This window comes from Cervus canadensis, chromosome 17 (assembly GCF_019320065.1).
Source record: "Cervus canadensis isolate Bull #8, Minnesota chromosome 17, ASM1932006v1, whole genome shotgun sequence".
Taxonomy (NCBI): Eukaryota; Metazoa; Chordata; class Mammalia; order Artiodactyla; family Cervidae; genus Cervus; species Cervus canadensis.
In genome coordinates, this window is record NC_057402.1 from 60,020,605 (window position 1) to 60,092,693 (window position 72,089).

Consider the following 72,089-nt stretch of genomic DNA (forward strand, 5'->3'; position numbering starts at 1 on the left):
CTGTAGCATGCCAGGCTTCCCTGTCCATCACCAACTCCCGGAGCTTGCTCAAACTCATGTCCATCAACTTGGTGATGCCATCCAACCATATTATCCTCTGTTGTCCCCTTCTTCTTCTGCCTTCAAGCTTTCCCAGCATCAGTATCTTTTCCAAGGAGTCAGTTCTTCACATCAGATGGCCAAAGTATTGGAGTTTCAGCTTCAGCATCAGTCCTTCCAATGAACACTCAGGACTGATTTCCTTTAGGATCGGCTGGTTTGACCTCCATGCAGTCCATGGATGGAATATTATTCAGCCTTAAAATAGAAGGAAATTCTGATGCATTCCTTATATCATGGATAAATTTTGTAGTCATTATGCTAGGTAAAATAAGCCAGACACAAAAGGGCAAATACCTTATGGCCCCAGTTACGTGAGGTATTTGAAGTGAAGTGAAGTGAAATAAAGCCGCTCAGTCGTGTCCGACTCTTTGCGACCCCATGGACTGTAGCCTACCAGGATCCTCAGTCCATGGGATTTTCCAGGCAAGAATACTGGAGTGGGTTGCCATTTCCTTCTCCAGGGGATCTTCCCGACCCAGGGATCAAACCCGGGTCTCCCGCATTGTAGGCAGACGCTTTACCGTCTGAGCTACCAGTGAAGAAAGAGTAGTCAAATTCATAGAGACAGAAAGTAAGATAAGCACTATTGGGGGGGGGGGGAGGGGAGAAAGGGCAGTTATTTAATGGGTGCAGAGTTTCAGCTCAGGATGATAAAAATGTTCTGTAACAGTATGTTTCATAGTTAACTGAAGACAATTTTTTTATAACAGGCAAATATCATTTTGATCTTTGACATCAGAACATCAGCATCATCTCACACCAGGAAGCGTAGCTATGTCCCTGAGGTTTTTACCACATTTTTTGAAATAAGGGCACAAATCCACTGGCTTCCTGATGATAAAAATGCTAGCTTTTTTAAACACATGCAATTTGATCAAGCATTTATAGGCAGATTCAGTAAAAGGATCTCCATGTGCGGTATACCTTGAAAATGTCAATATTTTTAGAGATTGTCCAAAATTCTCTCCTTTGGCCTCTTCTTGTTGAATCACACCTTGGGAGCAAGGCTGAAAACATTTTTTTTTTTTTTTAAAGAAGTATAACTTTACATTCCACTGTGTGAGAAAGGGGATGTGATTATTGGCTACATGTTAAAAATGCAGTTTCATGTTTATCCCTTTAAAGGTGCATTCTTAAACACGACCTTCTGCTGGAGGTGCCTTTGGGCGCTCTGCCTGAGCTGGAGAGATCAGCCTGCAGCCTTAGTCCCTCCACCCTGGCCTTCCACCCTGCACACTCCAGACCCACCAGAAGGCACTGGAGTTGAATAGAAAACCCTGGCATTCAGTGTTTTCTCAAGTGCCAGTCAGAATAAACCAAAGTCCCTGGGACATAAAATCTCTTCTGGGCCATGCACAGGGTACGCCTACCCTCTCAGTACCCTGGGTGAAAACTCCCGCCCGAATGAGAGGCATGGGACTGCTGTGAACCTGGGTGTCTCATGAGGAGCCTTTCTGCTTCTCCATGCAGCCTTTCCACTAGCCATCCTGCAAAGGAATCAGGGCAACTGCCCCCTCTCGGGTGGCCCCCGTGTTCCCTCCTTCTGTTCTGAGGGGACCCCAAAAGTGGCCAGGTACAAAAATGAGAGACCCAACCTGAGGCTATAGAAAGATTTCTTTAAATAAGGATGTACTCCTTATGTGAAAAAAAATGTTTACAGATATGCTATATATGCTTACAGATATTATAATCACCTTTTATAAATTATTTCCATATACTCTCAACCTATTATGTACTGCATAATATTAAGCATGTTCCAGGGAAGTAATGGGGAGGGAATATACCTAAGGAGGTTTTTAATGAATTCTCCCCCATATGCCTCTCCCACACATACACAGCAGTGAGAGCTCTACAGTGTGACTTTATTTTTTTTTTTCATTTATTTTTATTAGTTGGAGGCTAATTACTTTACAATATTGTAGCGGTTTTTGCCATACATTGACATGAATCAGCCATGGATCTACATGTGTTCCCCATCCCTCTGGGTCTTCCCAGTGCACCAGCTCTGAGCACTTGTCTCATGCATCCAACCTGGGCTGGTGGTCTGTTTCACCCTTGATAGTATGCTTGTTTCAATGTTATTCTCTCAGAACATCCCACCCTCGCCTTCTCCCTCAGAATCCTAAAGTCTGTTCTGTACATCTGTGTCTCTTTTTCTGTTTTGCATATTGGGTTATCGTTACCATCTTTTTAAATTCCATATATATGTGTTAGTATACTGTATTGGTGTTTATCTTTCTGGTTTACTTCACCCTGTATAATGGGCTCCAGTTTCATCCATCTCATTAGAACTGATTCAAATGAATTCTTTTTAATGGCTGGGTAATATTCCATGGTGTATATGCACCATAGCTTCCTTATCCATTTGTCTGCTGATGGGCATCTAGGTTGCTTCCATGTCCTGGCAATTATAAACACTGCTGTGATGAACATTGGGGTGCATGTGTCTCTTTCAGATCTGGTTTCCTCGGTGTGTATGCCCAGAAGTGGGATTGCTGGGTCATATGGCAGTTCTATTTCCAGGTTTTTAAGGAATCTCCACACTGTTCTCCATAGCGGCTGTACTGGTTTGCATTCCCACCAACAGTGTAAGAGGGTTCCCTTTTCTCCACACCCTCTCCAGCATTTATTGCTTGTAGACTTTTGGAGAGCAGCCATCCTGACTGGCGTGTAATGATACCTCATTGTGGTTTTGATTTGCATTTCTCTGATAATGAGTGATGTTGAGCATCTTTTCATGTGTTTGTTAGCCATCTGTATGTCTTCTTTGGAGAAATGTCTGTTTAGTCCTTTGGCCCATTTTTTGATTGGGTCATTTATTTTTCTGGAATTGAGCTGCAGGAGTTGCTTGTATATTTTTGAGATTAATCCTTTGTCTGTTGCTTCGTTTGCTATTATTTTCTCCCATTCTGAGGGCTGCCTTTTCACCTTGCTTATAGTTTCCTTTGTTGTGCAGAAGCTTTTAAGTTTAATTAGGTCCCATTTGTTTATTTTTGCTTTTATTTCCAATATTCTGGGAGGTGGGTCATAGAGGATCCTGCTGTGATTTATGTCGCAGAGTGTTTTGCCTATGTTCTCCTCTAGGAGTTTTATAGTTCCTGGTCTTACATTTAGATCTTTAATCCATTTTGAGTTTATTTTTGTGTATGGTATTAGAAGGTGTTCTAGTTTCATTCTTTTACAAGTGGTTGACCAGTTTTCCCAGCACCACTTGTTAAAGAGGTTGTCTTTTTTCCATTGTATATCCTTGCCTCCTTTGTCGAAGATAAGGTGTCCATAGGTATGTGGATTTATCTCTGGGCTTTTAATTCTGTTCCATTGATCTATATTTCTGTCTTTGTGCCAGTACCATACTGTCTTGATGACTGTGGCTTTGTAGTAGAGTCTGAAGTCAGGCAGGTTGATTCCTCCAGTTCCATTCTTCCTTCTTAAGATTGCTTTGGCTGTTTGAGGTTTTTTGTATTTCCATACAAATTGTGAAATTCTTTGGTCTAGTTCTGTGAAAAATACCGTTGGTAGCTTGATAGGGATTGCATTGAATCTATAAATTGCTTTGGGTAGTATAGCCATTTTCACAATATTGATTCTTCCAATCCATGAACATGGTATATTTCTCCATCTATTTGTGTCCTCTCTGATTTCTTTCATCAGTGTTTTATAGTTTTCTATATATAGGTCTTTCATTTCTTTAGGTAGATATACTCCTAAGTATTTTATTCTTTTTGTTGCAATGGTGAATGGTATTATTTCCTTAATTACTCTTTCTGTTTTCTCATTGTTAGCATATAGGAATGCAGGGGATTTCTGTGTGTTAATTTTATATCCTGCAACATTGCTGTATTCATTGATTAGTTGTAGTAATTTTCTGGTAGAGTCTTTAGGGTTTTCTATGTAGAGGATCATGTCATCTTTAAACAGTGAGAGTTTTACTTCTTCTTTTCCTATCTGGTTTCCTTTTATTTATTTATTTTTTTCTGCTCTGATTGCTGTGGCCAAAACTTCCAAAGCTATGTTGAATAGTAGTGGTGAGAGTGGACACCCTTGTCTTGTTCCTGACTTTAAGGGAAATGCTTTCCATTTTTCACCATTGAGGATAATGTTTGCTGTGGGTTTGTCATATATAGCTTTTATTATGTTGAGGTATGTTCCTTCTATGCCTGCTTTCTGGAGAGTTTTTATCATAAATGGATGTTGAATTTTGTCAAAGGCTTTTTCTGCATCTATTGAGATAATCATATAGTTTTTAACTTTCAATTTGTTAATGTGGTATATTACATTGATTGATTTGTGGATATTAAAGAATCCTTGCATTCCTGGGATAAAGCCCACTTGGTCATCTTCTTAATATGTTGTTGGATTCTGTTTGCTAGAATTTTGTTAAGGATTTTTGCATCTATGTTCATCAGTGATATGTGTGTTCATCAGTGATATTTTAGTGTGATTTTAATTCCACTGTTTAAATGGCAATGTTATTAATTTGATTCTCTTGAGACACAGGCCTAAAAGTCTGTGAGGCACTCTGGTTTTCATAGTTAAGTGTAAGTGAGAAGCAGCCCGCTGTACTCCCAGCACTAAGTGTATTTTACACACATTTTTCATTTCTATCTAATCTCTAAAGCTTCACAGGCAGTGACTGGTGGTGGGGCGGGAGTAGGTACCCAGGTCCATAAGATCAGTCATGTCAGGTGACACCTACACATTTCAAAACTAAGTTAGGTAACATCCTCAAATACTCCTTATAAAGTAGATATCTATCTAACTGGTTTCTATAGCTGGACTATCTTACCTTTCACAAAAGACTGTGAGATATATTCTATTTTTTTTCCTTTTCCAGATGAGGAAAATTGAGGCCAGAGGAAGGTTATCAACAACAGCAGGTGGGAGAGCTGGGATCTGAGCCCAGGAGATAGACGATGGTATTCTGACTGAGGAAAAGCTCGAAAAATATTAACTAATTTCCACTTAGAAGTTAAGAATGCTACTTTTATTTGTACACAGACAAACCAAGTTAACTCTCCAAAGTAGATTTGTTGTTGTTGTTCAGTTGCCCAGTCGTGTCCAACTCTTTTTCCCATGGACTGCAGCACACCAGGCTTCCCTGTCCATCACCAACTCCGGGAGCTTGGTCAAACTCATGTCCATTGAGTCAGTGATGCCATCCAACCATCTCATCCTCTGTTGTCCCCTTCTCCTCCTGCCTTCAATTTTGCCCAGCATCAGGGTCTTCTCCAATGAGTCAGCTCTTCACATCAGGTAGCCAAAGTATTGGAGTTTCAGCTTCAGCATCAGTCCTTCCAATGAACACTCAGGACTGATTTCCTTTAGGATTGACTGGTTGGATCTCCTTGCAGTCCAATGGACTCTCAAGCATCTTCTCCAACACCACAGTTTAGAAGCATCAATTCTTTGGTGTTCAGCCTTCTTTATGGTCCAACTCTCACATCCATACATGACTACTGGAAAAACCATAGCTTTGACTATACAGACCTTTGTCAGCAAAATAATGTTTCTGCTTTTCAATACACTGTCTAGGTTTGTCATAGATTTTCTTCCAAGGAGCAAGCGTCTTTTAATTTCATGGTTGAAGTCACCATCTGCAGACCCTCCAGAGTACTTGGAGAGTGCAGACAAAACCTTGTGTGTACTAGGACCAAGGGAAAGGAGCAATGACCCCCACAAGAGACTGAACCAGACCTGCCTGAGAGTGTTTGAGTGTCTCCTGTGAAGGCATGAGTCAACAGTGACCTGCCACGGGGACAGGGGCATTGGCAGCAGCAGACCTGGGAGGTGTGGCATGTGGCATCAGTCCTCTTGGAGGAGGTCACTACTAGCTCCACCATAGAGCCTCCAGGCAGACAACCCACAAACGGGGGAACAATTTTACCAAAGAAGTTCATGCACTGTTGTAAAAGTTCTAAGGCCCACAACAGATTTCCTAACCTGGGAATCCAGCAAAAGGACTGAGAACTCCCAGGGAAACAGACTCTTGAAGGGCACAACAAAGCCTTGTGAGCACCAGGTCCCAGAAAAAAGGAGCAGTGAACCCACAAGAAACTGAGCCATACTTGCCTGTGAATGTCCAGGAGTCTCTGACAGAGGTGTAGGTCAACAGTGGCCTGCCTTGGGGTCAGGGGCATTGACTACAACAGTCCTGGGAGCCTCAGCATGAGGCCTTTTGAAGGAGGTTGCCATTACTGCCATTACCCCACCATAGTTTGGCCTCAGGCAAAACTACAGGGAGGGAACACAGCCCACCCATCAGCAGAAAATTAGATTAAAGATTTACTGAGCTTGGGCCTGACCACAGAGCAGCACCCAGTTTTACCCACAGCCAGTCCCTCCCACCAGGAAGCTTTCATAAACCTCTTACCCTCACCCATCAGAGGGCAGACAGAATGAAAACCACAACCACAGAAAACTAATCAAACTGATAACATGGACCACAACCCTGTCTAACCCAATGAAACTATGAGCCATGCCTTGTAGGGCCACCCAAGATGGATGGGTCATGGAGGAAAGTTCTGACAAAATTGGTCCCTTGGAGGAGTGAATGTCAAACTTCAGTATTCTTGCCTTGAGAACCCCATGAACAGTATGAAAAGGCAAAAAGATAGGACACTGAAAGATGAACTTCCCAGGTCAGTAGGTGCCCAATATGCTACTGGAGATCAGTGGAGAAATAACTCCAGAAGGAATGAAGAGGCTGAGCCAAAGCATAAACAACACCCAGTTGTGGAAAGTAAATTAAAATAATTTAATTGCTTTTTATATGATGGAATATTGCTCAGCCAAAAGACGAATGAAATGATGCCATTTGCACCAACATGAATGGACCTAGACATAATCACACTAAGTGAAGTAACTCAGACAGAGAAAGATCATTATCATATGATATACTTACATGTGGAATCTAAACATGATACAAGTGAACTTATTTACAAAACAGAAATAGACCATGGACACAAAGAACAAATTATGGTTACCAAAAGAGAAAGATAGCGGGGCAGATAAATTAGGAGTTTGGGAATAACATATGTACACTACTATATATAAAATAGATAAACCACAAGAACATACTGTATAGAACAGAGAACTACACTCAATATTTGGTAATAGCATAAAGTGGAAAAGAATCAGAAAAATAATATATATGTATAACTGAATCACTTTGCTGTACACCAGAAACTAATACAATATTGTAAATCAACTGTGTGTGTGTGTGTGTGTGTGTGTGTGAGTTGCTCAGTCATGCCAGACCCTTTGTGACCCATGGACTGTAGCGTGCCAGCCTCTGTTCATGGGGTTTTTCAGGCACGAATACTGGAGTGGGTTTCCATTGCCATCTCTAGGCTCTCTTTCCAACTGAGGAATCGAACCCATGTCTCCTGTGTCTCCTGAATTGCAGGCAGATTCTTTTTTTTTTTTTAGAAATCTGATTCTTTTTTTTTTTTTTTTTCATTTATTTTCATTAGTTGGAGGCTAATTACTTCACAACATTGCAGTGGGTTTTGTCATACATTGACATCCAAGAGTAGAATAACGGACACAGAAGATAGGATAAGTGATGTAGAAGATAAATTGGTGGAAATAAATGAAGCAGAGAGGAACAGCATGTATATTATCTAAAGTGCAGGCAGATTCTTTACCCGCTGAGTCATTGGGGAAGCCAATACAATGTTGCAAATCAACTATACCTCAATTAAAAAAAAATGTTAATTTTATTTGTACATAGAACAAGTTTATTCTCCAAAGTAGATAAAGTAAATTAAAATAATTTAAAAAGTGAAAATGAAGTCCCTCATTCGTGTACAACTCTTTGCGACCCCATGTACTGCAGCCTCCCAGGCTCTTCCATCCATGGGATTTTCCAGGCAAGAGTACTGGAGTGGGTTGCTATTTCCTTCTCCAGGGGATCTTCCTGCCTCAGGGATTGAACCCGCGTCTCCTGCATTGCAGGAGGATGCTTTACCCTTTAAGCCATCAGGGAAGCCCTAAATAATTTAAAGGTAATACTTTATCGGGTTCCTCAGTGGCTCCTGGTCACCAGAAAGACCAAACCATGCTTAGAAGCTTGGGATTTTTCCATCCCACACCCTCACTTCTCTAGAGAAGATAGAGGGGCTGGAAATGGAGTTAAAACTGATTCTGCCTACATGAGGAAGCCTCCATAAAAATTCCTAAAGTATGGTGTTTGGAGAACTTGTGGGTTGGTGAACATATCTGTGTACTGGGAGGGTAATGCACCCCAGGCTCACAAGACAAAATCTCCTGTGCTTGGGACGCACCCAGAACTTGCCTTAAGTCTTTCTTCATCAGGCTGTTTATCTGTATCCTTTCTCAAGTGCTTTAATACACTGATGTAAGCGAGTGTTCCCCTGAGTTCTGTGAGCTGCTCACTCTAGCAAATTCATCAAATGAGGAGGGGATTGTGGGAACTTCTGACTGTAGCCCAATAGGACAGAAGTTGTGGGCAATATGGGATCCTACTACTTGTGATTGGCACCTGAGATGGGGATGGTCTTGTTGAACTGAGCCCTTCACCCGTGGGCTCTGATGCTATCTCCTGGTATATAGGGTCATGTAGGACACCACATACTGAGTTAAGCTATAGCACACTCAAATGGCGTTGCAAAGTTGCTTGGAGAGGGGAAACCCATACGTATGGTGACCAGAAGCTCCAGATGTGACATTATCTGTGTGGGGAGTACAGGAGACAAGCAGGAGGGAAAGTTTGGGTGTTTTCCTAACATGATAACATGTGCTCCTTATTAATGTATTAAATAAGCTGGCACCCAATTTAATAACTCCAGCAGTTCTGCAGAACTGATGTTTGTATCAATATTTCATGATAACTATACCAACCATGGCTGTAGTTGGGCTTCCCTGGTAGCTCAGATGGTAAAGAATCCACCTGCATCATGGGAGATCTGGATTCAATCCCTGGGTTGGGAAGATCCCCTGGAGGAGGGCATGGCAACCCACTCCAGCATTCTTGCCTGGAGAATCCTCAAGGACAGGGGAGCCTGCTGGTCTACAGTCCATGGAGTTGCCAAGAGTTGGACATGACTGAGTGACTAAACACATAGCATACCAACCATAATGTAAATGGAAATAGCTAATTGTTATTGGGCATAAAAATAATTTAGGGTTGCCAAATAAAATATAGTATTGCCAGTTAAATGTGAATTTCAGATAAAAAACAAATAATTTTTAAACATAAGTATGTCCCAAATATTGTATGGGATCTACTTTTACTTAAAAGAATTATTTTGTTTACAAAATTCTACTGAATAGCACAGGGAACTATATTCAACTTCTTGTAATAACCTAAAATGGAAAAGAATCTGGAAAACATTCTTATATATATAAGAAATGTATGTATATATTTGTATAACTGAATCATTTTGCTGTATACCAGAAATAGACACAACATTGTAAATCAAATATACTTCAATTTTAAAAAAGACCAAAGCCACATACACATGTTGCTTATCTGAAGTTCAGATTTAGCCCCGCTCTGCTGCTCTCCACTGCCTTGGTGTCTGGGACTCCCTTGCTGGGACTGTAGGCCCCCCTCCACATCCTGGGAATGAGGGCAGCCCTGGGAAAGCTGAACTTCAGGGTCTCTTCTGCCAACCATGTTGCACCTCGCAGGAATTTGATGAGCCCACTGTCTTGTTTGGTGGCCTTCACCTTTGGATCCCTCACTCAACTGATGTGCACCTTCCTTTCCAACTTAAACCTGTGCAAGGGGCAGAGGGTTATGTTATTTATGTTTAAATAATTTTCCTGATATCTCAGTTGGTACAAAAATCTGCCTGCAATGCAGGAGACCCCAGTTCAATTCCTGGGTTGGGAAGATCTGCTAGAGAAGGGATAGGCTACCCAATCCAGTATTCTTGGGCTTCCCTTGTGTCTCAGCTGGTAAAGAAATCACCTGCAATACAGGAGACCTGGGTTTGATTCCTGGGTTGGGGAGATCTACCAACTCCAGTATTCTGGTCTGGAGAATTCCATGGACTGTATAGCCCATGGGGTCACAAAGAGTTGGACATGACAGTGACTTTCGCTTTCACTTTCAACTTTTAAACATCAGTGTGTCCCACATACTTACTGGGGTGGGTGCTCTTTCTCTCTCCCAGTCTGGCTCGCAGGACTGGTGTTGGCCCTGGGAAGAAGGCTATGGGAATCTTTACGATGTGTCCTAATCACCCTGCTGCCTTGCTCAAGAGGTGAAGTGCACTCTCCTAGGGACCCTGACCTCAAACGAAAGAGACTTCAAGGGTGCAGAACTTTAAGATAAATCTGAAGACCTAATGTTTAGGTTTTATAGAATGTCTCTGTTACATATATGTGAAGCAAGAGACAATCTGACAGGCAGATGAGGGAGGGGTACTTTGCTGAGTTAGAGGAAGGATATATTCCTGAAGTCTTTTTTCCTGTCTTCCTCTCTGCCTCTCCTGCTACCCCAGGTCTTGTGAATGACAGAACTTAGTGTAAAGGTCACCCATCACCCTTGGCATGCTAAGATATAAAGGAAGAGAATTTAAAAGCATATCCTAAGAACACAATAATGAAACATCACTAGTGAACAAGATTATGATAGATTCGCTATCATCCCATGAGTGTCCACATTTATTACAAAGAAATACACTTATGGGAATGCCAAAATCACAACTGGCTGTTAAATAACCATCTACTGGAGGACACTGGAACCCACGAGAAAAAAGTTACCTCACATCCAAAGGCAAAAAGAAGCTGCATCAAGATGGCATGAGGGGCACAATCATGACAAAATCAAATCCCATAGCTGCTTGGAAGGTAACCCACTGACTGGAGAATGATAATTCCAAAGAAGTTCTCCCCCTGTAGTGAAGGTTAGGAATGCTAGATCAGGCTTCCCAGCCTGGGGACCCAAAAAAGGGACTGGGAGTCCCCAGGGAATTTGACCTTAAAGGCCAGTAGGATTTGATTACAAGACTTCCACAGGACTTGGGGAAACAGACTCCAGTCTTGGTGTGCACAAACAAAACCTTGTGCACACCAAGACTCAAGGTAAGGAGCAGTCTCCACAGGACACTGAACCAAAACTACCTGCTAGAGTTGTAGGGTCTCCTGTGGAGACATGGGTTGGAAGGGGCTCACCATGGGGACAGAGAGACTGACAACAGCAGTCTGGGAAGGTCCCCTACGGTGTAAACACTCTCAGAGGTGACCATCAACCCAACCATAGAGCCCATTGACCCCAGAGCTGGGTCGCCTTAGGCCAAAACACTACCAGGGAGGAAGCACAACCCCACCCAACAGTAGATAATTAAATTAAAACTTTACTGAGAAAGTCCTTAGTTTGAACATTCTTTGGCATTGCCATTCTTTGGGATTGGAATGAAAACTGACCTTTTCCAGTCCCGTGGCTTCTGCTGAGTTTTCCAAATTTGCTGGCTTATTAGGTGCAGTGCTTTCACAGCATCGTCTTTCAGGATTTGAAATAGCTCAACTGGAATTCCATCACCTCCACTAGCTTTGTTTGTAGTGATGCTTCCTAAGGCCCACTTGACTTCGCATTCCAGGATGTCTGGCTCTAGGTGAGTGAACATACCATCGTGGTTATTTGAGTCATGAAGATCTTTTTTGCATAGTTCTTCTGTGTATTCTTGCCACTTCATCTTAATATCTTCTGCTTCTGTTAGGTCCATACCATTTCTGTCCTTTATTGAGCCCATCTTTGTATGAAATGTTCCCTTGGTATCTCTAATTTTCTTGAAGAGACCTCTAGTCTTCCCATTCGATTGTTTTTCTCTATTTCTTTGCTTTGATCACTGAGGAAGGCTTTCTTATCTCTCCTTGCTATTCTTTGGAACTCTGCATTCAAATGGGAATATCTTTCCTTTGCCTTTACCTTCTCTTCTTTTCTCACCTATTTGTAAGGCCTTCTCAAATCGTTTTGCCTTTTTGCGTTTCTTTTTCTTGGGGATGATCTTGATCACTGCCTGCTGTACAATGTCACGGAACCTCCGTCCAACAATACGTGAACTGTGAACTTCCAGATGTTCAAGATGGACTTAGAAACAGCAGAGGAATCGGAGATCAAATTGAAAACATCTATTGGATCATCAAAAAAGCAAGAGAGTTCCAGAAAAACATCTACTTCTTCTTTATTGACTATGCCAGAGCCTTTGACTGTGTGGATTACAATAAACTGTGGAAAATTCTTAAGAGATCAGAATACCAGACCACTTTAGCTGCCTCCTGAGAAATCTGTATGCAGGTCAAGAAGCAACAGTTGGAACTGGACATGGAACAATAGACTAGTTCCAAATAGGGAAAGGAGAACGTCAAGACTGTATATTGTCACCCTGCTTATTTAACTTATATGCAGAGTACATCATGTGAAATGCTGGGCTGGAAGAAGCACAAGCTGGAATCAAGATTGCCAGGAGAAATATGAATAACCTCAGATTTGCAGATGTCACCACACTTATGACAGAAAGTAAAGAAGAAGTAAAGAGCCTCTCGATAAAAGTATAAGAAGAGAGTGAAAAATTTGGCTTAAGGGATGGGATGGGGAGGGAGGTGGAAGGGGGATTTGGGATGGGGGGACGCGTGAACATCCATGGCTGATTCATGTCAATATATGGCAAAAACCACCACAATATTATAATTAGCCTCCAATTAAAATAAATAAGTCATTTTTTAAAAAAAAAGCTGACTTAAAACTCAACATTCAGAAAACTAAGATTATGGCATCTGGTCCCATCACTTCATGACAAATCGCCGAGGAAACAATGGAAACAGTGACAGACTTTATTTTGGGGGGCTCCAAAATCACTGCAGATGGTGATTGCAGCCATGAAATTATAAGATGCTCCTGGAAGAAAAGCTATGACTAATCTAGACAGCATATTGAAAAGCAGAGACATTATTTTGCCAACAAAGGTCCATCTAGTCAAGGCTATGGTTTTTCCAGTGGCATCTATGGATGTGAGAGTTGAACTATAAAGAAAGTTGAGCACCGAAGAATGATGCTTTTGAACTATGGTGTTGGAGAAGACTCTTGAGAGTCCCTTGGACTGCAAGGGGATCCAACCAGTCCATCCTAAAGGGGATCAGTCCTGGGTGTTCATTGGAAGGACTGACGCTGAAGCTGAATACTTTAGCCACCTGATGCAGAGAGCTGACTCATTGGAAAAGACCCCAATGCTGGGAAAGATTGAAGGCAGGAGGAGAGGAGGACTACAGAGGATGAGATGGTTGGATGGCATCACCGACTCAATGGGCATGAGTTGGCTCTGGAAGTTGGTGATGGACAGCGAGGCCTGGCGTGCTGCAGTCCATGAGATACGAAAGTTGGATACAACTGAGTGACTGAACTGAACTGAAGAACTTGGCCTGAATTATTCTTTGACTTAAGGGAATGCTGTGGTTCTTTTGTTCCTCTATCTAGACCACTAACACTTTCTCCATCTAAAGTGATAAAGTTGTATGGTTTTCTTACTATTTGTGTATTCACTGGAACAGCACTTTTAACCTCTCTTAAGAACTTTTCCTGGACATTAACAACGTGGCTAACTGTTTGGCATAAGAGGCCTACTACTTCTTGGCCTATACTGGATTTTGGCATGCCTTCCTCAGTAAGCTTAATCATTTCTAGCTTTTGATTTCAAGTGAAACATGTAACTCTTCTCTCACTTGAACACTTAGAGGTCATTGTAGGGTTCTTAATTGGCCTAATTTCAGTATTGTTGTGTCTTAGGAAATAAGGATGCCTGAGGAGAAGGAGAGAAACAGGGGAACAGCTGGTCAGCAGAGCAGTCAGAACACACACAACATTTATTAATTAAATCTGCTGTCTTATGTGACTGTATTTCAAGCCTCCCCCAAAAAAGAATTATAACAGTAACATCAGAGATCGCTGGCCCCAGATCACCATAACATACACAATTTTAAAAGATTTGAAATATTGCTAGCATTACTAAAAGTGACAGAGACAAGAAGTGAGCAAATGCTATTGGAAAAAATGACGTCTAAGACTTACTTGATATAGGGTTGCCACAAACCTTCAATTTGTAAAAAATTCATTTATCTGTGAAACACAAAAAGCAAAGTGCAATAAAAGTAGACCTGCACACAAATCACTGAAGATCTGGTGGGAGCTAACAACGTTCTTCTTAAGCTGATTGAGCTGAAACCCAACTGTTTCAGAGGAGCCTCTGACTCAGACACTGTATGTCTTCATGCCAAGGCTATTTCACTTCCACAGAAAAGAAACATCTAGTCTGTGGTCTACTTTCTCTTTTTTATGTTCAGTCTTTCTCTTTATTGAGTCCTCTTTCCTCTGAAAATGTGCTTATCACCCTGATTCCCTGAAGCTCTTCTTGTCTCTCTCTCCTCTTACATTATATTTCGGAAGTCTTCCTTGGAGACAGACGCTAAGTTTGCAAAGACAGCACAACACAGTCCCTGTTCACGGTGCGGCACAGAAACCAGAGCCAGGCAATGATTCCAGACGGGGTGGGAACACCCATACAGATGGTCACACGGGCCTTCAGAGCCAGACAATGATTCCAGACGGGGTGGGAACACCTGTACAGACGGTCACACGGGCCTCCAGAGCCAGGTGATGATTCCAGATGGGGTGGAACTGCCCCGTACAGATGGTCACACAGGCCTCCAGAGCCAGACAATGATTCCAGATGGGGTGGGAACCTCCAGACAGATGGTCACATGGGCCTCCAGAGCCAGGCGATGATTCCAGGCAGGGTGGGAATGTCACGTACAGACGGCTAGACGGGCCTCCAGAGCCAGATGATGATTCGAGATGGGGTGGGAACACCTGTACAGATGGTCACATGGGCCTCAGACTAGGTGATGACTCCAGACGGGGTGGGAACGCCCCGTACAGATGGTCACATGGGCCTCCAGAGCCAGGCGATGATTCCAGATGGGGTGGGGACACCCATACAGATGGTCACACGGGCTTCCAGAAGCAAGACCAACTGAGGGAAAGGGATGCAGGTGGCCTGGAGAGGACAGTGTCAAGGAAATATCTAGAGAGAGATGCTCTGCGAGCTGATTTGAGAGAGTAAGGAAGCAGGGATGCTCCGAGGAGTGAGAAGAGCCTGTTCAGAATCCTTTGAAGAATCTCAGCCTTTTTGCTATGTCTGCCTCCAACCCTGCACTGAAATCACTCTTGTAAATATACCAAGAATTTATCATTGTCCAAATGGGTATGTTTTTTCAGGTCTATTTCTGCAGATTCCCCAGCAGACTGGAGGGTAGGCTGGGCCCTGCTTCCAGGAGGCCTTGCCCACTCAGCGTCCTGGGTGCTCCTCCCTGCCCTCTCCTGCCAGCTTGCTTCTGAGCCTCAAGCTCGGTGCCCTCCTCCTTGGCCCCACTGATGGCCAGCCCTTCAGCGCCCACTGAGATAGCTGGACCAACGGCGAGGTGCCTCAGCTGCCAGGAGGGGCGTGAGGGCCTGGGAGCCCCAGCCTGGCTTCTCCCGTGACACTGCTCCACCAACGACCTGTCACACCTCCACTCCTGACTGCCCTGTCCTGGAGCCCTTCACTCTGTCAGCTCATGGTGAAGGCTTTCACTGAATCCCATTCACTTTACCTCAGGAATGTCTCTCAAAGCCATCATTATTTCCCCAGTCGTCATCACAGGAGATGCAGAGGCTTCCTCCCTATCTGCTGTCACCAGGACACCAGCAGAATTATCTTTCTGAAACACAGTTCTGGTGTCTCTTCCCTGTCTTAGAGGGCATCCCACAGCAGAGTCCAAGCTATGGAATGTGGTCGAGCAGGCCCTTTGAGCCATCCACATGGTATCAGACACGTATGAAGGGCTGGGTAACCTCATGGTTTGGGTGACGGAAAGTGAGGGGAAAGGACAAGGTCAGCTCAGCAGAGCAGCCCCCAGGGCTAGCCCATGACACATGCATCCCCTTCAGGTGTGACCACTCTGCCTCTTGACTGCGTCCTGTTACCAGTACTGCAGGTGGAGCTTCTGCCACCAAAGGAGACACCACCCACAAAGCCCACGCCAGTGAGGTGGATGTTACCAAGATGGATACAAAAACCTCGTTGTTTTAATCCACTGCAATCCTCGAGATCTGGTTACTCTGTGTAGCCCAGCCTGTCCCAAAAGACACATCAAAGAAAAAGCAGAGCTGGACAGGAGTTAAAGTGGTAAAGTTAGATTTTACTCAGGAGCTATGGCAAGAAGGGAAAGGAGACTTCAGTACAGAACCAGGTGCTGTCCTGAACATAGCACAGCCGAGGGCCTGTTGGGGTCAGAGGACGCAGTTACTAAAACGAGACAAGGGAGGGGAGATGCTGGTGAAACCAGCCTTATAGGATCCTTGCTGAGGGCGGGCCAGATGAAGCAGAAGTCCTTGGGAGATGTGGTGGGTGAGGAATCTGGTCAGATTTCAAACATGACCAGGTGTTGAGGGTGGGAGATGCTGGCTTAATTGACCGATCAGTCATCTTACTAAAATCTGGCCCTTAGGATCATGCCAAAGGGAGGGCCTAGTTGAAGAAGAGCTCAGAGTTGCCAACAGGAGTTTGGCCAAGCAGAGACTGTCTTGTTCCCCCCCAGTAACACTTGTCAGCCTCACTCTGTTCTCCTCTGGTAAAGTCCTTCTCCCTCCGCGTGTTGTTTCTTCCCTTGAAATTCCCATGACAGTTGAGCCTCCTCGCAGTAGCATCACCCCTTGTGCACACTTCACAGGGCACTTTTCATTCTGAATTGCAATGAGCTGCTTCCTGACTATGTACTCCTGTCCCTGCAACCCTAGCCAAGAACCCTTCTCACTGTCAGCACGCGAAGAGTTTCCAAGTGTAAGAAGTCTTCTTCATAAGCACCGTCTCAAAGCCTCTGCTCAAAAGTTTCTATTCCATCCAGTTTTGCTGATCAGCTTCTGAAGCCTTCCTCAATTACTTCTGGAAATTTGTAGTCAGTCTAAAACTGCCACCAAGTAAATTGTTTTTACTTTCAAGCAAATTCAAAGTATTAAAAAAAAATCTGGGCTTACATAATGGATTATTGAGGGGAGGAAACATGATGTACATACTGTTGTTTTCTTCACCCAAAGTTCTTTTTGGAAACTTTCAAGGCTCTTGCGACACACGGTCTGACAGCTCTGTGAGGGGATGGAATGCATTTACTCCTTCTTGTTTCCAGGCAGCTAGCACATGGCCTAAGGTGGAGCAGGTGCTCAGCCGACATTCTCTGAACTGAATTTAGTGAGTAGGAGAAAAGTGCCTATGAAAATAAAACTCCTGCTTCCTTTTCACTCTTAACTGCTCTGTCCTGAGCAAAGTCTTTTTTATTCTTCAACTTTTGGAAACAAATACAGGGAGGGCAGTATCTATTTGTCTTGAACATGGTGTATTGAGTGCCTTTGGGAGCTACAATAAAAGAAGGAACAAGAGGGAAGGGAAGGGGGAAGAGGGAGAGAAGAGAGACAGAAGATGATGCTGACAATAATGCTCAACAGAAAGCTGAGGGGAAGGTGTTAAGCATCACTGCCCAGCCTGATACGTCTCACAGCCTGAGCTCTGATGGGCAGGGCCCCCATTACCTACAGCCCTGCGGGGCCCTGGGAGCCACCGCTGTGTGAAGGGGACAGGCAGGGGCAGCCAGGCAGCTGGCCCCGGACTGAGGCCCTGCGTGGGAGCCGGGGCAGCCTGACCCAGGGGGTGCACTCTGCGTGCTCTGATGCCTCCCCTGCTCCAGAAACGGGGCTATGACTGCCAAGTTCTGGCTTCCAGCTGGAGGTTCCAGTCGGCAGTGGAGACGCTGCTGTGAAGCCTCATCATGGTGGAACTTGGCTCACCCATCCATCTCTGAGGAAGAAGAGACGGCTGGTGCCATGACTGCTCTGAACTTCTGTGCCTGTAGCCAACCTCCCTCGACCCCTGCCCCATCCCGGCCTGGCTGCAGGCCAGCCTGCTCCAGCTGGTCCTGGGGTGGCTGGCAGAGCTTGTTCTAAGCCCAGGGCCCAAGGCTTACAGTGGTCTGTGGAATCAAGGAAAAGCAAGTGGTCACTCCCAACTTTTGCTTTTACTGAGGTATACTTTTCATACAGTAAAATAAACAGATTTTAATGAACAGTTCTTTAATTTTTTGTAAAGACATAACCTTACTCTAGAGGTCCCCACTTGCCTACCCTTATCACTGAACAAATTTCTGTCACCAAAGGTTAATATTGTCTGTTCTTGAATCTCAGTTTGGTGTCTGACTTCTTATCAATGTAATATTTTGAGGTTTATCCATGTTGTAAATGTGTATCAATAATGCTGTTCTTGTTGCTGGTTTGTGTTCCATCCCGTGATTCTGTCATCAGCCCTCCTGATGATGAATATTTAGGACTTTTCCGGTTTGAAGATATGATAAACAACCTGGCTAGAAATATTTCTGTGCAGCTCTTATTGTGAGTGTGTATTTTTATTTCTCTTAGGTCAGTACCAAAGTGACGCTGCCGAGAGATGGGGTGATAGAGTAAGAAACCATCAAACTGCTTTCCAGAGCATTTCACACTCTCACCAGCAGTGTGTTAGTTTCCAGGCTGATCTCAATCCTAGTCAGATTTTGGAGTTATCAGTCTTTTCAACTTTAGACATTCTAGTGGTGTGAAGTGGTATCCCATGATGTCATTGACATTTTACTGATATGTATGATATTGACCTCCTATTTATATGTTCAGTGGTTATTTGTTTACTACCTTCTATAAAATATTTATCCAAGTCTTTTGCTTAATTTTCAAAAAAGAAATTAAGTTCTTATCATTGAGTTGTCATAGTTCTTTATATATTCTAGATACAAGTTCTTTGTCAAATATATATTATAAATATTTCATCTCCATTTGGGTCTTATCTTCTTTGTGGATCAACTGGTAAAGAATCTGCCTGAAATGTGGGAGACCTGGGTTTGATCCCTGGGTTGGGAAGATCCCCTGGAGAAGGGAAATGTTATCCACTCCAGTATTCTGGCCTGGAGAACTCCATGGACTATATAGTCCGTGGGGTCACTAATAGTCGGATATGACTGAGCGACTTTCACCTCACACTTAAGTTTTTGCCTCCTTGAAACATTCTTGCTTTCAAACATGGGCAAGAGCAAGGGCCACGTTGCTTCTAGCCTCTGGCCTCTGTGATCCAGTGGCTAGGACCCTTGGTTTCCATCCAGGTTACCCAGGTTTAATTTCTAGTCAGGGAACCAAGATCTCTCTTCAGGACTCCTCACTGCTATCCCTCTGAGATCTCTCCCACTGGACTGGTAAACTTGGGCAGTCTGGAGTTAAGTGGAGAGGATTTCCCTGGGTGGAGGGGTTTGGTGGGGAGAGAAGGCACTGCAGCAGACAGAGCATATTCTTGGCTATTGTATCTCTAGTACACAGAGATAATGAGATCCGAGAGAAAATTGCAGAAATCAGAAGGAACTCTAGAAGCTGTACCGAATCCCAGAGGGAAGGGGGAGTTCATTTGACATCAGTGGTCTGCCACAGATGATGGACTTGATTTCTCCTGAATGTCACCTTCCTTGTACTAAAGTGTTGAATAAACAAGTCCCCGTTCAAGATTATTGAGATTGAGGACAGTGAAATTCAGTTTTTGCTTTTGTTTTTAGCATGGGAAACACAGAGAGAACTTCACAGGAATAAACCCACAAGAGTAGTGTGTTGAGACCTGTCCCTGACTACTGGCTCAGAAGGCCTCTTGGCTTTGACCATTGGGACCTAGAGAGGGTGAAGCTCAGCAGAGTTCTCCAAAAGAACGCTGCCATGGGTCCATCTCAGTGCTTCAGGAGAAGGTCCACAGGCCAAACGGAAGAGGAGCTAAAGACTGTAGTGCCTTCATGGTGAGCTGTGGACAGCTTGTGGCATCTTCCTTGTCTCATCATCATCCATAACTTTCCATACGATCATTGAGCCTTGCTGCTGGTTTGCAGATCTCTTTTCTCCAAGACTTGCACTTGATTGGAAGGAAAAAGCTAGGGTGGATAAACATCTTCATCTTCCTTCTTGGGGTGTTGCAGATGAACACATGTGTATCAAGAGAGAGCCATCACTCCCTTCTTCCTGACCTTTCCTGGGTGAGCCTTGTCTCTCTGAGAGGAGAGATGGTTTAGGACAGAAGTCATTTCCTGAGAGGCACTGTAGAAAAAACAAGTCCTTTGAGTCCTTGCTTTGATTCCTGCAAGTGATGTGATTTTGTGTGAGTTACTTAACACAGATGTCATGATATATTCCTATCCATAAATCAGAAGTAATTATATCTTTACCTGTTCAGGAGAATTACTATAAGGATGAAATGAAATCATTTGGAGATGGACTGTTTTGTGGGACCCACATAGAAATCACTACCAAATCCATTCACCTATCAATCTGTCTGTCCCCCTTCTTTCTTATGTGTGTGTGTATATCCATCCATCCTTCTGTCCATCAGACTCTCCATCTCTCTACTCACCACTTAGGTCTCAACATCAGGCAGACAGCAGACTCTAGACTCTGGGATGATATATCTGCTATCTGATGGCATCACTGACTCAATGGGCACGAGTTTGAGTAAACTCCAGGAGCTGGTGACAGACAAGGAGGCCTGGCATGCTGCAGTCCACAGGATTGCAAAGAGTTGGACACGACTGAGCAACTGAACTGAACTGAACTGAATGGCATAAAACTGCCACCCACGGTCTCTTACTGAAAGTGGAAGCAATATGATTAATAAACTGTTTGGCAGGTGAAGGGAAAAGTTGCCTCAGTGGTTATCAGAGCTGGGATGTTTTAGTGGCTCTGGGGGATTTGCTGAAGCATCACATTTCAGTGCGTCTGCTGGTCTACAAATCCAGTTAACTGTGTTTCCTCTAGGTGTTGATGGCTTGGTTGAAGAATTCACTCCCAGTTGTGGAAGGAGTAGGTGGGGCAACGATTCTGTGCCTGATGTTGAATTTGGGAGAACCACGGCCAAAAAGGCCTTCATGGAAATTTTTAAAAGATGACAAACCCACAGGCACATTAAAATCACCATATAACACAACTTTTCTGCAATACTTTCAGAATTTATGCTAAAAAATAATCCTCCAAAAGAGAGCACTTATTCAGTGGCAAAGTTGGTTAATAGTTAACTGTCTCCCTCCATGTAGCACTAACGTTGCTGCAGGGGCCTGAAGCCTAAGGCTCTCCTCTCCTTGCTCTTTCTCTGTCCACATCTCTCCCCTACCTACTTGGAAATAAGCTTCTCTTCCGTGCACACCCCAGAGCTGTGTATTGTTCCTTGGAACCAGCTGTGTCTCTCTTACTCCTCTTCCCATGGGAGGTAAAACTCTTTCCTTCCAGAGTCCATCTCTTGACCTGTTTCATCTGCTGAACTGTCCTGTTTGATCTTGTGTCCTGTCAAGAGCTCCATCAAAGGACTTCTGCATCAGTTAAGGTCAGATGCTGCCCAGGAAGCGATTCTTACTCAGTCCTGATTGCCTGTTACAATCACCTGGGGGCTAAAAATATCCACCTGCCCAGGTGCCCTGCAAGCTCGAGATGGGCCTACTAAGTTCTAGAAACCTTGTCCTGTTCAGCCCTTCCGTCTTTGTGCTTAACCAACCTTGGTTTCTGCCAACAAGACGAACATGTCCAACATGAAAACGAGGTTGCATTCATTTTCATTTTCAAATTAAGGAGAAAAAATAAAGTGAGTAGAAAGAATTTTCTCATATATAAAAATTTTCCTATAAGTTTTCTTAAAACTTTCAAGTCTTTAATACTGCTTATGTGAATTAGAATATGTTGTTGTTCAGTCGCCAAGTCGTGTCCGACTCTTTGCAACCCCTTCAACTGCAGCACACTGGGCCTCCCTGTTCCTCACCATCTCCCGGAGTTTCCCCAAGTTCAGGTCCACTGAGTCAGTGATGCCATCCAACCATCTTATCCTCTGTCACCCTCTTCTCCTTCTGCCTTCAATCTTTCCCAGGATCAGGGTCTTTTCCAATGAGTTGGCTTTTCACATCAGGTGGCCAAACTTTTGGAGCTTCAGCTTCAGCATCAGTCCTTAAATTGAATATTCAGTGTTAATTTCCTTTAGGATGGACTGGTTTGATCTCTTAGCTGTTCAAGGGACTCTCAGGAGTCTTCTCCAACATCACGGTTCAAAAGCCTCAATTCTTCAGCACTCAGCCTCCTTTATGGTCCAACTCTCACACCTGTACATGACTACTGGAAAGACCATCGCCTTGACTATATGGCCCTTTGTCAGCAAAACAGTGTCTTGACTTTTTAATATGCAGTCTAAGTTTGTCATAGCTTTCCTTTCAAGAAGCAATTGTCTTCTAATTTCAAGGCTGAAATCATTATTTGCATTTATTTTAGAACCCAAGAAGAGGGATTAGAATATAGCCACGTATACTGGCTGATTTTGCTTCCATTATGTTTTACTATTTTACGTGAGATATAGAAACTCTTCATGATGTTAGAGCCCCATATGCTCAGTCAATTGAACACACTTGCAATGATGCCGACACTTGCTTCTGGATGGGACACCGGTCAGGGTCCTCTAAAGAAATAGGTCCAACAGGATGGAGGGCGGGGTGGGAACAGGGCAGGCCTAGAGATGCAGGGAAGGGTCGATCCTGCAGTTCATGTCCAAATGCCTTCCAAAGGCTGAACTCTTTCTGGCTTAAGGATGGTCAACCTATTCTTTCTTGAGGCCTCAACTGATTGGACGAGGCCCACTCACTCCAAAGATGGACATCTACTTTATTCAAAGTCTATTGATTTAAATGCTCAGTTCAGTTCAGTTGCTCAGTCGTGTCCGACTCTTTGCGACCCCATGAATCGCAGTACGCCAGGCCTCCCTGTCCATCACCAACTCCCAGAGTCTACTCAAACTCATGCCCATTGAGTCGGTGATGCCATCCAGCCATATCATTCTCTGTTATCCCCTTCTTCTCCTGCCTTCAATCTTTCCCAGCATCAGGGTCTTTTCCAATGAGTCAACTTTTTGCATGAGGTGGCCAAAGTATTGGAGTTTCAGCTTCAGCATCAGTCCTTCCAATGAACACCCAGGACTGATCTCCTTTAGGGTGGACGGGTTGGATCTCCTTGCAGTCCAAGGGACTCTCAAGAGTCTTCTACAACACCACAGTTCAAAAGCATCGATTTTTCGGTGCTCAGCTTTCCTCACAGTCCAAATCTCACATCCATACATGACCACTGGAAAAACCATAGCCTTGACCAGACGGACCTTTGTTGGCAAAGTAATATCTCTGCTTTTTAATATGCTGTCTAGGTTGGTCATAACTTTCCTTCCAAGGAGTAAGCGTCTTTTAATTTCATGACTGCAATCACCATCTGCAGTCATTTTGGAGCCCCCCAAAAAGAAAGTCTGACACTGTTTCTGCTGTCTCCCCATCTATTTCCCATGAAGTGATGGGACCAGATGCCATGATCTTAGTTTTCTGAATGTTGAGCTTTAAGCCAACTTTTTCACTCTCCTCTTTCACTTTCATCAAAGGCTCTTTAGTTCCTCTTCACTTTCTGCCTTAAGGGTGGTGTTATCTGAGTATCTGAGGTTATTGATATTTCTCCTGGCAATCTTGATTCCAGCTTGTGCTTCCTCCAGCCCAGCATTTCTCATGATGTACTCTGCATATAAGTTAAATAAGCAGGGTGACAATATACAGCCTTGACGTACTCCTTTTCCTATTTGGAACCAGTCTGTTGGTCCATGTCCAGTTCTAACTGTTGCTTCCTGACCTGCATACAGGTTTCTCAAGAGGCAGGTCAGGTGGTCTGGTATTCCCACCTCTTTCAGAATTTTCCACAGTTTATTGTGATCCACACAGTCAAAGGCTTTGGCATAGTCAATAAAGCAGAAATAGGTGTTTTTCTGGAACTCTCTCACTTTTTTGATAATCCAGTGGATGTTTGCAATTTGATCTCTGGTTCCTCTGCCTTTTCTAAAACCAGCTTGAACATCTGGAAGTTCATGGTTCACGTATTGCTGAAGCCTGGCTTGGAGAATTTTGAGCATTACTTTACTAGCATGAGAGATGAGTGCAATTGTGTGGTAGTTTAAGCATTCTTTGGGATTGCCTTTCTTAGGGGTTGGAACGAAAACTGACCTTTTCCAGTCCTGTGGCCACTGCTGAGTTTTCCAAATTTGCTGGCATATTGAGTGCAGCACTTTTACAGCATCATCTTTCAGGATTTGAAATAGCTCAACTGGAATTCCATCACTTACACTAGCTTTGTTCTTAGTGATGCTTTCTAAGGCCCACTTGACTTCACATTCCAGGATGTCTGGCTGTAGGTGAATGATCACACCATTGTGATTATCTGGGTCATGAAGATCTTTTTTGTACAGTTCTTCTGTGTATTCTTGCCACCTCTTCTTAATATCTTCTGCTTCTGTTAGGTCCATGCCATTTCTATCCGCTATCGAACCCATCTTTGCATGCAATGTTCCCTTGGTATCTCTAATTTTCTTGAAGAGATCTCTAGTCTTTCCCATTCTGTTGTTTTCCTCTATTTCTTTGCATTGATCACTGAGGAAGGCTTTCTTATCTCTCCTTGCTATCCTTTGGAGCTCTGCATTCAAATGAGAATATCTTTCCTTTTCTCCTTTGCTTTTCACTTCTCGTCTTCTCACAGCTATTTGTAAGGCCTCCTCAGACAACCATTTTGCCTTTTTGCATTTCTTTTTCATGGGGATGGTCTTGATCCCTGTCTCCTGTACAGTGTCATGAACCTCCATCCATAGTTCATCAGGCTCTAATGCTAACCTTATCTAAAAAACACCTTCACAACATCTAGACTGGTGTTTGATCAAATGTCTGGGTATCATGGCCCAACCAAGTTGACACATAAAATTACCCATCACAGATAGAACATGCGTGTGCCTCGTACATTACACTCTGAGAAACTACCTCTGAGTGGGGGAGGAGGGGGCAATGTGTGGGAAGCTGCCACCTAAGCTGTGGAGCCCAGGAGAGACCAGAAGAGCCAGAAAGGTGCTGTCGGGGAGGTGGGAAAGGAGGGTGGGCCACAGCCTTGCCTTAGAGGGGTGCTCAGCAACACCAAGGGGCTGCCTTCCCACCCACAGAAGATGGGCTGCGAGGCGCCTCCCAGGAGAGTGAAGGCAGCTCCTCCAGCATGGGGTCCTCTGGAAGTCGTCATCACACATTCGCAGGTGGTTGTTCTGTGATTTTCATCCTCATCTCACAGGTAAAGTTGCCGAAGTACAGAGTGAACCCACCACCCAGGTGCACACAGGAGCCACATGAAGATCCAGGACCAGGGTGAGGGTTCCTGCTCCAGAGTCAGAGATGCTTTCCATCTTCACTATTCAGCCTCCCTCTGCACGAGAGTGAAAAGAGCCTTAAGAACTCGAGGCTGACATGGTCGAGACCTTGGAGGAAGGAAGTAATAGCTGCATCCTTTTCTCACTCAGCCCTAGTGTCTCAGCAAAGGAAAGAGAGCTGCCTGGCCAAGCCCTAGACAAAGGCGTCCACTTCTGTGTTTGTTGGCATTAAGGGGAGGCTCATTTGTCCTGTATCACTTGACAGATTGTGGCCTCAGCAAGAAGCTACTGATTCCTCCATACCTGGTGACTCCCCATCACTGGAAATTTCCCAGCGATGGTTTCCCTTTCTTGCAGAGGTCCATTTCTTGTTCTCCAAGTCTAGACACCAGTGAGCACATCTTGGGAAGGACATGTGTGGAGGCAGCAAGCTGAGGGGAGGCTTCCTGAAGACTCAGGGAAGTGGGAGCTTGTGTCCCAGCCAGCGCAGCTTCTCTGCAAGCAGCAAGTGCCAGCAGAAGACCAAAAAATGCTCTTCACTTTAACAGACCAGTCTGTCTTATGTTTGCTCAGGGGCTCTCTTGAGTCAGCAGGCCTGGTGCTCTCTTTGACACCCACACACCCGCACAGGGAAGGGGAAATAGTCCATTGAAGTTGGTGCTCTAAAAGCTCTTGACCTTTGGCCGCCACAGAGGTTTGGATGTAATTGGGAGGGAGGGGGTGCAGCCTGGTCACCGGGATTATAGGTGCAGCCCCAGTGAGGAGTGCACCCCATGGAGTGCAGCATCATTTCCTGACAGCTTGTCAGACACTGAGGTGGGACTCTGTGACCACCCAGACCTGCTGGATCATCACCTGCCTTTCCACCAGTGATGAATTTCATGTGGAGTTTGAGAAATGCAGCTCTAAAGAAGAGCAATCCTGCTGCTTCTTCAGAAACAGGCAGTGTTGAGGGGGAGCTCAAAGCAGGCGTACATGTAGGTTTCAGGAAGCCAGGGAGCAAAGCAACACAGTCAAGTCTCCTCCATCTTCTGCCTGTGCCCTGGGGCTGCGGTCCTGCTGGGAGAAGAGCCAGGGCCCCAGGGTGGGGATGGGACACCCGCGGTGCTCAGGCGGGACCGGCGCCAGCTGGGGGTGCCCCTGACAGCCCAGTCCATCCCTCAGCCCTTCCTCTGCTTTGGGTGAAGGGTATATTTTCATTAATTTGTCAACCGTCATACACACTAAATAGCAATCTCTAAATATGCTGCTGACCTCTCCAATTGGTATCCAGATGTAATGATTAAATGACCACCACAGCAGTGCTTCAAGCGGGGGTGTTCTCAGAGGGCTCACGTGGAGACGAGGGGAAAGGTGGGGTCAGAAATGGCTGTTGGCTTGTGGCAACGCTGGTGGGGAAGAGGCTTCCACACTGGCTGCAGGCGTGTGATCCTGGGGCCGGCTGGCACTCACTAGGCTGGGCCTTAGCTTGAAGGGATGTCCCTGAGCTGACCCTGCCCTAGCCTCCTCCCTGCCCTGATGCTGTGAGTCTGCCTTCTTGAGGCCACTAGAAGGGGAACCATCGATTCTGGCAACAGTGTCTGCAGCCGGGCAGACAGGACTGCCGTCCAATCCGCAGAGGCCACGGTCCTGCTGCAACTGTTCTCGGGTGGAGGACGGGGTCTGTGGCTCTGGGAGCCTGAACCTTGGCCCCTCTCAGAGGACAAGTTATCCTGAAGGAGGACAAACAGGACTTTCAAGAGAGAGGGCCATACCCAGGGACCCCACAACTGCACCTGCCTTCTGGATTTGGTGGCCTCCCGGGAACACCAGACAGGGTCACAGGAAAGAGGCAACATGTGCCTTTCCCCTGGGTCCTGTGGTCTGGGTGATGGGATTGAGGCCATTCGGGGACTAGGGACTTGGCTACCGATGCCAGCTTCCCCAGGCAGCACAGGAGACCAGGAGGCCTGGCCACCTCCAGCGGGAGCCACGGAGCCTCAGGAGGATGTGCAGCAAGAAAGATTGTGCACCCTGGTATCTGTGCCCACGCTCCCTGTGGCCATCTTCTAGAATGCCCGGCAGTCTGCGAGAGACTCAACCCCAGCCAGTTGTGTGAGGAGAAGGCAGCCTTTCTGGACAGCCAAAGAAGAAAAATGAAAGCGTGTTTTGGCATATGCACTGTCTCAGTCATGCCCTGTCTCACACACATGCACAACCACATGAACACATATACTCCCCCATATTGGCACACTCACCACAAGTCACCCAGACAGCTACATTGAGAAACCATGCATCATCCAGTCCACACCACGTGCTTTCTGAGGCCCCCTGTGGCAGTCAGACAGTGAATGGCACTCTCGGAAGAACACAAAGGCGATGCATGGGGTCTCCAGAGGCTCTGCGCTAACCGCATATGAGACCACGAAACCGGGCCCTGTGTGCATGGAAGCTGAGGGTCTGTCTAAGGGGGTGGTTCTGGCCCTACAGGGCTCAGGCACCTTAACTGACTCAAGCTGACAGAGATGGGCAGGGGAGAATGCAGAGCAAGACCCTTCAGCCCAGAAGTGCCCCAAGGCCCTGCCCAGAGGGAGGGTGCTGAGTGCCGCGCCAGGGCTGACCTGGGTCTGCCTCCCAGGAGTTCCAGTACTCAGCTTTGAAAAAGGTGACTCCTGGGTTAGGTTCCGTGGTGGACAAATTCTGAAAACAGTAGCCACTCAACTCCCCCGACTCTTCCAGGGTCACAGGGAGTACTCAGCAGAAATGTAAAAGATTTTGTAATTAAAATGTCAGATTCCTACTGCAAAAACAACCCAAACAAGAGCCATGCAACCTTTGTGCTAGAGCCGGTCTCCCTCCTGGACCATGAAGCCCAGCTACAGCCACAAAGATGAAAATGCAGGAGTGGCCAGAACTGTCAGCAATCAGACTCCTGCCCCTTCACAGGTGAAGTCCCTCCCTTGGGCAGCCCTGGCTCCCAAACCACCCTTCTCAGCTTGGCACCTAAAATGTATATTTAGGGAAATTGGTGGTGACTTGAAAAAAATCTTCTGCTGTCTTCTTGGTTGACCTCAAATGGACACCCTATCAGGCATAACAAGGGCTCGTGTGACCCCGCAGTCTGCTGCCCCACTGGTTCCTGGCGAGGGGGTGGACATGTAGCTTGTCCTGCTCCTGGACTGCAGAGCTCAGCTTCCCCTCCAGGACTCCCCCAGTGTGTGCACTTGTGTGAAGCAGGGATTCGCTAGATGAGCATCAGGATAGCAGATGTGTTGCTCTACATTTTTCTAACAGAGCTGTCCTTTAACCAGGATTTCTAAACTGGGCCAATATTGAGATCCTGAATTCAAGGAAGGATATTGTCTTTTGCATCAGAACATCACACGTTATTACATCGTCACTATTATGGACCAGAAAAGCTAAAATAAGCTCACGTCAAGCATTCTAATCTATTTACAAGGCCCCCCCATGCCTGCCTGATTGTCACCTCCTTTGTGACCAATGGGGTCACACTGGAGCCCTTGTTATGTATGATCGTGGTGAAGAACCCACCTGCCAATGCAGGAGACTAAAAGAAACACATTCCTTCCCTCAGTTGGGAAGATCCCTTGGAGGAGGGGATGCAACCCATCCAATATTCTTGCCTGGAGAATCCCATGAGCAGAGGAGCCTGGTGGGCACTGGTCCATAGGGTTGCACAGAGTTAGACACTACTGAAGTGACTTAGTGCACATGCACACAGAATTTTTCTAAAAGGAGTTTTGTATTCATTACGGAAACTCGGAAACTTAGATTTTACCTACTCTTGAGCTTTTGAACTAAAAAGAGGGGGGAAAAGTCAAGGAAGGGTATTGTCTATTGCTTTGGAGCACCAAGCACTATTACATCGTCACTATTATGGACCAGAAAAGCTAAAATAAGCTCACTGCAAACCTTCTAATCTATTTATAAGGCCCTTCCTGCCTGCCTGATTGTCACTTCCTATTATTTCAAAGTCACCTTTGGTCTCGGTTTGTATAATACCAAGAGCTGTATAATGCCATCCTGCCCAAGAACTTTTATTTAGTTCTTGATACTGTCCAAGCAGCAGCCTCTATGAACCATGCTGACAGATTCAGTCTTCCAAAGGAGCACAGATTTAAAAGGAGCCTGAGACACAAAGGGAGAGTGCCGTCATAGCCCTTTCCTTTGTTAGAGCTGCGGGGGTAGGGTGGGGGGGTGGTCCCTACTCCCTGCCCGCCTAGTGGGCAGGCTCTGTCCCCACTGCTGTTCCCTGGCCTTTCTCTCATCCTCGCATCCCTCCTGACAGCCACAGGGCAGCGACGCTGGTCCTGGAGGATTTTTCCAAGAAGGATAGGAGCCCCACGTGCTGCCTTGACCTGTTTCCCCTCCCCCTTCCCCACCCCCCAAACATACAGGCCTGGAGAGAAGCCAGGCACCCCAAGTACCTCCACGCCCCTCCCTTCAGTGCACAGGCAGAACCCCAAGCCAAAGCTGACCCCAGGATCCTAGAGGTCGCACTGGGCCACGTGGTCTCCTCTTTCTTCTTGCCACCTGCCTGCTGACCTCACTTGAGCTGAGTCCTGTCCGAATCTCAGCCATCTGAGCCTGCAGGTCATGCAGGGCCCATGGGTCAGGGTCTCCATCGCCTCTGGCCTCCATTCCCCCACCCACATTTTCTCTCCCATCCTCTTCCCAGGGACCTAGTTTTCTTCTGATATTTTACAGAAAGGCTTATAATTTTATATTTTGCATTTAATAAGTTTTGTTTTCCTCCTTTCATTAGCACTAATTAATTTTATCTTCACAAAAACATTATCTGTGAGGTAACATGCAAGCAGGGACTCTTACCCCCATTTCACAGATTGGGACCTGAAACCAGAAAAAAAAGCAAACATGCTAAGACCACACAATGAGGAGGAGCCAGGAGCTCTAGAGTTTCAGGGGACTTCAGAGCAGCTTATATGCAAGGTTTTCCTCAGCCTGCACTGTTTTTGTCATGAATGTAATGCCCACTCATTCTGAATTCAGAATATCTTGGTTGTTACATATTTTCTCAATTGGCAGGTAATGAAAGAACAATCACTGTCTAGGGAAAGTGCACACATTTTTTGTTCCTTTTCATTCAAAAAACCTCCTTATAAAAGGTTATGAATCCCTGAGAAGGGGCAAAGTAGGGTGTATATTCTGCCACTTGTACACAAGACAATTTTCAGAGCATGTTTGCACGCCCAGTCACTCAGTCACACCTGAGTCTTTGCAGCCCTATGGACCATAACCCATTAGGTTCCTCTCTCCATGGAATTTCCCAGGCAAGAATACTGGAGTAGGTTGCCATTTCCTGCTCCAGAGGATCTTCCAGACCTAGAGATTGAACTGGCATCGCCCGTGTCTCCTGCATTGCAGGCAGATTCTTTACCACTTGAGCCATTGGGAGATCTTTCAGGGCTATACCAACATTTTTATTTGAATGTGCCAGCCTGCATTTATGACTCCATTATGACCATTTATGTCTATTTGTGACATTTATGGTAAGAGGGGTGCAATCATGATAAAATCAAACCCCACACCCACTGGGTGAGCAACCCACAAACTGGAGAACAATAATATCAAAGAAATTCTTGCACAGTTGTAAAGGTTCTAGGTGCTGGGGATCCAGCAAAGGGACTGGAAATCCCCAGGGAATCTGACTTTTAAGGACAGCGGGATTTGATTACAACACTTATGCAAGACTGGGGGAAACAGAGACTCTTGGAGGACACAAACAAAATCTCGTGTGCACCAGGACCCAGGAGAAAGGAGCAGTGACCTTATATGACTGAGGCAGACTTGCCTGTGAGTGTTTGAAGGTCTCCTGCAGAGGCGTGGGCTGGAAGCAGCCAGCTGTGGGGACAGGTCACCGGCAGCAGCGTCCTGGGAGGAGGTGTGTGTCCTTTTTTGAGGTCACCAGTGGCCCTACCATAGAGACTGCAGATTCTAGGACTGGGTCACCTCAGGCCAAACAACTAACAGGGAAGGAGCACAGCCCCACTCATTAGTAGACAATTGGATTAAAAATTTACTGAGCTTGACCCAGCCCACCAGAGCAAGACCCAGTTTTCCCCACAGCCAGTCCCTCCCATCAGGAAGCTTCCGCAAGCCTCTCATCCATCAGAAGGCACACAGAAGAAGCAAGAACTATAATGCCATTTATGACAGTATCATTAAAGTTGGGGGGAGAATATTCAAGAAAAGTAGGTTGATATAAAGAAAAGGCTGGTAGGTATGAGAAATGGAGTATTTCTTGCCATATCGGTAAGCAAGGATGTCACAGTCATCAATGAGGACGTGATCTATCATCATTTAGCCCTCCTGTGATCCAGCCACCCTCAGCCTGCAGCCACTCCCTACAGTGAGCACTGAGGAACTCATGATGTGAAGAAGTGGGCTACAGATAGCTGAGGAGCATATAAAAGGAATGATTTCTGTGAGTCCAGACTCTTGCATCTTCCCATACATAAAAAAGGGCTAAATTCCTTCACTTCAGACGTCTAGTTTTCTTTAATCCACAGAAATACTTTGCCCTGTGTGGCAAACTTCTGTATAATCTGACTCCTCCCCTTCACTTCCTTGTAGCAGTTTTCTCAGGGTCACTTGAGATGCTGTCTCCTGGGCTTGAAGCCCTAAAAATTCCCACCGAATAAAGCTTAACGCTCAACTTTTAGATTGTGACTGATTTTTTTTAAGTCAACACGTGTTCTGGGAGAGTGCTAATTGCAGAAGTAAATGATGTTTGTACAACCCAAAACTGAGCTAGGCAGTCAGGATGTTGAAGAGAGAATCACTGATGAGTGAATGAAATCCATTACAAACCATCAGGTATGAGGTGTCTCTTGCAAAGGGGTCCATGTGAGGTTAAGACAACTGTCAGGGGCTGAGAAGGTCCCTACCCTGTGATTCTTGCAGTCCATCCAAGAAGGGCCCCATGAGGACAATGCAGCCGAGAAGCCCTGGGACAGTTCTGCCAGTTGTTCCTCTCCTCCCAAGGTCCTCCTCTCCACAGGCCCCTGGGACTGCTTCTTGCAGCGGTGGCAAGACATTCAGCCCATGTCACCACATGAGAGCCACATCAAGGGGAAAACCTCTCTCTCCTGAAGGGTATGCCATTTTCACCATTATTAGGCTTTGAAATCCAAAATTCATTCTGAAGAGCTGTAGTCTTCAGAGTGATTCAAAGTTTGAATACAGATCTCCAACAGCTGTTCCAGTGGATTTCATTCATGTGGACAACTTGATGCTGCTTGGACCAGAGGAAGGACTAAAGTAAGCAGACTTACTAAAGTAAGTCTCTACCTGTACAGACCCACAGATCCTTGCCTGCAGAAGCAGGTGCAAAGAGTTACAAAGGCCCAGCCCAAAGTAGCAGAGCTGGAAGGACCAACCTGGTGAAATTCTGTGCTCCATAGTTACAGAGTACAGCCCAGAGAAGCAGCAGGTGGCCCAGGTGAGGAGATGCACAAAAATCCCAACAGAAGTTTCTTGTGCTGCCTGCTGGGTTCCCAAGTGACTGCAGCAGGTTTACAGTTTACAAAAAACAGGCTAGCTTTTAAAATTCTCCCTTTCTTGCTTTGTAACAATGAAAATATAAGGTGGCGCTTTGTTATGAGTTGACTTGCTCCCTCTCCCTATTTATGTGTAGAAGTCTTACTGCCAATACCTGAGAATCTTATCCACAGTGACCCAGGGTGATTAGTAAAGATGAGGTCACACTTGAGTTGGGCGGACTCCTCAACCAATATGACTGTTGACCTTACAAAAAATAACACCACATGAAGAGAAAGGGAAAGATAAAACTCACACAAAGGGAAGAAGACGGAGAGAGACACAGGGAGAAGATGGCTGTGGGCAGACCAAGGCCTCAGAAAGAAACAACCCTGGTCATACCTTGATCTCAGACTCCTGGCCTCCAGAACTGTGTGACTGTATCCTTCTGCTGTTTAAGCCTCCCCACCTGTGGCAGCTCCTAGGCCACAAGTATATGCTTCATATAAATTCCTTATGATACACATGAAGAAAACAATTTTTAAACTTAAAACAGAAAACAAGTACAATTAAAAAATTGCCTTTCCCACATCCTCAGAAATGCAGATGACACCACCCTAATGGCAGAGAACAAAGAGGAACTAAAGAGCCTCTTGATGAAGGTGAAAGAGGAGAGTAAAAAAGCTGGCTTAAAACTCCACACTCAAAAAATGAAGATCATGGCATCCGGTCCCATCACTTCATGGCAAATAGATGGGGAAACAATAGAAACAGTGTCAGACTTTATTTTCTTGGGCTCCAAAATCATAGCAGATGGTGACTGCAGCCATGAAATTAAAAGACACTTGCTCCTTGGAAGGAAAGCTATGACAAACCTAGACAGTGTATTAAAAAGCAGAGACATCACTTGGCCAACAAAGGTCTGTATAGTTAAAGCTATTGTTTTTCTGGTAGTCATGTACAGGTCTGAGAGTAGGACCATAAAGGAGGCTAAGCCCTGAAGAATTGATGCTTTCAAATTGTGGTGCTGGAGAAGACTCCTAAGAGTTGCTTGGACAGCAAGGAAATCAAACCAGTCAATGCTAAAGGAAATCAACCCTGACTTCATTGGAAGGACTGATGCTAAAGCTGAAGCTCCGATAGTTTGGCCACCTGATGCAAAGAGACAACTCATTGGAATAGACCCTGATACTGGGGAAGCTTGACGGCAGGAGGAGAAGGGGACAAGAGAGGATGAGATGGTTGAAAGGCATCACTGACTCGATGACATGAGTTTGAGGAAGCTCTGGGAGATAGAGAAGGACAAGGAAGCCTGGCGTGCTGCAGTCCATGGTGTCACAAAGAGTCGGACACGACTGAGCAACAAAACAACAACAGCATGACTCAAGGATACATTTCTATCATATAATCTAAAATTAAAGCAAATTTCTTTCTGAAACACCCTTGGCTGAGGAACTTTATTCTGGTATATGCTGTGCAAAAATGGATTAGACACAGTGTCTCTTTCAAGAGTTTATCCAGGGATAATTGGTGTACAATAAGCTTCACACATATAAAGTATATAAACTGTAAAATTTGTAAACCCTGAAAGTTCAGCACAACCAGGACAGTGAACAGAGCCATCTCTTCCAGAAGTTTCTTCTGTCACCTCTGTAATCCTATCCCTGTTCCCTTCCTTCCTCTCCTCCAGTCCCAAGAAACCAGTGACCTGCTTTCTATATTTTCTAGAATTTTATATAAATGGAATTATGGCATGACATTTTTATATTCGCTTCACTTCTTCCAGCATAATTATTTTGAGATGTTTTTCTACCATCAGCTTACTTGTATAAACAATTCATTCCTGTTTATTGTTGAGTAGTGGTCTACTGTATGGATATGACTTTATTCATTCATTTCTTGACAGGCATTTATAACATTTCTAGTTTTAGGCTTTCCCAAATGTACTGCTGTGAACATTTGCGTGTAAGTCTTTGCCTGGACAAAGGGTTCTTCTCTCTTGGGTAAATACCTAAGGGCGGAATGGCTGGCTCATATGGCACATGTTTAACTTTTTAGGAGATCACCAGATGACTTTACAAAATGCTATGACTTGTTATGTGTCCACCAGCAGTGCATGAGTGTTCTGGTTGCGCACACACTTACCAGTGCTTGCAGGGTCCTCTCTGTTCTCCTGTGTGTGCGATGGTGTCTCTGCACAGCGCAGGAACTTTGGTGTGAGCCATTCCCCAGAGCCTTTGGTGGAGACCCTGTGGAACCAGGATCACAGGTAAATGATGGACCTGCCTTTGCTAACGAGTGAGGGAACAGTGAAGATGGTGCTAAAAAGCGTGATGCCTTTCCTTCTGACACATAAAATAAATTCTAGGTGGATCACATCTGCATGTTAAAAATATCTCAGGATAAACAACAATGTCCTACCATATAACACAGGGAACTATATTCAGTATTCTGTAACAAACCATAATGGAAAAGAATATGAAAAAAATATATATATATAAAACTAAGTCACTTTGCAATACAGCTGAAATAACAGCATTGTAAATCAACTATACTTAAATAAATTTTTTTAATTTAAAAATTTCAGGTAAAATGTATTATTGTTTGTTCCATAGCAAAAATATGCAAGTGTGTGAAGAGAAAATGTCTGATGCTGCAACTCACGTCCTTGTCCACCTGCTCCCAGGCTCCTTCCGTCTCCCCTCTGGGCCCATGTCCTGGACTCCAGTCACTCGGGGCTGCTGACCATCCCTGGGGATACTGAGCCTTTGCACATGTCAGCAGCTTTGCCGTATGCCTCTGCCAAGAAGTGCTTCCCTGTATTATCCACCTCCAACAGCTCCTCCTCACTCTGAAGGATCCTCAGTGAATAGGTGCCTCATCCCTCAGAACCAGCTGTTGACGCCCAACCTGTGTGTTCTTACAGTACCTGTCACATTGCTTGAAATGAGCAGGATATAGGGGTTGGCCTCCATGCATCTGTGAGCCTCTGCTGGGTGTAGAATTTGCAATTTGTAGGACTGTGTTCTTGGTACCCAGCACAGAGCATGAACCATCCAGTGTGTGCCTAATAAAAGGAGGAAACATGTGCATGTGCTTAAAACATACAGGACGTTGCAGTGGGTAGCCATCCAACCCTGAGTGAGTTTAGCTCACTGTCACAGCCCTCACTATCACAAGCCTAGACGCCCTGACTGGGCACTCCCAGCTCTACTTCCCCTCAGGAAATCCATGGGTTGCTATTGCGATCCCCAGGCCCTTGACTGATTCTTCAAGACTTGTGCCTCCCTGGAGTTGGCAGCTTTGCTGTCCTGCCCCAGTGTGCTTTGATATTACTGTATACTTTTAATTAAACATTACCTAATGCCATGACATAAGAGTGGAAAAAGAGAGTGGTAGTTTCTATGAAAAACAATTCCAAAGCTTTGGAAAGACTCAGTAATTGTAAATCATGAAAATGAAAATAACGTCTCATTATGTGTGCATGGGAGAACTCTTTAAAGATAGGAGAGGGAGTAAAAATCCACAAGAATCTGCATTTAGAGTCGTGTGCAAATGTCTTTGTTTCTCACATCACTTCAAATAAGTTGAAATTGGTCTGTATAGAAACATTGTCTCTGTACAGACAATGCATTATGGCTGTGTGTGCTTTGGACAGGAAATGTGGATTGGAAATGACCAAATCAGATGATCAGCATGTACATCTACATATATAAGTTTCAAACTAAAAGAAAATGTTTTATGTATATATATATTATTGTTGCTTGTTCATTGCTAAGTTGTGTCTGACTCTTCACCACCCCATGAACTGCAGCACACCAGGCTTCCCTGTCCTTGACTATATATTAACATATATATATATATATATATACACACACACACACACACACATATATATGTAACGTGTATTTATGTGTATATGTATAGGGCTTCCCAGGTGGTGCTAGTGGTAAAGACCCTGCCTGCCAATGCAGGTGGAGAAGGAAAGGATAACCCACTCCAGTATTCTTGCCTGGAGAATCCCATGGACAGAGGAGCCTGGCAGGCCGTGGTCCATAGGGTCAAAGAGAGTCAGAGACGACTGAAACAAATAAGCACACATGCCAATGCAGGAGACTTAAGAGCTGTGAGTTTGATCCCAGGGTCGGGAAGATCCCCTGGAGGAGGAAATGGCAACCCACTCCAGTATTCTTGCCTGGAGAATCTCATGGATGGAGAAGCCTAGCAGTCTACAGCGTAGGATTGCACAGAGTTGGACACGACCAAAGTGATTTAGCACATATGCATGCATATATGTATATATACACATGTAAGTGTTTTATATATATATATATATATATATACACATACATACATACATACGCTTCTATATATACACATATGCATACGTGTATATGTATATTTGTGTGGGCATGAGTGTACAGGTGTTATATATATATATACACACATATATACACTTACATATATACACATTTATATACATGTGTATATATGCATGTTTGTGTGTGCATGAGTGTACACACACACACACACACATATAATGATTTTCTACTTTAATATATGATTAAATGATTTTGGATCTTTACTTACAAGCTGCTTGTTTTATATGTGTTAGAGCTCCTACTAAACACATAATTTATATAAATAAATAAACAACATATAAATACAGATTTTAAATATTTATGTGTATACATTAAACATTATACCTCTGTGCAAATATATTTTGTATCCTGAGTACTTTTTTGCATATAGATAAGTAGCATATAAACTGAACATTGGTTTCTGCTTTTAATTTTTATTTTGCTTTGGAGTGTTGTTGATTGACAATGTTGTTAGTCCCAGGTGTACAGCAAAATGATTTCAGTTACACATATACATGTACATATTCTTTTTCAATATTTTGTATTTTTGTGTTTGTAAACCCATGGCTGATTCATATCAATGTATGGCAAAAACCACTACAATATTGTAAAGTAATTAGCCTCCAACTAAAATAAATAAATTAAAAAAAAAAAAAGAATTTCATCCTCATTTCTAGGACAGATGGCTGTAGCCGCTGGGTTCTCAGGAAGCCAGCTCTGAGGTACAGTCGGATGGGGAAAACCTTTGGGAACATCACCTGTGCAGGAGAGACAGGAAGTGGGACCAGGAGAGGAGGAGCTGGCGTGAGAAGAGGCCGAGCAGCGCAGCGGTCCCGGTCCTCTGGGCTTGTAGAGGTCGTGTCGTCCCAACGGGAAGGAGGCGGCGGGGCCTAGACCCACGGCAGGATGTGGGCTGTGCATCGGGGTGAGGCCTTTGGGGAGTCACTGAGCGGGGAGGCTCTGCTGCCAAGGGGCTGAAAGCTGGAAGCCGACTGCCCTCCGCTCTCCTGAGGTCGGGCAGTGAGCCTCCATGCAGGGATTCCAGGCAGCGCAGCCCAGGATCCACGGCAGGAGCGGTTGGCTTTGTTCTAGAATGAGTCTCCTCCATCACATGGAAGGGATTCTAAAGTACTACCAGGGTGTGCCTGCATTCTGAGTCACTTCAGTCGTGTCCCACTCTTTGTGACACTATGAACTGATCCTGCCAGGCTCCCCTGTCCATGGGGATTCTCCAGGCAAGAGCACTAGAGTGGGTTGCCATGCCCTCCTCCAGGGATCTTCCCAACCAGGGAGGGAACCCACATCGCCTGCAGCTCCTGCATTGCCGGTGAATTCTTTACCACTGAGCCACCAAGAAAGCCCGCCTACCAGAGCACCTGGATGGAAAACTGGTCCTTTCCTTATTTTCATGCCATTTCTCTTTTTCTTCATCTCAAAATGTCACAGAGGGCAGATCTGGCCCCCAGTGGTGACCACACTATAGGGAAGAGCTTCCTTCTCACAAAGGGGCTGAAGAATATTTGGACTGAAACCTCACAGTCCCTGCACACACAGTGACATATGTCAGGGAATGTTTGACGGGAGGATTCCTACATGCTGTCTCTCATGAGTCCTTTGTCCCTCTTCAAGCGGAACAGCACGCTGCTCCCAGGGACTGAGGTCATTGTGTGAGGCAAGCATGAGTCTCCTTTAGTAAACATTCTCCTTAGGACAAAACAGCTTAATCTCCTTCCCCTTTCTTGAGATATGGATTGTCTCCTGACCTTGTGACTAACATTACCCCTTGTTCCCTTGGTAACGGTTGCTGTACATTTGGTTTTCTGATCTCTATCATTCCCGAAAGAAGTTTCTTGTACTGCAGCCTATATATACTCATCGAAAAATCATTAAAGCACCTTTGCTCCATCAGAGCTTAGGTCCCCGGGTCTTTTTTGTCTCTCTCTCTCTCTCTTTCTCTCTCTCTCTCCCTCTCTCTTTTTTTCTGGCTGACTCTCTGGAGCGTGGAGACCTGTCGTGCTCACTTTTCTGCCCAGGCTTCTAAGACCCCCTTGAGAGGGCACCTGGTGCCTTCGTGAACGATGCAAGTCCTGTGTCAAGGACTTTATTGGTCCTCTGCGTAAACCAAGGGATATCAGCCTCTTTCTCTCTTTCACTTTCTTATCGTCAACTCCATACCACAAGGTTCCGGTCCATTAAAGGACCCCAACAGACACACACTCAGGCAATGCAAAGTGGCTCTGCCCTGCTAACAACACACAGATTCTTACACGGAGCTGGGAGGAGGGAAATTCTAGTCTCCTAGCTCTCCATCCTACTCAAGGATTCCATGAGTCCACAGTCTTAGAGAGGGGTGGCTGCTCTACTGTTGTCTGGGAGACAAAAACTATACAGCAGTGACAACAGGTCACAAGTGTTGAAAGCCTAGTAATAGGCCTGGGTGGGAATTCTGGTTGCATGGGATAAGTTTCTTTCCCTCTCTGAGCCTTTTTTCTGTTTCCTAGCTCTATACAGTGAACAGTGAGACCATACATACTAAAGTGCAAGCTGACCGGTGAGAGCCAAGTTTAGAAAAGCAGTCACTACATTGTCAGCAACTATTTGTCTTCAAATATGCTCAAATACATAAATTTGTGTGTGCAGAAAACTAACGTGAATAGTGGTTATTACTGGGTGGGGAGATTACGGGTGAATTTTTTTCGCATAAATTGTTTCCCATGAATTTTTTAAAGAGATATTACATTGGTATTCAGGAAGAAAAATAATTTTAAAAAATAATTAATTAAGGTTAAAAATCATAAAGTCAATAGAAGAGTCAGTTTTGTGGCCTGACTGCCCCACCTCAGGAAGGAGAAAGTATCATGAAGGCACTTTTATCAGGAGGTCTCAGAGGGGCTGGATTACTTGCCTTAGCTCTGGAACAGTGGCTAACATGCCGTAGGAGACAGGGCTAATGTTTTCAGGCCCCAAGTCATCAGGTGAACCCACACTTCCCCCCCAGATCATTTATAAGTTTCAACACCCAATTACTTCTCCTTTAAGAAGAAACAAATAAAATTTATTCAAATAATGGTACCACTTACTCAGCACAGAGGAGGTCCACCTGCTACTGCCATTGGAATGGTCCAGCCCCAGAAGAGCTCACTGGTCATCATGTGATCTCAGCCGTACTCTCAGAGGCTGCCTAGGAGAAGTGCTGGGCGTTCAGATGGGGCTGCCAAGCTGTGTTCGGAACTCCCTGTGAATCCTGAGATAATGAGGACCATGAGGTTTCATACCTCGAAATTTGGACAAACTTGTCTTGAAGATCACCTCTGTGCTGAACCTATGCAACTTTGCAAAATGCATTCTGTAACTTGGATTGGAAGCTGCAGACTCACTCCGGGTGAGGTTGCCCTCAGGTCTCCGGTTGTCCCCATCTTCCTCCTTGTTGTTGCTATTCAGAAGCAGCTAAGTTGTGTCCGACTCTGTGCCCCATGGACTGTAGCACACCAGGCTCCTCTGTCCTCCAAGTTCTTGCCTGGAGAATCTTCCTCCTTAGGCACTTCATAATCATGTCACCTCACCTTTCCTTCTTTTTCTCTTAAAAATTTGAGGCCATTTTTCTCTCTTCCAATTTCCTCACATCCCTGGGATAAAGCTCACTTGGTCATGGTTTGATTTTTTAATATGTTGTTGGATTATGTTTGCTAGAATTTTGTTGAGGATTTTTGCATGTATGTTCATCAGTGATATTGGTCTGTAGTTTTATTTTTTTGTGGCATCTTTGTCTGGTTTTGGTATTAGGGTCATGATGGCCTCATAGAATGAATTTGACAGTTTACCTTCCGCTACAATTTTCTCGAAGAGTTTGAGTAGGATAGGTGTTAGCTCTTTTCTAAATTTTTGGTAAAATTCACCTGTGAAGTCATCTGGTCCTGGGCTTTTGTTTGTTGGAAGATTTTTGATTACAGTTTTGACTCCCATGCTTGTGATAGGTCTGTTAAGATTTTCTATTTCTTCCTGGTTCAGTTTTGAAAGGTTATACTTTTATAAGAATTTGTCCATTTCTTCCAAGGTGTCCATGTTATTGGTATATAGTTGCTGATAGTAGTCTCTTATGACTATTTCCGTGTTGTCTGTTGTGATTTCTCCATTTTCATTTCTAATTTTATTGATTTGATTCTTTTTTCTTTTTCTTGATGAGTCTGGCTAATGGTTTGTCTATTTTATCTTCTCAAAGAACCAGCTTTTAGTTTTGCTGATTTTTGCTATAGTCTCCTTTGTTTCTTTTTCATTTATTTCTGCTTTAATTTTTATTATTTCTTTCCTTCTGCTAACCCTGGGGTTCTTCATTTCTTCTTTTTCTAGTTGCTCTAGGTGTAAAGTTAGGTTATTTATTTATTTTTTATCCTGTTTCTTGAGGTAAACTTGTATTGCTATGAACCTTCTCCTTAGCACTGCTTTTACTGAATCCCATAGGTTTTGGGTTGTTGTGTTTTCATTTTCATTTTTTTCTATGCAAATTTTCATTTCCTTTCTGACTTCTTCCATGATTTGTTGGTTATTTAGAAGCATGTTGTATAGCCTCCATATGTTTGTATTTTTAATAGTTTTTTTTTCCTGTAGTTGACATCTAATCTTACAGCATTGTGATCAGAAAAGATGCTTGAAATGATTTTAAATTTTTTGAATTTACCAAGGCTAGATTTATGGCCCAGTATGTGACCTGGAGAATGTTCCGTGTGCACTTGAGGAAAAGGTGAAGTTCATTGTTTTGAGATGAAATGTCCTTTAGATATCAATTAGGTCTAACTCATCCATTGTCTCATTTGTGTTTCCTTGCTAGTTTATTGTTTGTGTTTAAGTTTGTGTTTAAGTTTGTGTTTCCTTGCTAGTTTATTGTTTGGTTGATCTATCCATAGGTGTGAGTGGGGTATTAAATTCTCCCACTATTATTGTGTTACTGTTAATTTCCCCTTTCATACTTGTTAGCATTTGGCTTACATATTGAGGTGCTCCTATGTTGGTTGCATATGTATTTATAATTGTTATATCTTCTTCTTAGATTGATCTTTTGATCATTATGTAGTGTGCCTCTTTGTCTCTTTTCACGGTCTTTATTTCAAAGTCTATCTTATCTGATATGAGTATTGCTACTCCTGCTTTCTTTTGGCCTCCATTTGCATGAAATATCTTTTTCCAACCCTTCACTTTCAGTCTGTATGTGTTCCTAGGTTTGAGGTGGGTTTCTTGTAGACAGCATATATTGGGGTCCTGTTTTTGTATCCGTCCACCCAGTGTTTGTCTTTTGGTTGGGCATTCAACTCATTTACATTTAAGGTAATTATTTATAAGTATGATCCCATTGTCATTTACTTTGTAGTTTTGGATTTGAGTTTATAAACCTTTTCTGTGTTTCCTGTCTGGAGAAGATCCTTTAGCATTTGTTGAATAGCTGGTTTGATGGTGCTGAATTCTCTCAGCTTTTGTTTGTCTGTAAAGCTTTTGATTTCTCCTTCATATTTGAATGAAATTCTTGCTTGGTGTCATAATCTGGATTGTAGGTTTTTCTTTTTCATCACTTTAAGTATGTCCTGCCATTCACTTCTGGCTTGAAGAGTTTCTATTGAAAGATCAGCTGTTTTCCTTATGGGAATCCCCTTGTGTGTTATTTGTTGCTTTTCCCTTGCTGTTGTTAACATTTGCTCTTTGTGTTTGATCTTCATTAGTTTGATTAATATGTGTCTTGGGGTGTTTCGCCTTGGGTTTATCCTGTTTGGAACTCTCTGGGTTTCTTGGACTTGGGTGGCTGTTTATTTCCCCATTTTAGGGAAGTTTTCAACTATTATCTCCTCAAGTATTTTCTCATGCCCTTCCTTTTTGTCTTCTTCATCTGGGACGCCTATGATTTGAATGTTGGGGCATTTAACATTGTCCCAGAGGTCTCTGAGGTTGTCCTCATTTCTTTTATTTTTTTTTCTTTTCTTTTTTCCTCTCTGCTTCATTTGTTTCCATAATTCTATCTTACACCTCACTTATCCTGTCTTCTGCCTCAGTTATTCTACTGTTGGTTCTCTCTAGAGCACTTTTGATCTCATTTTTGCATTATTCGTTATTGATTGACTTTTCTTTATTTCTTCTAGGTCCTTGTTAAATATTTCTTGCATCTTCTTAATACTTGTCTATAGTCTATTTATCTGTAGCTCTATTTTGTTTGCAAGATTTTGGATCATCTGTACTATCATTACTCTGAATTCTTTTCCAGGTAGACTCCCTATCTCCCCCTCTTTTGTTTGGTTTGGTGGGCATTTATCATGTTCTTTTACCTGCTAAATATTTCTCTGCCTTTTCATTTTTTTTTTTAGATTTCTGTGTTTAGGGTGCCCTTTCTATAGGCTGGAAGTTATTGGTTCCTCTTTACTGTGGAGCCTGCTCCCTGTGGGTAGTGTTGAACAAGGTTTCCTGGTTAGGGGAGCTTGCGTCTGTGTTCTGGTGAGTGGAGCTGGATCTCTTCTCTGAAGTGCAACAAAATGTCCAGTAATGAGTTTGGGGTGTCTATAGATTTGGCTGGCTTTGGGCAGCCTGTCTTTTAATGCTCAGGGCTGTGTTCCTGCTTTGCTGGAGAATTTGTGTGTTATGTCTTGCTCTGGAACTTGTTGGCTTTTGGGTGGAGTTTGGTTTCAGTGTAGTTATGGAAGATTTTGGATGAGCTCTTGTCTATTAATGTTCCCTGAAATCAGTTCTCTGATGTTCTCAAGTTTTGGAATTAAGCCTTCTGCCTCTGATTTTCAGTCTTATTCTTACAGTAGCCTCAAGACTTCTCCATCCATATAGCACAGATGATAAAACTTCTAGGTTAATGGTGAAACAATTCTCCACAGCGAGGGACACCCAGAGAGGCTCATAGAGTTACATAGAGAAGAGAAGAGGGTGGAGGGAGATAGAGGTGACCAGGAGGAGAAGAGGGGGAGTCAAAAAGGGAGTGATCAATCTAGCCAGTGATCAGTTTCCTAAGTGTTCTGCAAAGCCTGGAACACCCAGAGAAATTCACAGAGCTTAGTAGAGAAGAGAAGAGGTGGGGGGGGGAGGAGATAGAGGTAACCTGGGGAAGAAAAGGGAGAGTCAATAGGGGAGAGAGCAATCAAGCCAGTAATCACACCCCTAAGTGAAAATGTATACTGAAGATTAGATTCTTAAAGGTACAAAATTGATAACAAATACCAAAAAGCAAAGATTAAAAATCTAGAGCAGAGGTTAGACTCTCAAAAAAAAACCATATTAAAAATACAAAACAAAACCAATCACAAAAATTATATATATATATATGAAATTTGCATTAAAAATGGGATCTTTTTGCGGGAGGAGCAAGGCCTACAGACAGCTGCTGCCGGTCTGGTTGCCGGCAGGACCTGCTGGATTTCACACGTGCCTGTCTTCCATTCATTCAGCCTTTCCATGCTGTGCGCACACCTCAGAGAATGCAAATGGGTCTAGATCCATCTGTTCTTCCAAGGCTTTATCGTCTGGAAGATTTCACAGACACAGTTTATTGGAAATAGAAACTTAACTTTTCAAGTTAATTTTCCATTCGATTTTCTCTTTATCTGTTCTGCTAGCTTCCCTCCCAATTTAGGAAGCCACCCCTACTCCGAATCCCACGCCTACAGAAGATGAGAAAACAGAATCTAATCAGGAGGTTGCTAACCCAGAACACTATATTAAACACCCTTTACAGAACAGATGGGCACTCTGGTTTTTAAAAACTGATAAAAGCAAAACTTGGCAAGCAAACCTTTGATTGATCTCTAAGTTTGATATTGTTGAAGACTTTTGGGCTCTGTACAACCATATCCAGTTGTCTAGTAATTTAATGCCTGACTGTAACTACTCACTTTTTAAGGATGGTATTGAGTCTATGTGGGAAGATGAGAAAAACAAATGAGAAGGAAGACAGCTAACTACTCTGAAAAAACAGCAGAGATGAAGCGACCTCGATTGTTTTTGGCTAGAGACACTGCTATGCCTTATTGGAGAATCTTTTGATGACTACAGTGATGATGTATGTGGAGTTATTGTTAATGTTAGAGCTAAAGGTGATAAAATTTTTAAAAAAGTGATAAAATAGCAATTTGGGCTACTGAATGTGAAAACAAAGAAGCTGCTACACATATAGGGAAGGTGTACAAGGAAAGGTTAGGACTTCCTCCAAAGACAGTGATTGGTTATCAGTCCCATGCAGATACAGCTACTCAGAGTGGCTTTGCCACTAAAAATAGGTTTGTTGTTTAAGAAGACACCTTCTGAGTATTCTCATAGGAAGCTGCCTCAGGCAATCAAGATTTGGGAGCTGAACCAAAGCCTCTTCAAAAGCAGAGTGGACTGCATTTAAATATGATTTCCATCTAATGTGGCTAAGATACAAGAGAAGTCTCATTTGTCTAGAGTGTCCATTATCCCAATCAAAGAATTACAGTAAAGAATTACAGTAAGAATTACATCCGCAGAATCCATAAATGTGTTCCTGGCCCACTCTGTAATAGCTTAATAGAATTAACCATTACAAACACATTTGACCCATCTACAATATTAAAAAAAAAAAAGAGCTTGCATTTCTATACCTGACAAGAGAACCATTCTGTTTATGCCCCATTGTATGCAAGAGCATATTTTGCTGGTTTGAAAGAGTATGATGCATACAGTTTTCTGGCAATTTTCTTAGTTTCTTTTTACAGCATGATCTTTGCTGTACTCTTGCTGATGGCTGCTAGATTTTAATTTATTTGTTTTCCCACTTGATAAGATTAGTGATTCTTATTTCAGTTTTTCATTTGTTTTGCTTTAGTTTTTCTTTCTTATGTGACATTGGTGAAGGATCCAGGAATATGACACAAAGGTGGAATAAACATTAACTTTGTGCATTCTTTGGTAATTTTCTTTTGCAACTTAACTACAACACTTTGTTAAAAATTTATGCATTTCATTCAAATCAGTGATTTATGTTTTTGTGATTTCCTAAACTTAATTGTGGATTATAAAAAATGTAACATCATAATTCATTCCTTATTAGAATTAGTATGTCTGTTTTTGTGTCTTTATGCTATATTTTAAAACTTTGTATTACTTAGGTTATTTTGTTTTGGTTAAAAAATTGGGTCAAGTAGAAAAGCAGTCCCATTCATATTAAGACAGTGTACAAAACTGTAAATAAAATGTGTACAGTGAATTTTCTTTTAGGCAACTAGAATTGTCCTTTTATTTCTACATCTCTGTAGCAGGAATTTGTATTTATTACTGCAAGGCAGTCTCTACTGTGTCTTCTCTGTAGTGTCTTCCACATAAGCAGCATAAGCTTGGAGCAAAAGTTTGTTTATTTTGTTTACTTTAATTTTTAATAAATTGAATAGGTAGCATCATAAAAAAAATAGGGTCTTTTTTTTTTGTCCATAATAGGTTATAAATAGAAAATTAAAGGAGTAATAAAGAACTTAAATTTTAAAAAAAATTAAAAGTAATAATAGTAAAAATATATCTAGGAATTTCTCTGGAGCTGTTTTGGGCAGTGTGGGGTCAGTTCAGTTTCAGATAGTTCCTTGTTCCAGCTTGTACTTGTTCTCAAGCATAGGCTCCTTCCAATGCTTAGTCAATGTTAACGACAAGGTTTTAATCTGTCACACCCGTCACTTCCAGAGCGGTTCCCTCTTCTTTGTTTATTTTGCCTTTCTCTGTTTGCAAGTCTCTTCAGTGTCTCATTTGCACCCTGACACAAGGGGACGAAGGTGGTCACTTATTTAGGCTCACTTGTTCAGTTGTCCTGGTGGGAGGGAGGAACTCTGCAAACAAACATCACTGGCGTGTGTGGGGAGTGCTCACAGTGCATGACCACACTGGGTCTGTCCCCGCTCACAGCGCGTGTGCTTTCCCGGTCTACACTGCTCAGGCTCCCGCTTGCTCTGCAGGGGAAGTGTCCAAAGCAGGCCCTGGGTTTCATGCACTTCGCAGGTCTAAGCCATTCAAGTTCAGGTTGTGGGTACTCCACAAGGGCACAGACTCAGTTGGGCGTGAGTTTTGTGCCCTTCCCAGGTCCGAGCAGCTCAGGCGACCAGCTACCTGGTGAGTGCACTGTCCCAGGTGGTCCGTGCATCTTAATCACCTCCCAGTCCCAGCCGCTTTGTTTCCAGGGTGCGCCGGGTGAGCACTGTCTCAGATGTGCTGTGCGTCTCCTTTGGGTAGCTGATCTCAGGCTGCGACCCTACTGGCAGATGTCAACCGTCCAGGATCCCAGGAAGACGTGGTTAGCAACTGGGAACCTGTTCACAGTTTGGTGGAGGATGCCAGTCTCTGCGGCTGAGATTTCAGCAGCCCCTTGCCTTCTGGGTGTCGCTCTCCTGCCTCTCAGCCTCCAGCAGGGGTGGGGGGTGAGGGGAGAGTAGGGGGCAGGGGCCTGTATGCAGCTGGCTAGCTCTCCTTTGGTATTGGAGCAATCCTTTGTTCTGTGAGCAGACCAGTGTGCACATTAGAGCCTTTCACAAGGAAGCTCTCTTTCTTTTCTCTCTGGCGATCCCACAGTTTGGGTTGCTGTCTCATGTTAGGTCCCTCAGATTGTCCTCAAGGCACTCAGCCCAGTCCCTATTCTAAGCACTGATTATGCAGCCCATGCCTCTCTGTCCAGCCCCCACTCCCTGGTGGCATACACGAGCGTCTGGGCTACTTCTCCACTGGCACTTGCAGTTAGGCATGTATTCTGTGAATTTTTTTTTCTTCTTCTCCTCAGTTGCCCTCTGAGAGTCCCAAACTCCCCACAGACCCGCCTGTGAGAGAGTTTCCTGCTGTTTGGAAACTTCTCCTCCTTCACGACTCCCTCCCCAGGACGGGTCTCTGTCCCTAACTCTTTTGTCTCTCTTTTTGTCTTTTATATTTTGTCCTACCTCCTTTTGAAGAGATTGGGCTGCCTTTCTGGGTGCCCGGTGTCCTCCGCCAGCATTCGGAAGTTGTTTTGTGTAAGTTGCTCAGCATTCAAATGATCTTTTGATGAATTCATTGGGGAGAAAGTGGTCTCCCCGTCCTATTCCTCCACCATCTTGGGACCACCCCCCTCTGAAATGTTTTTTATAGCTCAATTAAAAAAATGTAGATGTAACCAAGATTGACATGATGCATTTGGTGACTGCATCTTCTCAGCCCTTTTTGATCATGATATTTGGAAGAGACTAGGACAATTGCCTCATGAAATGTCCAAGCTCTGGATTTGATGGTGATGTCATTTGTGGCATCATTTGACACTCTCCTATAAGCTAGAAGTCAAAACAAAAGCTGCACTTGGATTTAGTGTAGACATTTTCTTCAAGAATACTTTAACTTGACTAAATTATTTCCCATTTTCAAACTAAGCCAAAATGGGTTTGATAGCCCCAAGAATACAATGAGGACATGTTGTAGCCATGTTGAAGATCTTCCTGACTCCTCTGTCTGTGTCTGGGTGTCAGAACTATGGTAAGTTACTTCACTGAAAAATCCATGAACATCACCACTGTTCTAGGTGGTGGAACAGTGCAGATATGGATTCCAAGATGTTTTTGAATCAAAATAACCCCGAAGCTTCAGTTTAGCACTTTAGCTTCTTGAGTTTTCTTCAGCAATGACATTCAATGTCATATAACTATCACCAACATCCATCTGTCTTCCAACTCCTCAGCTTCCCAAACGAAAACTCTGTACCTATTAATGTACAACTCCCCATTTTCTTCTCACTCCCCAGTCTGTGGCAACCATTCTTCTTTCTATCTCTATGGATTTCTTTTCTCTAGGTACTTCATATAAATGGAATCATACAATATTTGTCCTTTTGTGGACTGGCTAATTTTCACTTAGCATAAAGTTCTCAGAGCTAATCCATGCTGTAGCTTGTGCCATTCTATTTTAAGACTGAATACTATTCCACTGTATGTATAGACCACATTTTGTTTATCCATTTATCTTTCAATGAACTTTTGAATTATTTTCTTTTGGTTATTGTGAGTAATGCTACTATGAACATAAACTTGCAAATGTCTGTTTGAGTTCCTGCTTTTAATGCTTTGCAGTATATACCCAGAAGTGGAATTGATGGATTTTATGGTAATTTTTTTTTAAAACTTATTGAGAATAATCATAACCTTTAAGTATGGCAAATAAAAGTATGGTGAAATTTCTATACATGATACTAAAGAAATCTCAAGGACAATTTACACATTTCAGTTAAGGTTACATTTTCCTGAGGTAAATAGAATCAGTGAAGCAGCTTCTTGATCTCAGTTTCTGAAATCAGCATCTCAGCGAATGGTGCATAATCTTCATTAGGACCCATGTAAACACTTCCAAAGTGGGCCAATCTGTAGGGAATAGTCCAGGCAGATGGACAGTGAATTATAAGAACCAATAGAACAGATGACAAAAACATTCATCAAAGCTGCCAGGTCCAGCAATGTACAAATTCCAGAGATGTTATTAATAGGATGAAAGGAGGTAAATTTTAGACACTGGTTCAGATATGCTAGCTCAGGGAGAAATCACACCGACTTTGAGAATGCAACTCACTACGTTGTACTGGCCTTCTTTTTTTTTTTTTTTTTTTAATGATGGCAACAGAGAACTCAGCATGTCAGAAACTGGGCCAGTTTCTTTTTTTAAAATTCTTTTTTGGTTTTCACTCCTTTCCAAAATCAGGCTAGTATGAGGGAATTTACTCTTTTACGTTTGCTGAAAAAAGAATTTCTGAAGGAGGAAAAGAAACTGAAATATGAAGGAGGAAAAAAATAACAAAGAAAACAAAAGAAATGGAGATGAACCAGCATCTAATAAGTAAATGAATAGCTTTACATGTATGTATATGTCTGTAAGTATCTCCTTCTCTGGAATCAGTGGGTTCCAATGCCAGCAGATACTCTGAAAGCTGTCACTGGACTCTGAAGCTGGAAAGTAGGGAACGATCAGCCAGTCCTCTGTATGATCTAGGGGAGGTCTTAAAACCCAGGGACAGGACAGGGAAGGCCAGCGGTCTGCCTCTGCAAATAGGAGAAAATGAATTATTCACTCTGGAAAATAGAGTCATCCAGAGATCATCAACTCCTTAATGCAAAATTCAAATTTAAATTGAAGACAGTAGGGGAAACCACTAGATCATTCAGGTATGCCCTAAATCAAATCCCTTATGACTATACAGTGGAAATGACAAATAGACTCAAGGGACTAGATCTGATAGAGTGCTGGAAAAACTACAGATGGAGGTTCATAACAGTGTGTAGGAGGCAGTGACCAAATCCATCTCCAAGAAAAAGAAATGCAAAAAGGCAAAGTGGTTGACTAAAAAGGGCTTATAAATAGCCGAGAAAAGAAGAGAAGCAAAAGGCAAAGGAGAAGAGGACAGACATATCCATCTGGGTGCAGAGTTCCAGAGAATAGCAGGGAGAGATAAGAAAGCCTTCCTCAGTTAACAAAGCAAAGAAGTAGAGGAAAATGATAGAATGGGAAAGACTATAGATCTCTTGAAGAAAATTGGGAATACCAAAGGAACATTTTGTGTGAAGATGGGCACAATAAAGGACAGAAATGTCATGGATCTAACAGAAGCAAAAGATATTAAGAAAAGAGAGCAAAAATACACAGAAGAACTATACAAAAAAGATCTTAATGACCCAGATAACCCCGATGGTGTGATCCCTCACCTAGAACCAGACATCCTAGAGTGCGAAGTCAAGTGGGCCTTAGGAAGCATTAGTACAAACAAAGCTAGTGGAGGTGATGGAATTCCAGCTGAGCTATTTCAAATCCTAAAAGATAATGCTCTTAAAATGCAGTACTCAATATGCCAGCAAATTTGGAAAACTCAGCAGTAGCCACAGGACTGGAAAAGGTCAATTTTCATTCCAATCCCAAAGTATTCAGAGATGGTTGGAGAGCATCATCGACTCAATGGACATAAGTTTGAGCAAACTCTGGAAGACAGTGAAGGACAGAGAAGCCTGGTGTGCTGTAGTCCATGGGGTCACAAAGAGTCGGACACAACTCGGGGACTGAACAATAACAACAACAAGAGATACTTTGCTCACCCAGCTTAAGATCTGAGAATCTGAGGTTAGGATGTTCTCCAGACAGAGTGCTCAGGGAGCTGTTGACTCATATACCATCCCAACAGAACTCTGATTCTCCATGGACAGCAGCAATCACTAAGCAGGACCTGGGTGGCTGAGAAGGACTACAAACAGAAGTCACTTCAGCATGAGAGGGCTTTCCTCTGAGGCAAGACTAGATCACAAACACCAGCATGGCCTTCTTCCACTGTTTTAATTTCTATTCCATTGCTCACCACGTGGATAATAGCTGGAGTCACACAGAGGAGCTTCTGTTCACACAGATGCTGCACCATTCACAGGCCCCTTCACATGCCACTTTTTCTGCCATATAGAATCAGTAGCAGAGACCAGATGGAGCCCTACATCTCTTCAACAAAATTAGACACAATTTTGCCTTACTTTTCCTGCTCTTCCTGACCTCTGGCTGTCAGTGCTCTCTTTCAGCTCTGGGGACCATCATAGCCTAGGGAACAAGGCTGAGTGTCTGCTGCTGGGGTCCATGGTGCCCAGGATACTGGTGAGGACAGATAGGGCTTGACTCAGCTGTGTTCTCATCGTGCTTCCTCTCTCCTCAGTAGCTGCTGATAACACTCCCTTAAGCTCTCCTGAGAGACAACTGGCTACAGCGGGCGCATGCCTCTCACCTCACTCTGGTCCTAGGTGCAGATGCACTGGACGAAAGGCCCTTCTGCAGAGGCCATCCGCATGACTTTTACATCAAGTGTTACAGCATCTCCTGAGGAGGATCTCAGTGTAGAAAATGAGGCGCACAGTTGCACACATTATAATTGCTTTCATAGTCCATGCAAATTGTCCTTGATGTTCTCTCAGCGACCACTCAGGTCATGTGTAGCACTGGGCTCCTTTTTGTGAAGTTCAGGCCTAGAAACAAGTGATCTCTGGCTTGTTCATTCTATCATGTATCTGTTCATTCACTCACATCTCTATTTGAGAAATGATGGCTGCACTCTGAGACTCTGTCTTGCTTCTGCAGTCTCTCTCAGCTTTGGATAATGAGATTTGGATGTATTGGAAGAATTTCTTTTAAAAGATCTGCAGTACCTCCCTACAAATCATGGTCCATTAACAAGTAACTGTTTTTGGAACATCCAAAGGGTCACACAGAAGCTTTATTTTCTAAGGTGCTTAAACTTATGTAATCGAAAAGAACTTTATAGACAAAGAGTGCTCAGTTGCTCATTTGTGTCCTACTCTTTGCAGCCTCATGGACTGTAGCTCACTAGGCTCCTCTGCCCATGGAATTTTCCAGGCAAGAATACTGGAGTAGGGCCATTTCCTACTCCAGGGGATCTTCCTGATCTAGGGATCAAACCCACATCTCTTACATCTCCTGCATTGGCAGGCTGATTCTTTATCACCACACCACCTGGGAAGCCCATACACAAAGGGAGAAGATGCTAGTGCTAACATGACTTTTTTGATTCAGTATCCATAGTCAGAACTGACACTGATAACCTGAATTATTATAAATGTTTCTTTTTAATTTTTCCCAACTATGGAAGTAATAAATTGTTCTAGCAATGATAGACTGAGCAATTCAGACTTGCTCTTGTTCTAGGAAAAAGTAAACTATCTGGATGATGCTAAAACATATCCTCTTAAAAGCATCCAAGAGCTACATATATGTGGGCATGCTAAGTCACTTCAGTTGTGTCCAACTCTTTGTGACCCTATGGACTGTAGCCCACTAGGCTCCTCTATCCAGGGGATTCTCCAGGCAAGAATGCTGGAGTGGGTGGCCATGCCCTCCTCCAGGGTATCTTCCCAACCCAGGGATCAAATCCAGATCTCTTATATCTCCCACACTGACAGGCAGGTTCTTCACCACTAGTGCCACCTGGAAAGCCCCATCCAAGAGCTAACTATAGAATAAAGAACCATTCAGACCACACTTTTAAAGAAGACAAAAACCAGAAAAGGTAAGCCAAAGACTCAGAGGTATTTTGCCCTGGGAATCTTCTCTATACCCAAACTGCAAGAAAACTGATTTTAGGTCAGAAGGAATTAAAGTCAAACTCCAGGCCTCCTTAAATAAGACTGCAAATAGACTACATCGACATCTATGTCAATGGCTGTAAAGGCCATCACTTCCAGGGTAAGAATGAAGTGGACATAAATAAACCTGTGCCTAGATTTGCAGCTTGCCTCTGATCTGTCTATGTGCCAAAGGAATCTCATGCTTTGAATAGGATATAAGGAGTCCTAGCTGAGTAGTGCATCCAAATCCTGACATAAAAATTAATGGTACATCCAGAAATTGGAGTACTGTCTTACTATTAAAAGAGATTATGCTGGGGAGTAAACTCCAGGATATATTTTTTAAGGGAAACGAAAGATGGAAAAAATCTACTTCATGTAGCATGCTTCATTTATCTGGTCAGGTTAGAGGTAAAAAATATATATATTATATGTAATATCTAGGTATGTATGTATATGTGAGCTTATATTTTTGAATACAAAATAAACAATAGATTGTTCTCAATTTAGTGTGTTTTACAAATTTAACTTTGGGATTATATGTTTTCTACAACTGAGCTATTTCAAATCCTAAAAGATGATGCTGTTAAAGTGCTTCACTCAATATTCCAGCAAACTTAGAAAACTCAGCAGTGGCCACAGGACTGGAAAAGGTCAGTTTTCATTCCAATCCCGAAGAAAGACAATGACAAAGAGTGTTCAAACTACCGCGCAATTGCACTCATCTCACACGCTAGCAAAGTAATGTTCAAAATTCTCCAAGCCAGGCATAAACAGTACATGAACCATGAACTTTCAGAAGTTCAAGATGGTTTTAGAAAAGGCAGAGGAACCAGAGATCAAATTGCCAACATCTGTTGGCTCATCAAAAAAGCAAGACAGTTCCAGAAAAGCATCTATTTCTGCTTTATTGACTATGCCAATGCCTTTGACTGTGTGGATCACAACAAACTGTGGAAAGTTCTCCAAGAGATGGGAATACCAGGCCACCTTACCTGCCTCTTGAGAAACCTGTATGCAGGTCAAGAAGTGACAGTTAGAACCAAATATGGAACAACGGACTGGTTTCAAATTGGGAAAGGAGTATGTCAATGTTGTATATTGTCACTCTGTTTATTTAACTTATATGCAGAGTATATCATGCGAAATGCCAGGCTGGATGAAGCACAAGCTAGAATCAAAAAAGCTGGGAGAAATACCAATAACCTCAGATATGCAGATAACACCACCCTTATGGCAGAAAGTGAAGAAGATCTAAATAGCTTCTTGATGAAAGTGAAAGAGGAGAGTGAAAAAGCTGGCTTAAAACTCAGCATTCAAAAAACTAAGATCATGGCATCCAGTCCCATCACTTCATGGCAAATAGATGGGGAAACAATGGAAACAGTGACTGACTTAATTTTCGGCGGGGTGGGGGGGGGGCGGGTCTCCAAAATCACTGCAGATGGTGACTGCAGCCATAAAATTAAAAAATGCTTGCTCCTTGGAAGAAAAGCTAGGACCAACTGAGGCAGCACATTAAAAAGCAGAGACTATGCCAACAAAAGTCCTTCTATCAAAGATGTGGTTTTTTCAATAGTCATGTATGGATGTGAGAGTTGGACTGTAAAGAAAGCTGAGCGCCAAAGAATTGATACTTTTGAACTGTGGTGTTGGAGAAGACTCTTGAGAGTCCCTTGGAATGCAAGGAGATCCAACCAGTCAGTCCTAAAGAAAATCAGTCCTGGGTATTCATTGGAAGGACTGATGCTGAAGCTGAAACCCCAATACTTTGGCCACCACATGAGAAGAGTTGACTCATTGGAAAAAAACCCTGATGCTCGGAGGGATTGAGGACAGGAGGAGAAGGGGACGACAGAGGATGAGATGGCTGGATGGCGTCACTGACTCGATGGACATGAGTTTGAGTAAACTCCGGGAGTTTGTGATGGACAGGGAGGCCTGGCGTGCTGCAGTCCATGGGGTCGCAAAGAGTCAGACACAACTGAGCGACTGAACTGAACTGAACTGATAACTCAAAAATTTTGTCACAGAACACCAGGTTGAAATCCCTGCAATCATACAGCAAATTCCCACTGGGTATCTATTTTACATTTGGTGATATATATGTTTCAGTGCTACTCTTCAATTTGTCCCACCCTCTCCTTCTCCTGCTGTATCCACAAGTCAGTTCCCTATGTCTTTGTCTCTATTGCTGCCCTGCAGCACCATTTTTCTAGTTTCCATATATACATGTTAATATATGATATTTGTTTCTCTCTTTCTGACTTACTTCATTCTGTATAACAGGCTCTAGATTCATCCACCTCAGTTCAACTGACTCAAATTCATTCCCTTTTATAGCTAAGTAACATTCCTTTGTATACATATACCACAACGTCTTTATCCATTCATCTGTTGATGGACACCTAGGTTCCTTCCAAGTCCTGGCTATTATAAATAGTGCTGCAATGAACATCAGGGTACATGTGTAAAAGTATCTTACATCCTAACTTAATTGATATCATTTCCACTCAAGGAATGAGGAAAATTTTCAATATGTCAAGAGCTCAAGTGTGCAACCATTTCTGGCTTCTCAAGAAGGGAGAAAAACACAGCTATGTGGGACTGACAGCAGCCACAAGCCAGCTTTGTCTTCAGGTCACAGTAACAAGTTTCAGACAGAAGCCTGGCATCCAGAAATGGACAGCTTTGGCCATGAAAGTATGAGCATAATCCTAAGTATTCCAAGACAGATCTTGCTGGCACCCACATTGCCCTATTCTGATGAATCTTTTAAATAAGACTCCTGGCAGCAGGCCCCTGTTGTTCAGTTGATTAATTGTGTCTGACTCTTTGCAACACCATGACTGCAGTATGTCAGGCTTCCCTGTCCTTCACCATCTCCCAGAGTTTGCTCAAACTCGTGTCCTTTGAGTTGGTGATGCCATCCAACAACCTCATCATCTGCTGTCCCCTTCTCCCTCTGCCTTCTATGTTTCCCAGCATCAGCATCTTTTCCAATAAGTCAACTCTTCACATCAGGTGGCCAAAGTATTGAAGCTTCAGCACCAGTCCTTCTAATGAATATTCAGGGTTGATTTCCTCTAGGATTGACTGGTTTGACCTCCTTGCAGTCCAAGGGACTCTCAAGAGTCTTCTACAATACCACAGTTCAAAAACATCAATTTTTCAGGGCTCAGCTTTCTTTATGGTCCAACTCTCACATCCATACATGACTATTGGAAAAGCCATAGCTTTGACTATATGGACCTTTTTCAGTAAAGTGATATCTCTGCTTTTTAGTACACTGTCTAGGTTTGTCATAGCTTTTCTTCCAAGGAGCAAGCATCTTTTAATTTCAATGCTGCAGTCACTGTCAACAGTGATTTTGGAGCCCAAGAAAATAGTCTTTCACTGTTCCTATTGTTTCCCCCATCTGTGTGCCATGAAATGATTGGATAGGATGTCAAGATCTTTGTTTTTTGAATGTTGAATTTTAAGCCAGCTTTTTCATTCTTCCCTTTCAGCTTCATCAAGAGGCTCTTTAGTTTCTCTTCTCTTTCTGCCATAAGGGTGGTGTTATCTGCATATCTGAGGTTATTGATATTTCTCCTGGGAATCTTGATTCCAGCTTGTGCTTCATCCAGCTTGGCATTTCGCATGATGTACTCTGCACATAAGTTAAATAAACAGGGTGACATTATACAGCCTTGACATACTCCTTTCCCAATTTGGAACCAGTGTGTTGTTCCATGTTTGGTTCTAACTGTTGCTTCTTGACCTGCATACAGGCTTCTCAGAGGGCAGGTAAGGTAGTCTGGTATTCCCATTTCTTTTAAGAATATTCCACAGTTTGTTGTGATCCACACAGTCAAAGGCTTTAGCATAGTCGATGAAGTAGAAATAGATGTTTTTTTCTGAAATTCTCTAGCCTTTTTGATGATCCAACAGATGTTGGCCATTTGACCCCTGGTACTTCTGCCTTTCTAAATCCAGCTTGAGCATCTGGAAGTTCTCATTTCACATACTGTTGAAATCTAGCATGGAAGATTTTGAGCATGACCTTGCTAGCATGTGCAATGAGTGCAATTGTGTAGTAGACCCATATGCCTCAGAAATATACCCTGGGTCCTCAAAGCAATCACTGGCCCCATCTCTCTGAATGCTGTATCTTGGTGTTCTCAGTAATTCAGTTATTCTTCAAATTATTCTTTACGTGAGCAGCCAATGAATCCAATTTCCTAAAAAAAGATTTAAAGGTGTCCCTCCTTATAAAGATATGACTGTAGGCTTGGATGAGTGTTTTTGCTATCCTCAAAGCACCTGGAAACATCATCCACCTCTACACATGCACGCCAGTGTTCAGTTCTATTCAAGGGTGCAAGGGCAATGACTTTCTGTACAAGTGGCACACTATCTTCACAATGCCAAGAAAATATGCAATAGAGAGCAGGCAAAAAGCACCTTTTGGAATTCTCCCATATATCTGCTTTTCCCAGCTATCTTTAGAAATACATGTATGCATGTGCAAACCTTACTTAAAAGGAGCAAGATTCTGTGATGTGCTTTCCAGATGGTGTATCAAGTAATGGATATGTAGTAGAATTTAGGACCATGGAAAGAACACTTATGTCTCCAGCACTGCTCATTTAATCCTTATCAGGTTCAGCTGTCCCCACACTGGCACTGTCTCATGTATGTTGCCCTCACATTCCCCTTAGTCTGGATAGCCCGCCAGGTTGCTGACTGGAGATGAGCTTGCAAACTTCAGTCTCCTCCACAGAGCTGACAACTCACATAGAAACACACAGGGCACTGATTTAAGAACTCCCGTGGGTCCTTCTAGAATTCCCACTCACTAGTCAAAGCTGTGGTTTTTCCAGTAGTCATGTATGGATGTGACAGTTGAACTATAAAGAAAGCTGAGCACCAAAGAATTGATGCTTTTGAGCTGTAGTGTTGGAGAAGACTCTTAAAAGTCTCTCGGATTGCAAGGAGATCCAACCAGTCAATCTTAAAGGAAGTCAGTCTTGAATATTCATTGGAAGGACTGATGCTGAAACTGAAACTCCAATACTTTGACCACCTAATGTGAAGAACTGACTCTTTGGAAAAGACCCTGATCCTGGGAAAGATTGAACGTGGGAGGAGAAGGGGACGACAGAGGATGAGATGGTTGGATGGCATCACTGACTCGATGGACATGACTTTGAGCAAGCTACAGGAGTTGCTAATGGACAGGGATGCCTGGCGTGGTGCAGTCTGTGGCATCACAGAGTCAGACACGACTGAATGGCTGAACTGAACCACATCTTAATTTTTTAGCTCAATCCACTTGAGTCAAATTGCTTTTATTTTAACATTGTGCATATGGAGTTTCTGATATCTCCATCTTATCTGCTGTTATTTTGGTCTTTTTAAAGAAAGTCTTTTAACAATTCAAGTAGTTTTGTTATTAATGATGATACATTTTATATATTTATTTATTAGTCTGTGTAAACTGAAGACAGGAGACATTAAGTTGAGCCACTTGTGAGAAGAAATTTGGCTGGCCACTTCCTGCCAGGACGATGCTGACCCCAGGGCAGGAAGGATATGCAAGAGGATTTGCCTTGTCCATGATGTAGGTAGAGTTATGGTCCCAGAAACATGAACGAGCCATTCAAGGGTCACAGCTGAAGGGTTCCAGGATTGCTCCAGAGTCAGGCACACTGGGCAGGTGTCCAGGTGTGCCATGTGTGAAATCTGAGGTTGAATGAATATGAGACCTGGATCTTGTTCCTGGGCTGGAATCATGTGAGCCTACAGGGCAGAGTCCCAGTGATGGATGCTGTTCCAGAACCTGCCACTCCCCTTCTTGGCTCACATCTGTGTCCCTGAGTTTAATCCCTCATCCTAGAGATGAAGCAATGATAATTAACAAACACTGCATATTTTCTAAGTTAAGACATTATTTTTTAGATCAGCTTCAAGTTCACCATATAACTGAGGGGAAGATACAGAGATTTCTGTACATATGCCTCCTACACACACACATGTATAGTGTCTCCCATTAACAACATCCCCCACCACTTGCTACAATCCATGAACCAACAGTGCCACACTTCTATCACTCAAAGTCCACAGTTTACATTAGGGTTTACTCTTGTGGTGTACATCCTATGGGTTCAACAAATACATGATTCCAGGTGTCCACCATCATAGTATCCTACAAAGCAGTTTCATTGCCCTAAAAATTCTCTGTGCTCCACCTATTTATCTCTCTCCCCAACTTCTGGCAACCATTGATCTTTTTTACTCTCTCCATAGTTTGTCTTTAACAAAATGTCATAGAGTTGGAATCATTTAAAAATTTTTCAAATTGGTTTCTTTCACTTAGTAAAATGCATTCAAGTCTCCTCCATGTTTTTTCACAGCTTGATAGCTCATTTGGTTTCAGCACTGAATAATATTACATTATCTGAATGTATTGGGGCTTCCCAAATGGCACTAGTGGTAAAGAACCTGCCTTCCAATGCAGGAGATGTAAGAAATGCGGGTTCAATCCCTGAGTGGGGAAGATGCCTGAAGGAGGGCATGGCAACCAAATTCAGTATTCTTGCCTGGATAATCCCATGGACAGAGGAGCCTAGTGGGCTACGGTTCACAGGGTCCCAAAGAGTCAGACATGACTGAAGTGACTTAGCACGCATGTATGCATCAGTTTACGTATTTCTTCATCTACTGAAGGACATCTTGGTTGCTTTCAGGTTTTGGAAAATTATGAATAAAACTTTAATAAACATTCATCTGTGGGTTTTTGTGTGGATATAGGTTTTCAGCTTCTTTGAGTAAATACCAAGGAGCACAATTGCTAGACTGTACAGTATGTGGATGTCTAGTTTTATTTTTTTAAAAATCCCCAAACTGCCTTCCAAAGTGGTTGTATCAGTTTGCATTCCTGTTTATGAGCAATTTTATCATATAGAGAATTCTCAGATATGCTGACTCATCCAATCATTAAGATAAACTCATCAGGTGACACAATTAACCCAACTGTGTGACTGGAAATGGTGGCTCTGAGAGTCAGGAGATTCCCCCAGGGCCACACAGACAGGGTGAGCAAACTCTTAGAGAAGCAAATCTTAATGTAAGTTATGAGGAAAGAGACCTTACAAAAATGGAGGGTTGACCAGAATCCAAGGAAATTGATGAAACAAGATCCATAATGCAAGGAAGAATTAAAGAATAAACATACAGAGACAAACAGCACAATTACTGAAATTAAAAATACTCTAGAAGGAATCAATAGCAGAATATCTGAAGCAGAAGAACGGATCAGTGAGCTGGAAGATAAAATGGTAGAAATAACTTCTGAAGAGCAGAATAAAGTAAAAAGAATGAAACGAACTGTGGATAGTCTCAGAGACCTCTGGGACAATATCAGATACACCAACATTCGAATTATAGGGGTCCCAGAAGGCGAAGAAAAAAAGAAAGGGTATGAGAAAAATTTTGAAGAGATTATAGTTTAAAATTTCCCCAACATGGAAAAGGAAATAGTCAATCAAGTCCAAGAGGCACAAAGAGTCCCATACAGGATAAAGCCAAGGAGAAACATGCCAAGACACATATTAATCAAACCAACAAAAACTAAACGCAAGGAAAGAATATTAAAAGCAGCAAGGGAGAAGCAACAAGTAACATACAAGGGAAACCCCATACAATTAACAGCTGATCTTTCAGCAGAAAGTCTACAGGCCAGAAGGGAATGGCAGGATATATTTAAAGTACTGAAAGGAAAAATCTATAACCAAGATTACTGTACCTGGCAAGGATCTCATTCAAAATTGATGAAGAAATAAAAAGCTTTTCAGACGAGCAAAAGTTAAGAGAATTCAGTACCACCAAACCAGCTTTACAACAAAAGTTAAAGGGAATTACATAGTCAAGAAATACGAGAGAAGAAAAAAGAGCTACAAAATCAACCCCAAACAGTTAAGAAAATGGCAATAGGAACATATATATCAATAATTACTTTAAATATAAATGGATTAAATGCTCCAACCAAAAGACACAGACTGGCTGAATGGATACAAAAACAAGACCCATATATATGCTGTCAACACTTCAGACCTCAAGACACATGCAGACTGAAAGTGAGAGGATGGAAAAATATATTCCATGCAAATGCATGGAAATGAATTTCCATGGAAATGCAAAAGAAAGCTGGAGTAGCAATCCTCATAGCAGATAAAATTGACCTTAAAATAAAAAATATTACCAGAGATAAGGAAGGACATTACATAATGGTCAAGGGATCAACCCAAGCGGAAGACATAACAATTGTAAATATCTATGCACCCAACATAGGAGCACCTCAATACATAAGACAAACACTAACAGACATCAAAGGAGAAATTGACAGTAACACAGTAATAGTAGACTTTAACACCCCACTCACACCAATGGAGAGATCATCAAAACAAAATTAATAAGGAAACACAAGTCTTAAATGATACATTAGATGAGATGGATCTCTTTGATATTTTCAGGACATTTCATCCAAAGGCAGAAGAATACACCTTCTTCTCAAGTGCACATGGAACATTCTCCAGGACAGACTGCATCTTTGGCCACAAATCAAGCCTCAGTAAATTTAAGAAAATTGAAATCATATCAAGCATCTTCTTCAACCACAATGCTATGAGACTAGATATCAATTACAAGAAAAAAAAATATAAGAAACACAAACACATGGAGATTGAACAACACATTTCTAAATAACCAACAGGTTACTGAAGAAATCAAAAGGGAAATAAAAAAATTTCTAGAAGCAAATGACAATGAAAACACAACAAGTCAAAACCTGTGGGATGCTGCAAAAGCAGGTCTAAGAGGGAAATTTATTGCAATACAGTTCTACCTCAAGAAACAAGAAAAATGTTGAATAGACAATCTAACTTTTCACCTAAAACAACTGGAAAAAGAAGAACAAAGAGCTCACAAAATTAGTAGAAAGAAAGAAATCATAAATATCTGAGCAGAAATAAATGAAAAAGAAAGGAAAAAAACAATAGTAAAGATTAACAAAACTAAAAGTTGGTTCTTTGAGAAGATAAACAAAATTGACATGTCTTTAGCCAGACTCATCAAAAAAAAAAAAAAAAAAAAAAAAGAGAGAAGGGTCAAATCAACCAAATTAGAAATGAAAAAGGAGAGGTTGCAACAGACAATGCAGAAATACAAAGGATTATAAGAGACTATTATGAACAACTATAATGGCCATAAAGTGGATAACCTGGAAGAAATGGACAGGTTCTTAGAAAAGTTCAATCTTCCAAGACTGAACCAGAAGAAATAGAAATTATGAACAACCCAATTACAAGCACTGAAATTGAAGCTGTGTTCAAAAATCTTCCAAAACCCAAAAGCCCAGGACCAGATGGCTTCACAGAAGAATTCTATGAAATGTTCAGAGAAGAGCTAATGCCTATCCTTCTAAAACTCTTTCAAAAAATTGCAGAGGAAGGAACACTTCCAAACTCATTTTACAAGGCCACCATCACCCTGATACCAAAACCAGACAAAGGCAACATACACACACACAAAGAAAACTACAGGCCAATATCACTGATGAGCATAGATGCAAAAATCCTCAACAAAATTTTAGCACACAGAATTCAGCAACACATCAAAAAGCTCACACACCATGATCAAGTTGGGTTTATTCCAGGAATTCAAGGATTCTTCAATATACATGAATAAATCATTGTGATACACCATATTAACAAATTGAAAGATAAAAACTATATGATAATCTCAATAGATGCAGAAAAAACCTTTGACAAAATTCAGCACCCATTTATGATTAAAACTCTTCAAAAAATGGGCATAGAAGTAACTTACCTCAACATAATACAGGGCATATATGATAAGCCTACAGCAAACATTATTCTCAATGGTGAAAAACTGAAAGCATTCCCCATAAGATCAGGAACAAGACAAAGGTGTCCACTTTCACCAGTGCTATTCAACATAGTTCTGGAAGTCCTAGCTACAGCAATCAGAGAATAAAAGAAATAAAAGGAATCCAGATCAGAAAAGAAGAAGTAAAGATCTCATTGTTTGATACTGTACATAGAAAACCTTAAAGATAATATCAGAAAATTACTAGAGCTAATCAGTGAATTTAGCAAAGTTGCAGGATATAAAATCAATACATAGAAATCACTTGCATTTCTATAAGCTAGCAATGAAAAATCAGAAAGAGAAATCAAGGAATCAATCCCACTCACCATTGCAACAAAAAGAATTAAATATCTAGGAATAAACTTACCTAAGAAGACCAAAGAACTGTACACAGAAAATTATAGGACACTAAGGAAAGAAATCAAAGATGATATAAACAGATGGAGAGATATTTCATGTTCCTGGATAGGAAGAATCAATACTGAAAAAATGAGTTTACTACCAAATGCAATCTACAGATTCCATGTGATCCCTATCAAATTACCAATGGCATTTTCCCACAGAATTAGAACAAAAATTTTCACAATTCATATGGAAACACAAAAGATCCTGAATCACCAAAGCAGTCTTGAGAAAGAAGAATAGAGTTGAAGGAATCAACCTCCCTGACTTCAAATCATACTACAAAACTACAGTCATCAAGACAGCATGGTACAGGCACAAAAACAGAAATATAGACAAATGGAACAAGATAGAAAGTCCAGAAATAAACCCATGCACCTATGGGCACCTTATTTTTGACAAAGGGAGCAGGAATATACAATGAGGCAAAGACAGCCTCTTCAATAAGTGGTGCTGGGGAAACTGCACAGCTACTTGTAAAAGCATGAAATTAGAGCTCTTCCTAATATCATACACAAAGATAAACTCAAAATGGGTTAAAGACCTAAATGTAAGACCAGAAGCTATAAAACTCTTAGAGGAAAACATAGGCAGAACACTCGATGACATAAATCAAAGCAAGAGGACTATGACCCACCTGCTAGAGTAATGGAAATAAAAACAAAAGTAAACAAGTGGGACCTGGTTAAACTTAAAAGCTTTTTCACAGCAAAGGAAACTATAAGCTAAGTGACAAGAAAACCCTAAGAATGGGAGAAAATAATAGCAAATGAAACAACTGACAAAGGATTAATTTCCAAAATATAGAAGCAGCTCACACAACTCAATGCAAGAAAAACAAGCAATCCAATCAAAAAGTGGGAGCTATCCCACTGCTGGGCATACACACCAAGGAAACCAGAATTGAAAGAGACTTATGTACCCCAATGTTCATTGCAGCACTGTTTACAATAGCCAGGACATGGAAGAAACCTAGATGGCCATTGGCAGATGAATGGATAAGAAAGCAGTGGTACATATACACAAGGGAATATTACTCAGCTATTAAAAAGAATGCATTTGAATCAGTTCTAATGAGGTGGATGAAACTGGAGCCTATTATACAGAGTGAAGTAAGTCAGCAAGAAAAACACCAATACAATATATTAACGCATATATATGGAATTTAGAAAGATGGTAACAATGACCCTATACGTGAGACAACAAAAGAGACACAGATGTAAAGAACAGACTTTTGGACTCTGTGTGAGAAGGCGAGGGTGTGATGATTTGAGAGAATAGCATTGAAACATGTATATTATCATATGTGAAATAGATCACCAGTCCAGGTTTGATGCATGAGACAGAGTGCTCAGGGGTGGTGCACTGGGATGACCCTGAGGGATGGGATGGGGAGGGAGGTGGGAGCAGGGTTCAGGATGGGGAACACATGTACACCCATGACTGGTTCATGTCAATGTATGGCAAAAAGCCACCACAATATTGTAAAGTAATTGGTTTCCAATTAAATTTTTTTTAAGTGGAAAAAAGACCTAAACAGACATTTCTCCAAAGAAGACATACAGATAGCTAAAAAACACATGAAAAGATGCTCAACATCATTCATTATTAGAGAAATGCAAATCAAAACTATAATGAGATATCACTTCACAATGGTCAGAATGGCCATCATCAAAAAGTCTACAAACAATAAAAGCTGGAGAGGGTGTGGACAAATGGGAACTGTTGCTGTTGGTGGGAATGTAAATTGATACAGCCACTAAGGAAGATGGTATGGAGATTCCTTAAAAAACTAGGAATAAAACCACCATATGACCCAGCAATCCCAGTCCTAGGCATACACCCTGAGGAAACCAAAATTGAAAAAGCCACATATATCCCATTGTTCATTGCAGTGCTATTTACGATAGCTAGAACATGGAAGCAACCGAGATGTTCATCGACAGATGAATGGATAAAGAAGTTGTGGTACATATATACAATGAAATATTACTTAGCCATAAAAAGGAATGCATTTGTGTCAGTTCTGATGAGGTGGATGAACCTAGAACCTATTATACAGAGTGAAGTGAGTCAGAATGAGAAAGATAAATACCATATTCTAGCACATATATATGGAATCTAGAAAAACAGTACTGAAGAATTTATTTATAGGGCAACAATGGAGAAACAGACATAGAGAATAGGCTTATGGACATGGGGAGAGAGGAGGAGACGGTGAGATGTGTGGAAAGAGTAACATGGAAATTTACATTACCCTATGTGAAATTGATAACCAACGAGATTTGGCTGTATGGCTCAGGAAACTCAAACAGGGGCTCTGTATCAATGTAGATGGGTGGGATGGGTGAGAGATGGGAGGGAAGTTCAAAACAGGAGGGAATATATGTATACCTATGGCTGATTCATGTTGAGGTTTGACAGAAAACAACAAAATTCTGTAAAGCAATTATCCTTCAATAAAAAATAAATTTAAAAAATGTCACCTCACAGAAATAAAAATCCCAAACTGGTACCATTTACAAGAGTGAATACAAGTTCACAACCACTCACCAGATGCAGAAATCATACACTAAAAATTCAATATATCCACTAGCCTTGAACTCGTGAAATTTGAAAGGCAAACATGGGACACTTCTGAATCCCAAGGCCACAGGTCACACAAAGAAAATCCTCTCCATTTAAGATAACACTCAGGGAGCAAGCAGCAAGGGGATTGGTTGTTTGGTCTCACTCCACCTCTCCTGCAGCAAGGGCCCCAGTAAGACTTGCTTCAACACATACAGATGGCTAACAAACACATGAAAAGATGCTCAACATCACTCATTATCAGAGAAATGCAAATCAAAACCACAATGAGGTACCATTACACGCCAGTCAGGATGGCTGCTATCCAAAACTCTGCAAGCAATAAATGCTGGAGAGGGTGTGGAGAAAAGGGAACCCTCTTACACTGTTGGTGGGAATGCAAACTAGTACAGCCGCTATGGAAAACAGGTGGAGATTTCTTAAAAAACTGGAAATGGAACTGCCATATGACCCAGCAATCCCACTTCTGGGCATACACACTGAGGAAACCAGATCTGAAAGAGACACGTGCACCCCAATGTTCATTGCAGCACTGTTTATAATAGCCAGGACATGGAAGCAACCTAGATGCCCATCAGCAGATGAATGGATAAGGAAGCTGTGGTACATATACACCATGGAATATTACTCAGCCATTAAAAAGAATTCATTTGAATCAGTTCTAATGAGATGGATGAAACTGGAGCCCATTATACAGAGTGAAGTAAGCCAGAAAGATAAAGAACATACAGCATACTAACACATATATATGGAATTTAGAAAGATGGTAACGATAACCCTATATGCAAAACAGAAAAAGAGACACAGATGTACAGAACAGACTTTTGAACTCTGTGGGAGAAGGTGAGGGTGGGATGTTTGAGAGAACAGCATCAAAACATGTATATTATCTATGGTGAAACAGATCACCAGCCCAGATTGGATGCATGAGACAAGTGCTCGGGCCTGGTGCACTGGGAAGACCCAGAGGGATCGGGTAGAAAGGGAGGTGAGAAGGGGGGATCGGGATGGGGAATACACGTAAATCCATGGCTGATTCATGTCAATGTATGACAAAAACCACTACAATATTGTAAAGTAATTAGCCTCCAACTAATAAAATAAATGAAAAAAAATCATTAGACAAAAAAAAAAAAAAAAAAACAAAGAAAAACACAGACTTGCTTCAAAAAGAAAAAATCTTCCTTGGCCTCAAGAACCACACAGTATAAAATCCAAACACATTACCCCCTAATATAATTTTACCCATCACGTTAGTAGTTTCCACATTTTCACAAAGCAGCATATTAAAAGGGAGTGAATGGTATCTTTTAATTTTGCCAATAAGAACTTAATTTTTTTTAAGTTTCATTTAGTGTCACCACCATTTGACTAGAGAAAGAATATTCTACCACCAAAAAGCAAGGAGGACATAATCTCAACTTGATTATATTTTGTTTCTGCAATCCCATTGTCCTGTTTTGTCTGTTTTGACAGAGGCCCAAGAAAACTTCATCAGTGCTGCGCACCACGCAGGGACTGGCACCTGGGGACTATTGCTTTGGAGTTTTGTTTTTAATTAAAAGACACACAGGGAGAGAGATGCTTGCCTGCAAAGTTACTACAACCATATATGACTCTTTGTGATCCCATGGACTGTAGCCCAGCAGACTCCTCTGTCCATGGGATTCTCCAGGCAAGACTATTGGAGTGGGTTGTATGCCCTCCTCCAGGGGATCTTCCTGACCCATTTCTCTTATGCCTTCTGCATTGGCAGGTGGGTTCTTTACCACTAGCGCCACAAGGGAAGCCTATATATATGTATGTATGTATATGTATATACACATACAGAGCACACATGTCTGAAAAAATATATATGTGTGCACACACACACATATAAATAAAATACATGCACACACACATATAACCAGCTATCTTCAGATGGCAGTAAAAGGACCAGGGGTCAAGTAGGTTTCCTTGTTCAAGGCCACAGTCTATCTATGGGCAGTCTGCCTGGATCTCAGCACACTGCCTCACACACTATGTACGTTGGATGCCAACTGCATAGTCTGCTGTGTGCATACTCATGAGCCCACTCACATCCCTGACACGTGGAGGCAGCAGCCCCACAGACTTCTGTGTTCCTGTGCCATGGAAGCACATTCCTGTCTAGACATGGAAAACGCAGCAGGTGCCTGAGCCTTTTCTGCAGGCCAGGCAGCCCCCAGTCCTGGTGCACCCCATGCTGAGGCAGCAAAATCATCATGCTCCCTGAGTCCTCCTTGTGAGTATAAAGCACAACCTGCCGCTGCCTTTGGCAGCACACACTTCCTACTGGAAGAAAATCTGAAATGATTCAGGGGACGGGTGCAAAGATGACTGGGTGGGAAGATACCCTATTCTAGAATCTCCTTGCCACTGCAATTCTTTCTTCCAAGCAGGGCTGTTTTTCACCAGCTTGCCCAGCCCACAAGGAAAAGACAGAGAGAAACAGGAAATCCAAACTGCCAACAAAGACTGTGGAGAAGGAGGGTTACTCAGATCCTTGGCAGGAACTGAGCTCAGCCAGGAAAGTGGAAACACAGCCAGTGCCATTGTGATTCAAGGGAGCGTTGGTAGCAATAGAGAGTGGAGACTTGGGGGACAACTGGCTATTCCAGCAGCCCGGCAGCTGGGATCAGAAGCTCCTGGAGCTAGAAGGGGTCGGGAGGACACAGAAACAGCTTGAGGGACCCAAGTTGACCAGTCCTGTGCAGGTCAGGCATGGTCCCAGGCCTGAGCCCAGGACACGCTCCAAGCTGCCTCTGTGGGGGATGTGCTCACTCCAGCTCCCTCGTGAAACTGTCCTTAAGTGACGTCCCATGACTCACAGCCCTGATCCCTGAGTCTAAATATGTACAAGCAGCCCCTAGAAAAAGCCTTATTTTCCAGGATTTGGGAAGCACTGTTCCACCTCCTTGTAACACATCACTAGACATATTTCTTATTCTTATGGTTTCTGACAGATATTTTCTCTGCTTTGGCACCTTAATCAGTGGTTCTTGACTCTTTTTCTGCTCCAATCTGCTTGAGGAACTAAATGGGATGGGACTCTACAAAAGAGTATGTATATGTATGTTGGGGTCCTTTAATGGACCGGAACCTAGTGGTCCGGAGTCAACGATAAGAAAATGAAAGAAGGAAAGAGACTAATATTCCCTGGGTTACACAGCAGGCCTCCGCGCTCCAGGGAATCAGCCAGAAAGTGAGATAGAGAGAGAGAGAAAGAAGGACATGGGGACCCAAGTCTCTGGTGGAGCAAGGGTGCTTTACTGAATTCTGTGTGAGTATATATACCATATTACAGGTAGCTTCTTCAGATAAAGATCAAAAGACCTGACTTTACAAGTTACCAAGGAAACAAGGAGCAATAGAGGCCATAAGGCCAAAATGCAATCCATATCAAAAGAGGGTCGTAAATAATCCCTTTCACCAAATGGAAAAGCTAATAAAGGAAATCCTATGCAAGTATCCCATCTCTATGATCTCAGTCCTGGGAGTGGCTTGCCCCACTCCTCTCACTCCTATCAGGAGCTGATAAGGAACAGAGGGTTCAAGAGAGATAGGAAACAGCACACAGGAATTCTACTGTTAAACATTCCCTGACATATGTATATGCATAACTGATTCACTTTGCTGTGCAGCAGAAGCTAACATAATATTGTAAAGCAACTATATTCCAGTAAAAATTTATTTCAAAAACAATGAGGAAGAAGATAGTCCTCTCCCCGCCCCCCCGCCCCCCCCCCCTCCAGTTTTCCTTTGATTATAAAACTGTAGCTCACTAAGTTCTCAGGGTAGCACCCTCCTGCCCACCCACTTGTAAACCTCAAAATGCATCCTATTCTAATAAGTCACTTCTTATCTATCACTTTGAAAAGTGTTAGTCACTCCGTCTTTTCCGGCTTTTTGTGACCCATGACTTTGCATCTCTGTGCGGGCGCAGGAGGGCAGAGAAGAGCTATTCCATGCTCAAGATCAGGAGGGGTGGCCTTGAGGAGATACCCCTCATCCAAGGTAAGGAGCAGCGGTTGTGCTTTGCTGGAGCAGCAGTAAAGAGATAACCCTCATCCAAGGCAAGAGAAACCCAAGTAAGACGGTAGGTGTTGCGAGAGGGCATCAGAGGGCAGACACACTGAAACCATAATCACAGAAAACTAACCAATCTGATCACACAGACCACAGTCTTATCTAACTCAGTGAAACTAAGCCATGCTGTGTGGGGCCACCCAAGACAGACGGGTCATGGTGGAGAGGTCTGGCAATATGTGGTCCACTGGAGAAGGGAATGGCAAACCACTTCAGTATTCTTGCCTTAAGAACCCCATGAACAGTATGAGAAGGCAAAATGATAGGATACTGAAAGAGGAGCTCCCCAGGTCAGTAGGTGCACAATATGCTACTGGAGATCAGTGGAGAAATAACTCCAGAAAGAATGAAGGGATGGAGCCAAAGCAAAAACAATACCCAGTTGTGGATGTGACTGGTGATAGAAGCAAGGTCCAATGCTGTAAAGAGAAATATTGCATAGGAACCTGGAATGTTAGGTCCATGAATCAAGGTAAACTGGAAGTGGTCAAACAGGAGATGGCAAGAGTGAATGTTGACATTCTAGGAATCAGAGAACTAAAATGGACAGGAATGGGTGAATTTAACTCAGATAACCATTATATATTCTACTGTGGGCAGGAATCCCTTAGAAGAAATGGAGTAGCCATCGTGATCAACAAGAGTCCGAAATGCAGTACTTGGATGCAAACTCAAAAACGACAGAATGATCTGTTTGTTTCCAAGGCAAACCATTCAATATCACCGTAATCCAAGCCTATGCCCCAATCAGTAATGCTGAAGAAGCTGAAGTTGAACAGTTCTATGAAGACCTACAAGACCTTTTAGAATGAACGCCCAAAAAAGATGTCCTTTTCATTATAGGGGACTGGAATGCAAAAGTAGGAAGTCAAGAAACACCTGGAGTAACAGGCAAATTTGGCCTTGGAGTATGGAATGAAGCAGGGCAAAAGCTAATAGAGTTTTGCCAAGAGAACACACTGGTCATAGCAAACACCCTCTTCCAACAACACAAGAGAAGACTCTACACATGGACATCATCAGATGGTCAACACCGAAATCAGATTATATTCTTTGCAGCCAAAGATGGAGAAGCTCTATACAGTCAGCAAAAACAAGACCGGGAGCTGACTGTGGCTCAGACCATGAATTCCTTATTGCCAACTTCAGACTTAACTTGAAGAAAGTGGGGAAAACCACTAGACCATTCAGGTATGACCTAAATCAAATCTCTTATGACTATACAGTGGAAGTGAGAAATAGATTTAAGGGACTAGATCTGATAGACAGAGTGCCTGATGAACTACAGGTGGAGGTTCATGACATTGTACAGGAGACAGGGATCAAGACCATCCCCATGGAAAAGAAATGCAAAAAGGCAAAATGGTTGTCTGAGAAGGCCTTACAAATAGCTGTGAAAAGAAGAGAATCAAAAAGCAAAGGAGAAAAGGAAAGATATTCTCATTTGAATGCAGAGTTCCAAAGAATAGCAAGGAGAGATAAGAAAACCTTCCTCAGCGATCAATGCAAAGAAATAGAGGAAAACAACAGAATGGTAAAGACTAGAGATCTCTTCAAGAAAATCAGAGATACCAAGGGAACATTGCATGCAAAGATGGGTTTGATAGTGGACAGAAATGGTATGGACCTAACAGAAGCAGAAGATATTAAGAAGAGGTGGCAAGAATACACAGAAGAACTGTACAAAAAAGATCTTCATGACCCAGATAATC

The 72,089-nt window shown here is 42.9% G+C and overlaps 1 pseudogene; it reads left to right on the forward strand.

Annotated features, from left to right (window-relative positions):
- Positions 1-15,925: 15,925 nt before the first annotated feature.
- LOC122454966 lies at positions 15,926-45,529 on the forward strand (annotated as a pseudogene).
- The last annotated feature ends 26,560 nt before the right edge of the window (positions 45,530-72,089 follow it).